The sequence below is a fragment of the Paramisgurnus dabryanus genome, chromosome 21 (genome assembly GCF_030506205.2).
Source record: "Paramisgurnus dabryanus chromosome 21, PD_genome_1.1, whole genome shotgun sequence".
NCBI lineage: Eukaryota > Metazoa > Chordata > Actinopteri > Cypriniformes > Cobitidae > Paramisgurnus > Paramisgurnus dabryanus.
The window spans coordinates 21,086,648-21,158,736 of record NC_133357.1 but is presented as its reverse complement, the minus strand read 5'-3'; the positions used below and the strand labels follow the sequence as shown (position 1 = coordinate 21,158,736).

The 72,089-nt window shown below is 37.6% G+C and overlaps 3 protein-coding genes across 3 annotated transcripts; 2 read left to right on the top strand and 1 right to left on the bottom strand.

Annotated features, from left to right (window-relative positions):
• The first annotated feature begins 35,845 nt into the window (after positions 1-35,845).
• On the top strand, positions 35,846-41,468 carry krt8 (keratin 8). Its single transcript, XM_065249812.2, has 9 exons — positions 35,846-36,290; positions 37,364-37,572; positions 39,438-39,498; positions 39,581-39,676; positions 39,759-39,923; positions 40,003-40,128; positions 40,213-40,433; positions 40,546-40,589; positions 40,682-41,468. Exons 1-9 carry the CDS (start codon positions 35,949-35,951, stop codon positions 40,924-40,926), a joined length of 1,509 nt encoding a protein of 502 aa, XP_065105884.2. The 5' UTR covers positions 35,846-35,948; the 3' UTR covers positions 40,927-41,468.
• A 14,700-nt stretch (positions 41,469-56,168) lies between these two features.
• Positions 56,169-60,616, top strand: krt5 (keratin 5). Its single transcript, XM_065286226.2, has 9 exons — positions 56,169-56,868; positions 57,881-58,089; positions 58,183-58,243; positions 58,334-58,429; positions 58,517-58,681; positions 59,054-59,179; positions 59,364-59,584; positions 59,670-59,740; positions 59,847-60,616. Exons 1-9 carry the CDS (start codon positions 56,281-56,283, stop codon positions 60,140-60,142), a joined length of 1,833 nt encoding a protein of 610 aa, XP_065142298.1. The 5' UTR covers positions 56,169-56,280; the 3' UTR covers positions 60,143-60,616.
• A 2,010-nt stretch (positions 60,617-62,626) lies between these two features.
• Positions 62,627-70,744, bottom strand: LOC135775759 (mitogen-activated protein kinase 14A). The gene is made up of 12 exons (XM_065286225.2): positions 70,527-70,744; positions 69,776-69,905; positions 68,663-68,721; positions 66,928-67,039; positions 66,743-66,772; positions 66,590-66,637; positions 66,386-66,500; positions 66,202-66,273; positions 66,038-66,117; positions 65,836-65,914; positions 63,705-63,878; positions 62,627-63,412 (listed from the first exon to the last, which is right to left on the bottom strand). The coding sequence occupies exons 1-12, from the start codon at positions 70,643-70,645 to the stop codon at positions 63,351-63,353; spliced, it is 1,080 nt and encodes a 359-aa protein (XP_065142297.1). The 5' UTR covers positions 70,646-70,744; the 3' UTR covers positions 62,627-63,350.
• Positions 70,745-72,089: the final 1,345 nt, after the last annotated feature.

Here is a 72,089-nt window from a genome sequence, read left to right as displayed (position 1 = left end):
CAAAGCAGGGAAAGAGAAGAAGAAAAGTGAAACGTTTAAGGGAGGTTAGACAAACTACATCCTGACCCTGTCAGGTCTCAAACATTAGAGGAGTAATCTCAGGAAAACCTCTTGTCAAGTCTAAAGAATTGCATTGTTGCTGAGAAAATCAAAAGATGTGTGTTATACTGTTCTGTATTTTCAGATATGAAATTAATATTTAGTTTACTAAAATTTAACTCTAGGACATAACACAAACAGTTAGCAGTAACTGTGACTGAGATTATATAGTATAGCAGTCATAAAATGACTGGTTTCTTAAAATATTCTTGTAAAAATAAGTTATTAATCATTGCTATCATTGTATAATGTAGAAAATATTTCTCTGCTGTCATTATTTCCAAACATGTTATGCCATTTATGCCTCCAAACATGTTAATAATGTTAGGTATGATGAAGAATACACTTGTATCTTTCGCAGTAACTGTTGCACTGTAGAATAGTGGGTTAAGCAAAGGACATTGTATAGAAGTGTTGCACACCTCTTGCACACAGCAGGCTTTCAAAAAAAAGTCAGCAAAAAATGGGTGCCCCAGTAGAGCTTTATGTCTAGCAACGCCCCTGGAGCAGGAGGGTAAAGCACACTTCCTGTATATCCTGCTTTTCTATAGCTGTGTCCCAATTCAAGGGCTGCAACCTTATAAGCATGAGACTTTAAAAGGTGAGCACTCTGTCTTTCAAGGTGGAAGCCTCAGAAGTTCACGAAGAGAACTGAAATGAGACAGTCTAACCTCGGAGGACCCATAATTGGTGTCAACTGCTGCACGCACCCATTGCTCCTGTCAGCAGGACACAGCGGGGACGTTTCTGACTTATACATACGAGTTCAGAAAAATATTAATTTATTTAATTTAAAATATGACACGTTGATGTAGATTAAACTATTCAACAGTTTATCAAATTAATCAGCCTTAGAAATATATGCAACATAAAAAGAATAATATTAACATAAAACATAACTTATAATACTAAAACAGTGACAAGAAAAAATGTTTTCTGATAAATACACTTTTATTTAATAAAGGTTTTAATTGTTTATTTTAGAATATCCACCCATTAAATGCAGCCGTTGCAGACACGCAATGACTCTTGGGATATCCTCGACTGTTAAGGATCCATTCGTTCTATCCTTAAAAGCGCAGAGAAATGAGTACGCATTTTGAGGCTTCATTCTAAGCATCCTTTGAATTAGGACGGCCTTACTAGCCTCAAGTTGCACTGCTGTGACGCAATAGGTCTTAAAATACGTCCTTAGAAGGTCGCAGCCTTTGAATTGGGACACAGCCTATGTATATCAGGGATGCGCAACTTCGGTCCTGTAGGGCCTGCAGAGTTTGGCTCCAACTTGCCTTAGCACACTTGCCTAAAAGTTTCTAGTATGCCTAGTGAGACCTTAATTGGCTGCTTCAGGTGTGTTTAATTATGGTTGGAGTTAAAATCTGCAGGACACTGGCCCTGCCCATCCCTGATGTACAGTATATCTAAGAAGTGTGCTCTTAATTTCTTGCAAAAAATTATCGATTGGCTTTACAAGACGTCGATATGTCACCAATATGTCACAAAAAGTCATGGGGATTACTTTTGTAGTGAATATATTTACTTTTTGAACTGTCAAAGTGGCAGAAACCGTTGACTTGCACTATATAAATCACAGAGCACTGCAATTTTGGCAAAATATCTTCTTTATTATTTTACTGAAGAAAAATATTACTAACATATCGGATTGCCTGAGGGAAGGTCTAGTTTGCCAAATACCACCAAACACCACAAGAAGAAGATCATCCATGTCTTGTAGATTTTTCCCTGGAGCACCTAAACCTGTTTTTTTTATTTGATAAATGATTTCACAAGCCAACCAAATAGTTTCACAGAGGTGATTCTTAGGAATTTGACCTTGTGACATTGGCACTATGGCTATGAGAGTCAACACCCTAATGGTCCACGATTGATGGGGGAAGGAAATCTTCACTATTCCACAACTATGCCAATGAGACATCCCAAAAGAATTTGGCAAGGTACAATATAATGACCTGAAGAACTGACGATCCTTGTAGATGATTTCAGTATCATTGTAAAATCTGAACAAGCTCTTAAAGGCCCCAGGAAACAGTTTGACGTACTTCCTGTTCAAACAGGAAGTTGTGATGGAACATATCACAGGCCTTGTCTTTTATTCACATGAAGATTTATTTATATCACAGTCTAGAGTAATTTGCTTTGTGTCATTGAACAAAACCTTTCAAAACATCCCTGAATACAAGATGAATCATACATATTTTTAGCCAATTGTCTCAGAAGACACACGTGTTATATAACTGCTATAACATAAGTATATAAATGACCTTAAAGATATAAAATCACAGTTTATTTACACCTTATGTAAACTGTTTACAACCGTGACTATTCTTAGGAATTGTTCTAGGAATTGTCATCACTGAATGGTAACATGAACTGGTTAGATGTTTTGTGTAAACCCACCCATTGTTTCTCTTAACATGTTTGTTCAGGTTTTCTTATGAATGCATTGTGAGGTGGTCTGAGGGAATTTCTAGTGAGTGCTGATCAAAGACGAAACCAAGATGTCCAGACTTGCTTTTTTCAGCAGCATTGACCTTTGACCTGGGAGAGGCAGTTCCCGACATGCAACAGACCTGGATTGTGTTAGAACCGAGAACCCAAAGCCTCCCACTCATCCTCTCAAATCCCTCCCTCTCTCTTTTTATTCCTCTTTCATTCTGGAATGTGCGATCCCAATAGGAGAGAATAGATAACAGCAGAGGCTTCTGGGTAATGATTTTACTGCAAGCTTACACTAAAACTAACAGACTCTAAACAGCACCCCTGCTCGCAAACCTCTTCTCGGTCTATTTGTTTTATCTCCGGCTGTGCGCGTTTATTTGGATATTTGGCTTTTGTTGACAGAAGGATGTTGGAACAGGTTGTTCTCAGTTGACTTGCCAGCTGCGTGCCCAGAGAGCACTTTATTAAAATCACAACACATAGTATCAATCCATAAACCTTGCAGGAATCTTTGACGTAGTCCAGCGATGTGGTTTACTGATTAAACCTTGCTTTTGGTAACACATTAACACATTCAAATTAATACTTTACGAAGTTTCGGTTTATGTGCATAGTTTAAATCTTGACTAGAAAGGAGCTATTTAACATTTCCCTTTTTTTGCCCGGAGGAAAGACACACGTTCAAACACACGTTGATGATTTGTGACAGCATGCTCCAATAGACAAAAATCACAATAAAAATTGTCACAATAAAAACTTGGCATTCGTGATTTAACTTTTGTGACAATGTGCTCCAAAAGGCAAAAAATGTGTTTTCATACTCCATGGGGCAGGTTGTCACAATGAAACCTGGAATTGAATGGCCTATTATAATACTTAATTCAGAGTTATATCTGATTGAGTCATGTTAATTGATTAAAATTGATACACCTGAAAACACTTTTTGCATGCAATCCACTCACCTAAAGGATTATTAGGAACACCATACTTATACTGTGTTTTACCCCCCTTTGCCTTCAGAACTGCCTTAATTCTATGTGGCATTAATTCAACAAGGTGCTGAAAGCATTCAAGTGTTGGCCCATATTTATAGGATAGCATCTTGCAGTTGATGGAGATTTGTGGGATGCACATCCAGGGGACGAAGCTCCCGTTCCACCACATCCCAAAAATGCAAAGATATTGGGTTGAGATCTGGTGACTGTGGGGGCCATTTTAGTACAGTGAACTCATTTTCATGTTCAAGAAACCAATTCGAAATGATTCGAGCTTTGTGACATGGTGCATATTATCCTGCTGGAAGTAGCCATCATAGGATGGGTACATGGTGGTCATAAAGGGATGGACATGGTCAGAAACAATGCTCAGGTAGGCCATGGCATTTAAACGATGCCCAATTGGCACAAAGGAGCCTCAAGTGTGCCAAGAAAACATCCCCCACACCATTACACCACCACCACCAGCCTCCACAGTGGTAAGAAGGCATGATGGATCCATGTTCTCATTCTGTTTACGCCAAATTCTGACTCTACCATCTGAATGTCTCAACAGAAATCGAGACTCATCAGACCAGGCAACATTTTTCCAGTATTCAACTGTCCAATTTTGGTGAGCTCATGCAAATTGTACCCTTTTTTTTCTATTTGTAGTGGAGATGAGTGGTACCCGGTGGGGTCTTCTGCTGTTGTAGCCCATCCGCCTCAAGGTTGTGTGTGTTGTGGCTTCACAAATGCTTTGCTGCATACCTCGGTTGTAACGAGTGGTTATTTCAGTAAAAGTTGCTCTTCTATCAGCTTGAATCAGTCGGCCCATTCTCCTCTGACCTCTAGCATCAACAAGGCATTTTCCCCACAGGACTGCCGCATACTGGATGTTTTTCCCTTTCACACCATTCTTTGTAAACCCTAGAAATGGTTGTGCGTGAAAATCCCAGTAACTGAGCAGATTGTGAAATACTCAGACCGGCCCGTTTGGCACCAACAACCATGCCACGCTCAAAATTGCTTAAACCACCACTGGTTGATTAGATAAATGCATTAATGAGAAATTGAACAGGTGTTCCTAATAATCCTTTAGGTGAGTGTATATTTTATACATTAATGTTGTCCTTGGTTTTTTTTGTTGAACAACATTGTTTTGCATGCAGTATATTTTCTTTCTTAACTGTAAAAGTCATTACTCAGTCTGATTAAATCGAGTTATTTTTTTAATTGGTGCATGAATTAATTATCATCTGTATAACTGAACGTCTGTGTGAATTGTGCCTCCACCCCAACTTAAACAACTTGTGCATTTTACAATGACTGAATGAGCATTTTTAGCCAACTACTAAACAAAGTAAATTTTTGAGCATTGCTCATACAGTCAATGACCCTCAGATACAAGAGTTTTCTGGGAATGGGAGCCTTATGCTTACGAATGACACATCGTTTCAGTTGCAATTTGCAAACAAAATGAGTCAGTACTTAACGTTCACACAAACGTGCACAATGTCAGAAATAAAGATACAAAAGCTGTCACTGAGATGATACGCTTTAAATGGTCCTGATATGTATTATTTAGGTACCAATATGTATCTTTGAAGTACCACTATGTATCTTTGTGCTCCATATTTGCACCCTTTAGATACAAATGTGTACTTGGCGAAAGCCAAGGGTACAGCTGCGGTGACAGCTTTTATTTTTGACAGTGCAGGACGCTTGCACTGTAATGCATCTGGCTGATTTTACCGGTTGACTGATGTTTATGATTGGTGTGCTGATATTATGAACAGGTGATGATAGGTGGGTAGCCACAAATAACTGTGTCATTACAATGTGGACTCTTGTTCTTAATCCCTCCTTTGTGTGAGATTTTTCCATCATTAATCACACAGCAGTATTTTAAAGTTTTACTTTTTAGAGATTCATTTACGACATCGTTTTATGGCCGGATGCCACAGCAAAACCATTTAAAGTTGCACAATGAACTGTCATGCTTTTGTAGGCCTTTATTATGATCACTTTCATATACAGTACAAAATGTTGTAAAGCGATTTCATTTTAAAGGCAATAAATAACAATTCCCATTTAGTACAGAAGAGGGCAGACGTACAGTGTGCAGGTGTGCTACAGGTGGCCGCAGGTTTCTCCTCCCCCTAAAGTCGTCACCTCTCCTTCACCTCTGCCGTTCTGTCTATAACATAAACTATCAGAATGAGTTATCATTTTCACCATGGTGATGCGTCTTTGTTATGAAATCATTGTTTGTGGATAAAGCTGAAGATGAGCGAAGCCTATCTTATCGTCTGCCTCCCTGCATACCTCACAAATCATGTGGGGTCCGGTTTCCAAAACAACCGCTGAAGTTAGGAAGGGAAAAGCAGGAAAGCGAACGCACCACGCTGGCTCGAGCGCTCCCGACAGCTGTTATCAGAACAATGCACGCTTACTACAGAGGAAATAACAAAGCTGTGCTGCTCAACCCACTTCCATATGATTTTCTTATTTTTTTTTTCTCACTCTCTCGCTCGCTCGCTCTCTGCACCTCCTGGCAATTTGCAATCAAAATGACATGATCTCTCTCTCCTGTGCTCAAAGGCTTAAACACATTGTTTAACTTTTTACCCGATCGTCTTTTGTAACCCGATCTCGCCTCCTTCCATCCCCCTCGTCAGGTTGAAGGACGCCAGCACACTCGGAAAAATGTTCCCCTTGTCTTCTTGTGTCGGTACTCCCTTACCTCTCCTATCTTAGCCGACACCATTATCTTCACACATTGTCTCTGTCCAAAACCCCTGCATTATTGGACGCTCCTAAAACATGTATTAGGATGAATTATATTGCAAATATGAAACATTCAAAAGCCATACTAGTGACTATTGAGTTTCTCTTTAGTTTCCTGGTAGCTGCCATTGGCCTCATTGGCTTCGCTCCCATCTTTGTATCAACCGCAGATTCTTCACATAAACAGTATAATCATGCAAGGTTTCAAAGGTTCCCTTCTGTTTCCAAGCCACATGACTTTATAAAACGCTCAGATGTGCTGCACTTGGGTGGATCCTATGAAAGTTAAACTTGTATTGTGTGCTAGAGAGACCTGGCCAAGGAATTGTGTTTTATTAACACCGTTTGTTTACATGTCATTAGAGCAAAGGTGTACAGCGGGTCTGAATAGAGGCTTTGGAACAGCATGAATGGAAAAGTGTCTGGAATTGTTCTCTTATCGCCGGATGAAGTATACAGGTATCGGTGAGGTGTGGTGGATCTGTGCAGAACCAAATACATGAAGCTTTATTAATAATGCAGTTTCATTAAGAATGACAGATGGGTAAATAACGTGGCAGTTTGGGTAGCATTTGTATTTAACTAAAGTTAAAATTGTCAAGCCATGTATATAACTAGGTAAGATTAAGTGAAATATGCACTTTTAAACCCTAAAGCACAGTATCGCAGACGAAGCTTAAGATAATCCCAGACTAAAATGCATGTATGAGCTGGATTAAAGGTGCAGTGTGGGATTTTTAGAAGACAGAAATGCAATATAATAAGCATAACTATATTATAATTGGTGTATAAAGACCTAACATAATCAACTGTATTGTTTTTATGAGCCATTTTAAACATCAAACACTGCATGACCCCTTACATGGAAGTCTATAGAGCGAGTTTCGTCCCTATGTTGTCTCAGACAATGACGTGCTTGTCCTGTGCCGGCTACCGTAGTTTCTCTTTGTGTTTCGAAATTGAGGTTGGTTGCAATTCGCAATCTCACCGCTAGATGCTGCTAAAAAACCCACACTGGACCTTTAACCTCCTGGATGTCCACATATGAGGACGTCAATTTTTTTTGTTGTTTGCACCATAATACTTAATTCTGTGTTACTGGAACCTGATGTACACAAACATGGACACTTACACTGCTTTATGTTCTTAGAAAAATATTTGGTTATTATATTTATTGGTTCTTCCTAACCCCAAAATAGCTGCTAGAAATCTAAAAAAGACTAACCAAAGCTCGGGTCTTAGGAGGTTAAATAAAAGCAACTATTGTTGCACACCAGTAATGATTTTTTTATGTGACATTTATAAAATGTCAAAATTTGATGTCACATTTTTTTGTCACATGACAAAAAAAGTCACATTTGTCTGCGAAACCAGACTTTAATGTACTTTTGATTGCAAATATAAACTAAGTAGATTTAATAATAAGTAAAATAAAAGAATACGTTTTAAAAATGTAAATAATAAGTTTTAAAATATAATATATAACAATGTGGATTGTGAATTATCAAATTAAAGGTATAGTTCAGGGGTTTCCAACGTGGTGCACAGGCAAAGTCTGTGAGGTGCCCGCCAAAGCATATTCTATTTATTGTCTCAATTGTAATATTTATTTATTGCATATTTTTTATATTAGCTTGGCTTGGTTTACGTATGTTAACATTTTAAACAATACTACAAAATATCAACAAGTAAAATAAAATTAAATCAACAAGTAAAACAAAAAAGTTTTGAGTAGACCCTCCAGATTGGAGAAATATATTTTGAAGAAAGTTTGTCCCAAAGTAGATCTGAGGCACCAATCATTTCCAAAGTATTATTCTTCCTACTATAGAAGTCAATGGTGCCCCAGATCGGCTTGGTTATTAATGTTCTTCAAAATATCTTCCTTTGTATTTAGTATACAGATTTGGAATTTTTTTTTAATTTTTCAGTGAACTATCCCTTTAAGTACCTAGAGGAGATATTCAAAGTGAAAGTATGTTCAAGTAACCACATATCCGGTGCACATGTATGCATGTATGCAGAGAGACACCTGAATGTCCTGCTTTTGTCTTTAATGATGGCTGGTTTCAGTGAGAGGTGTGGTGAAACAGCATAGGCCCAGATACATTAAGCTTTATTAATTATGCAGTTTCTTTGATAATGACAGATGGGTAAATAACACAGCAATTGTTTAGAGTATACAGGATGAGGATTTTCTTACACACATTTAATTGTCAAGCCAAATATACCTGGGTAGGATGGTAAAATATGCACTTATAAACACTTAGGTCTGGTCTCACAGACAAGGCCTAGCTAGAGCCAGTACTAGGTCTTAGTTAAATAAAGACGTTTAAGCATCTTTTATATAAAATGCCTTAGAAAAAATATATTTCTGGTGTCTATCTTGAGACAAACCAATGCCAAATTGACCATACTTCGACCTTTAAGCTTTGTCTGTGAAACCGGAGGTTAACATACTATTGCAAATGTAAACTAAGTAAAAGGTTGCTTTACAAACAGTCACATTTACAGTATTGCCAAGGTAAACAGTGTTATTGGTGTTTATGGGAAGGGAAAATTGCTGTTTTTCCCTTAAGTTTGATTGTTTTCCTGATAATCTGACTTTTGACTGCTGGCGTTATCTTCAATCGGGGTTTGGCGAGACTGTGGTGACTGATGAATCACAAGGGGAACAGCCTTGTTATGCAACCAGAAAAAAGAAAAAGAGATTAACGAAATAGATTAGGAAGCATTGACTAAAACGGCAGATTTGGCAACACAATGAATATCGACTCAATACGGTCAGTTTAGGATCCTCCCTGTTTGTAATAACTTGCATACAATAGACAAGAAATACTTTCACTCATTCTCTCTCTCCCTTTTTTTCCATGCATCTGTCTGTCTTTACTAAACACAGATGGCATAACTTTGTACTGATCTAGCACATGTGATTTCAAGACTGGAAAATCAGAGCCAAACACCCTCCCCTAAACTGTCAGACAAGATTTACAAAATAAAAGTTATTTAAAAAGTAAGAAAAACTGTTTAAACAGAATCACGACATTTCCCAACACCCATATTCCAGAGAAATATTTTTGGTTGTTTTCTAAACTCACCCCTACTCATGCCCTCCCACTCTTCCCACCGCATTCCTATCCTCTGCCATCATACCTGCTGCTGTTTCACATGCTACCAGTGCTGACCAATAGTGTGCTGCCCTCCCATCACCTCTCACATAGACCTGCGCACAGAGACCCTCGCTGTACAGTAACCAGACTGCTCGGCTGCAGAGACTGGTGGGTGGGGTCGCTGACAACACCCAAAACGGGAGGAAAGTGTTAACACATGAAAACAGAGGAAAGCGACCAAGTTTCTCTCTGGAACAGATTTTGCCAAATCGTGGTGTAACGAGAGAGTTGTGTAACTTTTTAAGTCTGTGAAAAGTTTATTCAGAGAAAAATGAATAAACTAAATATATTATAAATGTTAGAAATGAAGCACTTTGCAAAGAGTGATAACTATGTAGTACTGAAGTTACACCGTTAAATAGTTTTTACATTTTGTGTTCAGGATTATTTGGGCGTGGCTAAAACGGTGGTTTGATGACACACTAGAGCCATAGAGACAGAGCGCAGTTATGCTAATTTAAAACCACGCCCACCGGGGGAAAACAATCCAACCGTCTCCATTTACTTTGCATTACGTGAGGCCGCCTCCTGTCATTTCTGGCTTATAACAAAAAACAGAATAATGCCTAAAAGCTGCTGTGTGACAAGGTGTACAGCTATCAAGCTAAAAAAAACAAATTTACGTTTTTGCAAGCGGTCAACCCGAAAAAATGAGCGTTTAAAGATACAAAAGTGGATCGCCAACTACGTTTCTCTTCAGTGGGCGTAATTCTAATAATAGGAGTACTATGAAAAGTTGCCTTTATCCACTTTTGTGTCTTTACACGCTTGTTTTTTGAGATCGACAGCTTATAAAAACTTATTTCTGGGTATTTTAGCTTGTTAGCTGTACATCTTGTCACAGGGCAACTTTTGGGCATTATTCCGCTTTTTGTTATAAGCCAGAAATGACAAAGAGGCGGCCTCTCGCAATGCAAAGTCAATGGAGACGAATGGATTGTTTTCCCGCCCGGTGGGTGTGGTTTTCAGGTTATGACGCGTTGCACTCTGTCTCTATCGAGCATGGCTCCGCCCCTAACACAATTGCGAGCATCCACTCAGGATGTAGTGGTTTTTGCAAGTTTAGAAAAATGGCAGCTTTCCCAAGAGTGGGCGTGGTTTCTTTGCAGACAGAGGACACGCCCCCAGCATTTGAGAGCATCCTGTTTATTTTTTCTGGATTTTGACAACTTATTTTATTTACTTAACCAGCTTTCTTAGGTGGCTAGGTGGATAACACATTTTTTTCTGTGGAATGACAGATACAGATCACATATTTAGTATCACTTTACACAAAACCCTAAAATGAGGCCACACTCAGTTCCCCTTGTGATAGAGACGGGTGACTCACACTAACATAAACAGATACCTTGGTTACCAAAATCAGGAAACGCCAAAAAAAGATCTTGTGGTTACTGACATTAGCGGGTACAGCTATGGTGATCTCCAAATTGGTAATTTCCTGTAGTCTGAGACAAAAGATCTGTCTTTCTTCAGTGTAATAAAAGCAAGCATTTCAGACGGCTTACTCAAGAGGTTTTTCTCAGTTCAGCAGCTGCTTTGAGTTTAGAGACGCAAATAGTCAAAACTGTGAAATTACGATGGGAAGTAGATTTTTGCATTTTGTAAAGTAAATATGAATGGTGCTTGTTTGTGAGTGGTTGCCACAATTCGTTGCTATGCATTTGCAAAGGGCCTGTGAGGTCACATGTTTCCCTGTGGTTGCATGGGTGTTCTGTGTGGCTGCTTACTGGCACGCGTCAGATATACCCGCCAAGTTTCACTTACCTTATAGTGCCTGGATGTGACTCAAGTCTGTGTCTTACATTTATTCGTTTAGTATTTATCCAAAGCTACAATAAGCTTTTGACCCCTTTTATCCGTTTTAATTTCTGCCTGGCATATTTTATAAGTATGCATGCTTAGAAAAGTGTTAGCACATGTCAAAAAACTACATGATCTGGAATTACTTCTTAAGATGTTCTTAAGATTTTCTAAATGAACTTATTTGTGCTTTTTAGAGACTATGGATATGAACTAAAACAAGTGTTACCTAAATAAATTTTTGTTCATAATCATGGTGTCTTAAAACAACACAGAGAAGTAAGCTTAGATGTTCTTAAGATATCTTAAGAAGAACTAAACAAGAATCTTTAGGATAGTAAGTACAACATTAATGTGTGAAAATAGAACTATGGAAGTGTACTTCATTTTACCTTTTTTATGGGATAGTTACATGCCTAAATGTAAAAATTTGCATATAAAAAAATAGTTTGAATGTCAAAACCTGGGGTCTCATTTATAAAGCGTGCGTACAAACAAAACGGGGCTCGAAACGTGCGTTAGCCAAGGTTGTGGTCTATAAAAAACAAATTTGATGGGAAAATGGGCTTGCAGGGTGGAATCTGAATATGATTCATGTACGCACATTTGCAGGTGATCTGTGACTTATAAAGGGAACATTGGGTCTCATTCACTAAGCATGCGTATGCACAAATTTGTGCGTGAGATGTGCGTATGGATGTTTTTACAAACAAATCGTGATTCAACAAAAACTTTTGTATCAAAATGTCTTCTAAATGTACGCTAAAATTCAAGAAAACCTAAAACCACTCGTACGCAATAATCACGTACGCTTAATCAACTACTAGTCTATAATTATAATTTTTATAATAATGTTGTTATAAATATAAAATGTACATGATTATATTTAATATTATAATATTTTCTGTATTATATATTATTAAACAATCTATATCATTATTATTATATACATTATATTATATCTTATTACAGCCTTCTTATTTTTTTCTAAACATATAAAGAAGATGCGCGTAATGACAAATCTTCACGCTTTCCTTCCTCACTTTTTAAATCTCTATTTGAAAGGGTCTGTTTAATGCCTAATGTAGCCTAAACGTCATGTAAATGTAATGAGAAGTTCAAATGTCAATCACTTAATCTCCTGTCTGTTTAATTTTAGATATAGATGTGCGTCTCATATAGTGAAATGTTATCGTATCGTATGCCATTTTTGGCTTTTTTTGCGTATGTAGGCTTTTAGTAAGGATCCTATGCACAGTTTTATAAATGAGACCCTTGATCTGTGTTGCTGGTCAATCAATATTTCCATCCTATGGACGTAAACTATATATTTTCATCCTGTCCTGTTTCAGTGCAGGACGCCATGCTCCTCTAGCCCCCCTCCTTCCCCAGCACCACCTGCCTAGAGGGGATTCTCCCTACTTTCCTTGCAGCAGCAAGAATCATATTCCCTGTAATTATGTGCATGCCTCTGCAAAAGCTTCTACTAATCCATAACAGATCTAGGGGCGGTTTCTTGGACAGGGTTTAGAATAATCCAGGACTAGGACTTAGTTATGTTAGGACATTTAAATAGTTTTTACAAACATACCTTACAAAAAAATACTGGTGTGCATTTTTGGGACAAAACAATGGCACTGATATGTGTTAAAATATGTCAATACAAGTTGTTCTTAAATTAAGGCATATCAAACATGCATTTTAATCTGGGACTATGAGAAACCCTGTACAAGAAACCACCTCATAGTCCACAAAGACATAGCTTACATACATTCCCTGCCATATTAAAATGACAAAATTATATTCTGAGGGTTGATTAAATTATAAATTATAATTGGAATTATTTAAGCAAGCACCATTACTATAATCCCAATGTTCAAATCTTTAAAATTTGAACATAAACTTAAAAAATATTGACTCGTGCAGAAACATCTATTTTTTAGGATCCTTATTCCAGTGGCGGCTCGTGACTGCTCATCCGAGGGGCGCAAATTCAAAATAAGTGTTCGGAGTGCCATGTGTGTTGCTTGCGTTTTCAAAATATGTGTTGCGTCATGTGAACCAGGTGCATCACGTGTTTTGTCAAAAAAAGTGCCTGCTGCACAAGCGTCAAAACCGTTTATGATATACAGTAAGAGACGCTCACGTTCACAAAATACACGCAAGACACTCCCTTAACAGTAAACTCTGATTATGCATGAGATTATGCGAGTACCTGGCGTCTCTATTATCATAAACCCTTTTGATGCATCTGCAGCAGGCACTTATTTTGACAAGACACGTGATGCACATAGGTTCACTTGACGCGCCGAACACATATTTTGAAATGATGAACTACACGCGCCGGGCTACATACATGTTGTGACGAACTTCGCATCGAGCGTCCTCGAAAAAAGAAGTCACTGGCCGCCACTCGCTAATTTTAAACTAACTCAATATGTGTTGACAAACTATTGATCCTCATCTCACCTAAAAACAGCTATGTTGTGCATTTGCATTATAATTGCCCAATGAGAACGTTTAATTAAAGCAAGATACTTCTTCTCTAAGCACTTTTAATACCACATGCGCATGTTCGCCACATTCACACTTCCTTGAAGATTCACTCCTCGACCACAAGCAACTAATTTACAACAGACATCCTACAAAATCTTCTATTTACTACTCTCTTAGCTAACAGATTATCTGAGTTATTTCCCTGCTTAACCAATCAGCGTTGGTGGTCATCATATGTGTTATGTTTTGAAAGCAGGTGTGCTGGTGACCCTACCAGGTGTTTTAGAGTAGCTTTAACTGGGTGTAAAGAATGGTGTTTTCTGCAATGTGAATCTATTAAGGAAGATACTTTTATTAGCTAAGTTGTGATATTGGACAACATTGTGGTTCACTCGCTAGACCAGCACCAGACCGGAAATACCCAGTATGTAACAGACTAAACCAGCATAGGAAAGAATGCTGGTGTTTCATTAGCTATCTGCTATCCAGTGACTATTACAGTAGTAATGTATAACATGTTGGGTGTAAACAGTGAAATGACCCGTAGCATTCTTTTGTTTTTGACAAGTGTGTTGTGCAGCTAAGTTAATGGCATATCAATGCATATCTGAGCATCTAGTACTACGGTGAATATTAGTCACCTCTGCTATTATTGTAAGACAACACAGGGAATGAGAAAACAATTACAGGAAAGGTCTAAAGTGAGCAAGTGTTAAAATCCCTTGTTTGTATTTCACTTAGTGCGGCTTTAAATTCCTCAAATGTTTCCGTAATGGTTTTGCACAACTGGTTTTTGTTTCATATCAGTCAGCTTCGAAGCTGACAATCCGCACTGCTATAACTCATTCAACGCTGGGGCATTAGAAGTGTGTCAACACAAAGACACACAATTGCGCACCCACACAGATACACATACCGTGACCTTTTACGGATGTGCGCTTGAAGACTAACACACAGATGCGCACACAGTCCTGTACACAAACAAGATCATGTTACAGTCCCTTTAAATCCTATAAATCAACCGACTGGGTAAACCTTTCAACTTTTATTAACTTAAATCATAATGACGGACGCTTTGACACAGACCCACAGTAACTCATTGTTCAAGCCCAAGTTGCTGCAATGAGATCTGAAGTAAAGTTTTCCTCTAATAACTGTTTTGAAATTCATTTTGTAAGCATCAGAAACATTTGTGGTTCTCAGCTGGTTGTGGTTTTGCATTAGCACTCAAATTTTATGTTGGTTGTCGAATGGCAACCTCATGTTGAATTTACTTCACAAAAGCGCAGCCATGTTCCCTGTTGCCATGGGAACTTTATGAAGTGATGTGATTATGTGACGTGAACATCATTGAAAAGCTGCAAAAGCTGCAAACAGTTTTTTTGCAATAAAATTGCATAAATATCCTGCATATTCCATCGCATTTTTTACGAACACGTACTGCAAGATCAAGGATTTTTGCCTGCAACAATCACAAAAAAACTGCGTTTTTCTAGAAGGACTGTTTAAATGCTCGTGATAGCAAAGCTGCTGAATCAGGATGCCATTCAAACATTATTAGATAATAATAATTTTATACGATCAATGTAATTTAGATAAAGAGCCAATTCGTCAGATGACAACATGTCACGTGTGTTAAAGTCAGGTGTAATACAGTCTGAACTCTTTGTTAGGCCCATTTGAATACTATGGGAAATGTCACGTGATGAAAGCCTTACTCGTGCCACAAGAGTTCACGTGCAAATTTGCCTCGAGCAATCGAAATCGAAAACAGGAAGCATCTTACAATACTCCTAGGATATTATGACTTTGTATTGGATAGCATTGACAGGCTTCAAAGCACAACTTGTCAATATGTGCAGCACATTGTAGAGTTTGATGTTTTGTGTCTGATGCAGTATGGGACATAAAGAACATTTTGTTTTGCAAGGATGTTGGATTTGGAAGTCTGGAGAAAGCGCAATGAGGTTATCATTGTTTTAAAAAACCACAACCTTTTGTTATAGATCAAGATGTTAACACTAGTTTTTCTCCCTTTCAGTAAGACATTTATGAATGTAGTTGTGACTTAATGTTAGACTTTAAAGGGCACATATTATATACATTTTTACAAGATGTACTATAAGTTTCAGGTGTGCTTAGAATGTGTCTGTGAGGTTTCAGCCCCAAATAGCCCTCAGTTAATTTGTTTTAGCATGTCCAAAAGGCCCCTATTTGAGTGGGAGAAAAAATGCACTGTTTTTGTGTCTATATATGCAAATGAGCTACAGCTTCTCACTCCCTTACCAATAGACTTTGAGCACTTTCGGTTAAAAAGTGATCTGATTCCTGTGAATACAATCTGGACAATAGTATCTTTAGCCACATTAGCTTTAAAATGTCCTATTAAACACAATTTCAAAAATATTTTGGGTCAAATCGGCCACTCGATCTTGGCTGTGGCAGGGCTTTATCAGTGTGACATCACATTAACAAGAGCATCAAAACAGCATGTCTAATGAGACCGCTTTTGCTAAATGCGGATTAAAAAAGGAGAGGGGGATTTTTTAATTGAAGGGTTGTTGTGTTCACACACTTTCAACACACCTTTATGTCCAAACACCTTTAAAAGTGCATTAACCTCTCGACGCGCACTAGCTCGCGGACGGAAGGACGTCAGTTTTTTTTAATGCTGCTAACAATATATATATAGCCTACTGTGTACAAACAACAATAATAATAACACTACTATACATCGTTTAAAAGGTCTAAGGGTTTAGCGTCAGTGTATGGTGTCCGTTTTGAGATTACATTGCTCTAGTATCATAAATATAGTATTTTATTACAGAAGTCCAGATAACAACATGCATAATATAAACTGACCCCTTACCTTTGTGCTGGTATAATGAACGCGAATCGAATCCAGTCTGTTTCAGATGTGTGAATAACCCATAAAAACTCTCCAACAAAGTACATCCAATGACCAGTTTTGTCCACAAATGCGTATAATCCGTAAAATATGGATATATTTTCCATTGTTTACATCAGATTTCAGATGCACGTCTTGTAATAGATTATAATATACAATCTGAGGACTATTTACATCGTAACACTTGTATATGAGAGCACACTTGCGTTCAAAACCAGCGCTCAGACATGATTGTACAAGTAGGCGGGAGTATAATACATAATATCCAAACAGCGCTGTCTAATATCGTGACGTCATCTGACTCGCGCGTTCCTCCAATGACTTCATGGAAAATATTGATAGACAGAACGTGTAGCCAATTAGAACACGAATTCAACGATCTTTGTGTGAAGCTTTATTTCCTGGTGTGGATACGGCATTTTATACGCTTATATAAGGATGAACAATAAAAAGAACGAACGTGTATGCATGTAAACAAAATACTTTTATTTTGTGGCTGACTGGCACTTAGAAAAGGCACTAGTCTTACAAAAACTCTTGCAAGAACCTCATTTTTGGGTCTATTGACTTCAAACGTGAAATATAACTTCTTTAGACTTGTGGCTTTGGCCTCATTGCATTTCTAGGTTTCACACATATATTTATCATTAAGATTTTTAGTGTTAAAAAAGATGTTATGCAAAAAAATTTTTATTACAATGTACTTCAGCCTCTCTAACTTTTTTTTTTTAATCTTAAAATAATTTTGAAACATGGAAAACGAAGCTCAAAGTGTCTTCTATCTAATGATACCACAGTTATGCTTATACTATAAATGGTTTAGTAAAAACAGCCCTTTTAGTGAAAGTAGGTATTTTCATGGTTTCGGGCCAGTATGGGGGTGCTTTTCAAGAGGTTAAGCATAATATGGGCCCTGTAAGGGAGACGCGTATCACTGTATACATTTTTTATCGTATTGGTGTTTCGTCCACACGGATCCAGCGTTTTGGGAGACTGAAACCCCTATTTTTTGAAACCGGGTCCTAAAGTGGATAAATCTGAAATCGACACCCTTGCGGTTTCGTGTGTACAGCCAATCCGTATATTTTGTGTAGCGAAAACGTCATCACATCACGTGTCGGAAGCGTCACACGTAACACCAACAACAATAACGGCCGACTACATGATTGTGTTCGTGCTACAGAAGCTACTAAGCCTACTAGCTTTATTACAGCAAAATCTATTGCTTCTATGCAATTGTGGTGAGCAACAAGCGATAATGGACAACACCATACGCCACATGCTCTTAGATCCACCGCAGAAGACAACCAGGAGAAAGACTATGCTCTTGCTCTTGAAGTTGTTGCGTTCGCCATCACTTCTTCTTCTCAGCGCGCAAGGTTATGTGTCTTCTTCTCCATGTATAGTGTATATCTGTGGCAGAATAACAGCACCCCATACTGGTCTGGCATATATACTACACCGCTTTCAGTCGGTTTCAGTGGTTTCGTGTGTGCGCAGATATTTCTTGAGACGACGCCGTGTTTACGGATTATTTTTTTAGAATGAGGAAAAAGTTGTGTGGACAAAGCCTAAGTGACATTTAATCACATTGTTGTTGATTTATTGTTGTAGATGAATGGAATGATCTGAGTTGTGCCATGCATTTACCATTTTGTTGCACTGACATTATACTGCTCATGGAATAGTTCAAAACTTTGGCAAAGCAAAATTTAACACCTCTTCCCAGTATTGTTTATAAACTTAAAAAAATTGTTAAAACCCATTTCTTGAATGTGTTGCCTACTTTCTCAAAACCTTAAACAAAAAAAAAAACCCAAATCTTAAAACTACTTTACAGAACCTCTGACTACTCAAAATCAATTTTCAACATCTTTTCATATGTTGCAATTAGAGTTCTCAACAGGCCTAATAAATGACAACCCGACCCGGCCCGTGGCTTTTAAAGCCCGGACCTGATGTAACCCGTCATATCAACATGAATTATCTGCCGGAACCCGTCCCGCATCCCCAACGCCGCAGCCCTCCTCCCTTTTTTCCCCTCTCATACACGTATTATCATGAACAGCAGATGTGAATTTAAATCAACCTTTAATGTCCACGCCTTTTAACAATACAAACAATAAACTTTAAATATATAAACACTTTCCAGACCTCAGACTTTTCCACTCCTGAAGTAGCGACGATGAATTTACCTGCGGCAAGTTTACTTTTCACCAACTCCATCTTCTTCTCCAGGCTAAAGGCGTCCACGCAGCGACGTCAGGTTTGCCCCGCCCCCTCCATGATGCATGTTGCACGCAGCATCCAGACTTTCTTTACGGTGAACAGCAACGATGATTAATACATGTTTTTTTTCACTGACCGGAAAGATTAAGCTCGAGGTCCGACCCGAGTCATTTGCTTTTATTTTTGACCCGAACCCACGACCCGACCTGTTAAGAACTCTAGATGCAGTTTTTTTTTTGCGGTCTGAGTTGCGGGCAGGTTAGTTGAAAATGTCGGTTGGGTGTAGGTTGTATATACATTGACCCGCGCATCACTGATATATTGATAATTTATTATGCCATGTTGAAAACAATGCTCTTTTTGGGTGCTGTTTTTGTCTTGTAAATGCAAATGAGCTGCTGCTTCCCTTCCTATTTACTGTTACCTATACCGAAAACATACATTGTTTTTAGTAAGACATACATCTTACTTCATTGTTCATAATGGATGTACTGTAAAGAAAATTTTAAATAGAAATTATGACCTAACTGTGGTCTCTGCGCAAAGTGGCATCAGTTTGCTCAGAAAATTCCAACATGAGACTCTTCAGGTTTTACAGAGATTTGAGAAAAAGGAGTGGTCAGATTTTTATCATTACAGGTTGAATCTGTACACACACAGGCGACACACAATCATGCTCAAACAGCTAACAAAAGTGAACTTCTCAGATTAGGTGACGTTTAAAATGACTTAAAATCATCAGTTATTATATTAATAATGCTTTTATTCATTTATAGATTTGTCTAGATCAGGGGTGTCAAACATGCGGCCCGCAAAGGTGTCCAATCCGGCCCGCATGATGATTTATACAGTTTTATTAAATATTAAATACATATTATAAAAACCCTTTTAGGCGGGTGAAGTTCGTTTTTAATATGAGAGACTTGCGGAAAGCAGCAAAACGAGGAACATAGAGTAAACACGGTGCCCAAAAATCTTGCCGTTTTATTGTTACCGCTCCGCTAAAGATCCACTGATTCCGGTGATCCACTTCGTGTTTTCCCGCCCGCTTTGCAGCATCTCTGTGTCCACTCTCTGCCCGGAGAGCGAAGACGACAGTTTCCGAAGTTCGTTGCATTAACAGGTAGATTCATTACATTAAATCAGTTGTTAAACAACAGAATTAGTAATTTGTAAGTATGTTTATGTATTTCTTCCGCTGATGATTTGGTGTCAGTGTTCTAAAAGTGCTAACAACTTAGCAAGCAAACAACAAAATATACACATTCTTATTTACGTTACAATGCTTGTCTAATCGATTTAATGTTCCCGATCAGATCTAAGTTAATATAAACACTAAATTTGCTGTTGTTGGCACACTTTGTAGACAAAAAATACAAAAAACACCAATGCCTTCACAAAATAACGACAGAGAACGGAAAGAGAGGCTTTTAGCAGCAGTTCAACATTGCAAACATGGATTCAAAGCTCCATCAAGCCAGCAGGTAAATCATATTGAATATTTAGCAGATTGTCACACTTTAATTCTTATTATATTTCCCATTATAATCACTTGTCTAAATTGATGCTAGTAATATAATACATAATATTTATAATACTTTATTAAAACCATAATTATAGTACCACCCCCCCATAGTGCCATTTTAGGTTTGGGCCACTGCCCCATCTAGCATTTTCTAAATGACTGTTCTCATTACAAATATATTCCAAAGAAAAGTGAATGGTTTATAAATAATTTTGGCATTGAGGCAAAAGAAGTTAAATTAAAGCTTTTCAACCTATAAGGCCAGTGGGTTTTGTACAGATTTAAATTTGTGTGTATAATATGTACAGTATGAGTGTGACCTTATGAAATGTAGTTTTCACAGAGCTGTGTGTTTCTCTGGTTTTCTTGCTAAACAAAATAATTAATTGGTTTGTTTAGTTAATTTTAACACATCTATCAGCACACTAAGGTTTAAAAAAATTATCCGGCCGGCACTTCATGGCGTTATTTACCATCCGGCCCTCAGCCTAAAATGAGTTTGACACCCCTGGTCTAGATGAAATCTGTGAACATTTTGATAGCTGAAATTGTAATCAAATCATCTAAAACAAAATCTTAACAAACACATACGAAAGGAAAATGTGTAGACCTTTGTGAACCACGGCTATTTTAATAATAAATCGTTGCAATTTTGTGCCAACATGCAGGCGTAGCCACCACATGGGCCTTGTCTAATTGCTGAAGATAACGCCTATCCCAAGTCATCTAAAATGCTTATTACAGTATTAATATAATTGTGCACACCTAATTTATGAAGATCTACTTTTTTCAATTTTAGCATTATAGAGAATTAGGCTATACGTCTAAAGCTTTTTGTTCATTATCCAACACTGCAGATAAAGTTATACTTGATGAAGTTTGTCTACTAAGGTCATCTGAGGTGTCCGCCTCAGATGTGCTATGATGTCATAAGTGACGTGATTAACCGGTACAGTACGCTCCCACCCGCATTCCCTCTGAAACTCCAGCCCTTTATGTTTCAGCTATTCCCTCCCTTGGGTCACTTGATGACAGCACCGGTCAGGAGTTCAGGTTAAGCGAGTTAACACCTGTGTGACTTAATCAGACACCCGATCAGCTCAGACTTCAGAGAGAAAGGTGTCTGAAAGGTGCGACTTGTGACTATCTTGACCGAAATGCAGTCGCATATCAATTTGATTAGCCGGAGGGTGTGGCGTGCAGAACGCTTAATCTCTGTTTTACAGCCAAACAGGTTTGACGGGTGGCCTGAGAGAGGTGTGCATGAAGCATGGCTGTTCAACAAAAATAGTCCTGAACAATATCTCCTATAACGTTACAAAGGCACACATTTTGTCTTCAATGATAACGACATCAAAGCAAAAGTAATCTAGCACAGTGTAAACGGATAAGAGCTTAACTTGACTGTTTAGGACTGGGTGTGTGATTATAAAAGCAAACAATATAGATATGAAATGACATGTAGGATCAGTTGTGTGAAAGACTTAGGTTTGGTAGTTGCAGATGATTCAGTAATGGAAGGTGTGAGCTTGTTTTAATAAGGAAAGGAGGAGACGGGACCTGTGTTGAGATGAACAGCTATAGACTGTATAGTACCATACTACATACTACACATACTGTACAGACTGTTTGCTGCATGCTTTTTACCAAAATAAAATGTGAAACACACAACAATCTCTGGAATGTGTTTAATTCAGGAAGTGGCATCGAGAAATAAAAGTTATTTTACATTTTCAAAACAAACAAACAAAATGTCAATTACGGTGTTTATTTTCACCCTTTAACTGGATGATCAAGTTGCATTGCATTGTAGGATACATTCTTCCTTATTGCATGCTCTGTATACTGCATATTTTGTGTAGCAGGTCGTCAGGGTCGTCACTCTATGCAGTACGTATACATACTATTTACTATATACATTGCTGTCACATGACCTCATGACATTAAGCAAATATCAAGTTAAAGCTATAGGTGTGTCTGAAATTGCACTCTCTCTTAAGCATTTACCTATTTTAAATAAGCAAATACTTAACAAGCTCAAAGTACATTATGTAGTATGAATGAAATCATTGTCATGACCTACCAGGATCAGTTGCATCGTGCCATCTCTGTTTACAAATCCCATGGCCTCATGTGTTCTTTAGGGCTGTCACAATGATTAAATAATCGTCTCATTGCGATTATTTGACCTCATCGCAATGATTTCAGATCACCGCAATGATTGCATATCTCTTTAAAAACACAAGGGGAGCTGCAGCGTAGTGCTGCGTTCAAAATATCGATACGACGATACATCGTCATGGACGCCTGACGATGCGCGCATCGATACAGCACCTTCCGTATCGATTCAAATGTACTTTTGAAAGTAACGTGACGAATTGCTGTTGATCCGTGATCCATATGTTAAAGGTGGCGGGTATACTTTCACTTTGCGTGTCTGTCTCGCTGCCGCACGTGTCTGCATAGTGAGCAACGTACTCGCGCTCTCTCTCTCTCGCGCGCATTAAAGTCTTTGAGTTCAGTATGAAAGCGCAGATATCTTAGCCTATACTACTGCAAAGGGCTTTATTAGCCATGCTCTTATAAAACAGTACTAACGCATTTGAGAAGAAATATGACAAAGATTTGCATGTGAAAAGTGTACGTCTAGAGAAGAGATACTGAGCTACTTCAAACTATAACTGTCACATTAATAATCTGATTTCTATTAAATAGTATTAAGTCTGACTACATGTTTATAGATATATTCATAGATGTAGAATAATGAGAGACAAGAGTAAGGCACCATCTTTGTAAAACTGCTTTAAAAAAAACTTAAGTTAAGTACTAACTCTGGGATTTTAAATATTTCTAATAGCTAATAAATGAATGGCAAAAACACAACTGTTACAACACTGCTTATTCAATGTACAATAAACAAAAAATAATAAAAATAATAATAATAATAATGTTACTAAATTCTGAACAAAAATGTAATTCAAAATAGTCTTGAATCGTGACGCACATCGTATTGGGACCCTTGTATCGGGATACGTATCGGATCGGGGAATTGATGGCGATACACAGCCCTACTGCAGCGCCTGTATAAACAAGACCGTATCAGATGGCGCTCCTTAACTGACAGTGCGATGCGATACATCGCAAAGCCATTCAATACAGTGGAAGAAACAGCATTTAAAGAAATGCTGCAAAAAAGTAGTATGAACTGCCAGGTAAAACATACATTTCCAAAAACATTTCCAAACAAAAATTATTTCATGAATAAACTAAAAAAAATTATGAGAATTAAATGTCAAAGCAATATAACAGACAATTAATCGTCATAACCGCCAAAGCCCCAAAACAGGCAATTAATCGTCATAACCGTCACAATTTATTAGACAATTAACCGTCAGCCAAATTTCATAACTGTGACAGTCCTAGTGTCCATTGAATGCACACTTCGGAATCCAGTCGGGAGAAGTCATCCGAGTACTTTTTGCCTAGGGGTGGGCGATATGACCAACATCTTCTATCACGATAGGATTCATTTTATATCATGATAACGATATGTATCACGGTAGAGTTTTTTTATGTTTTAATAAGGTTGCACTGCTATTAAAATCTTGAAAAGCATAGAAATTTTCATAATTCTCACAAAAACCTTATACAAGCATAAAAAGAAGATAAAAACAAACAAAAACTCAAGCTCTTTATCAGGGTTTCCCGCAGAAAATGTGTTAGTTAAGGTGGTAGGGTTGTGCAGGTGGGCGAGCTGGGGGCGTGGCAATCAAAGGGGTGGGGCGTACGTATTTTTATTTAAAACACTCAAATAAAACAAAATTTTGAAGAAACTATGACAGAAAATGAACACATACTAGATTATTAATGAATTAAATGTTATATCAACAGGCTAGTTATCCTCCAGACAGTGACGGACCATGTCTTTCTCTCATTTCGGCCATGTGAAGTGTGTCCACGCTATTCTCCGAGATGCACTTGACGGCCTTTTGTGCAGCAATTTTTTTTTTTGTTGACCTAGTTAAGGTGGTAGGGTATCCCAGCTTAGGTGGGCCGCCCGAACTGAAAAGTGCTGTGGGAAACCCTGTCTCTATAGATAAACATTCAATGATAAAGGAATGAATATAAATAACTATGTATGTATGTATGTATATATTTTTTATTTAAGATAGAAAAGTGATTTAGTCAAGAGCAGTGAGAGATGTTTCATAAACATGAGTCACAGACAGAAGCAAAATTACGTAACTTCCCCTTTAAGACCGGATCTAATATACTGTTAAACATGTGTTTTCTCTTTTAGTTGTTCACTTTCTCTTAACCTCAAATGGTTGTGTTTATGAGGATACTTGCAAAGATAGGAATTTTGACACATGTATGTATTTAAGGCCAATAAAGCGGGAAAAATACTCACGTGCTTATGCGCGCCCCTTACACACAGAAACAGCGCACGCATATAGATCTGTTATTTGTGTTTCAATGGCTTATAATAACTTGTTTTAAAACTGTGGTGCTTTAATACGTATACAAGCGTTACGTTTATGTTACCACGCGCACAGGAGCATGACGTGGGCGCGTAACCTCGATCGAGACGATAGTCCAAAATCTTTACCGGTTGACAAATTTCTACCGGTAAATCATGTCTAATGGTTTATCGCCCACCCCATTTTAGCCCATTTTTTATGAGTACGTTGAATTTGGACATCATTATTTTGTCGCATACTGTTTCTCGTCTACTAAATTGTAGGGACATTTGCAGTTTTGGATGCAGCTTGAGATCATAAGCTGCTAGAATAAACAAAGGTTTCGCTCCTGTTTTTTAGAGAACTGAGGTTACGAAAGTAACTGATGTCATTATTGAGTAAGACCATTATCTTAATGGTAAGCTTATAAAAATGATTTTTAATTTGAGCTGTTGGGGATTTCATGCAAAATGTCAGTTTGACTTTATTATAAAGAAAATAACTCTGAAAGTACTTTGCAGTTTTTTGTTTTAAACAGAGATGGCGACAGAGAGGCAAAAGTTTGTGGTTTTGCGTTTTTTTTTTTTATCGTAGGCCGTTTCTCAATCCGAAGGTTGCATTTCTAGGCTGCATATGTCATAAAGACTGTCTTATTTCAGAATACTATAAAGTTGACTTTTTTTTTTAGTATATCATAATTTTTTTGTAATATGCTTATGACTTGCAAATGTAATGCTCAGTTTCGCATGCTGCAGCCTTTGGATTGAAAAATGGCTTTATTGTGTAAAACTGTCTTGGTCTGGCCAAGTAATGTGCTAAGAAAGACATGATAGAAACTGCAATTGATGATTTTACTTCTGGTTATTTGTCACATGGAAGTTACAAAACTTCAGTGTGTTACAAAAAGTTATGCGCATTGCATTGCATGACACAGCACAGCACACTTTACGATATTGCAAATTGTAGTAGTTAGTATATGCATACAGAAAACAAGCATACTCTGCACAGTATGCATACTATACACTATACACCCATTCAGTCCTCTCTCTCCTTTGAAACACCCACACTAACTCCCATCTGCAGGAATAGCCCTCAGTTGTAGAAAGTATGAATCATGCACACGCAAATGTCCAACGTCTGAAATTCTTCCACGGGTTTCCCATGCAATCCAAAAATATCCGACTCAAACTTCTCATCAGAGAGAGAGTCTGCGTCTGCTCCATATACTTACCATATGTTAGGATACTTAAGAAAGGAAGGAGGTCATAAATGCTATTGTAAGGAGAGGGAACTCCCCACCCAGCAACGAAACACTACATACAACGAACCTTGTATAAACAAGTATAAATGTATTTGTGTCTGGGATTCACCGACTGTTTTAAGCTTTTTAAGAGTTTAATTTGTCCATCTTTAACATTATAGGTGAAATGTGGGATCTCTTGACAGAATTGCAATATAATATACTTAACTATAGTACCAGTGGTGTACAAAGTGAACTGTATTGTTTTTATTACCTTAGAAAGAGCCGTTTTTATCTACATAAACACGGATCTCCTTACATGGAAGTCGTCGTCATGTTTGTACAGTAGCCCTTAACGGAAAATCTGTCCTATTGAACGTTTTTGTCACTGCTTGTCTCAGACAATAACGTGTTTGTCCTTTGGCAGCTACCGTAGCTTCGAAATTGAGGATTGAGCCGTTTGTTGAAATTCACAGTCTCACAGCTAGATGCTACTCAAATCCCACATTGCACCTTTAATGACAAATGTAATTTGTCTGTTTGGAAATGAATGAAATCCTTTCCATAATTCAACCACAGTGCAGCCGTTGCATTGTTGTGAGGCATTGGATCATGAAAGCATAAAAACGCAACCATTCAGAGAAAAGAAACCTTGCTGTTTGATGGTTTACAGGACGGAAAGGTTTGTGGAGTAACAACATTACATTTAAACCTTTCGGTCATATTTGACATACCAGAGAACACTTATAATGACAGATTTATGGTTGCGTCTTTGAAATGTGACTTTGCCCCTAGCAATAACACAGCATTATCAAAGAAAAACTACATTCGAATATACAGTATTTGGATATTATTTATGCATAGAGATTGAAGTTGCTTTTGTAAAATTTAGAAAAAATAAATAAATAAAGAGAAACTACTATGAAGACTATTATGTAAAGGTTTTTGGTTTTCTTTCTATTGTAAACTTTTAATTTCTTTCTCTAAATGTCATAAATGTAACATTTCTATTCCTGTTTGTTCATGTGAGCGTCTAAATACACTTTCCACCTTGTAGTAAACATGCACGCGCGCACACAAATATTTTGCATGATGGTAAGCCTGCTGGTAATCACATGGTGCGTGCATCACTCCTCAAAAGTATCCATGGTAACTCATCAAACTTTCAACAACCATTCACCATGTGGCACAGGTCAGCGTAACTTGTGAGCGTGTGTCAGTATGCTTGTGATCTGTGGTAACCCTGTTGTCATGGCAACAATGGGTGTGTCTCACTGCCCAGGCAGCCACTGGGGAAGTAGAGACGCATGATAAAGAAGTACACATGATATTTCATCTCGGAGGAATGTTTCATTATGTGTACTTTGAGTCTTCTTGCTATCATATCGCAGCCCTTGAAAAACGCTAGAAATATGTTGCTCGGTAGCTTTAAATTGGTGAGCAAATATCTCAGACTTTCATGATTCAAATTATGTGGTAATGAATTTTGCACATTTTTTATGCCTTAGTCATTGTGAGATATTTGAGAAATCTGTTTTGAATTCTACCTCTGGAGACATTTTATATAAAGGAGTCAGGTGCTTTCACACTTGACTTCATTCATACATATGGGAGCTTACATTTACCTTTATGCATTTGAAAGACACTTCAATTTAAAGTACATGCATTACAGTGCATTCAATCAATACATTGTTTATCAGTATGTGAGTTTCCTAGGAGTCAAACCCTATATTAACATCAAAATAAACACAGTAAAGTTAAATTACAGGAGCTTCGAAAAGGATGCGTAGACGTTTAATCATTTGCTGCATACCAAAGTTCAAGGTCTGCGATTATGCGAAAAAAGACCTTTGCACAGGAAATACCTAATAAAACCCCACCGTTGAAACGTCATCTTATGACAATTAAAGTAAAATAGATAATAAAATGTATTGCATAGCTATCTAGAATACATGATTATTAGTGGACAATCACTATTGTGTAACCTAGTAAAGCAATTTAATTTAAATTGCATAATAATAGAATCAATAATAACAATAGAAATACTAATGAAAATGAACTATGTTTTTGTATAGTAACCACCCAGCAAGCAATTTTACATCTAAACGTTGTCTAAAACAAGTCAAAATTTGGGCTGTCAGTGAAAATTTAATAGACGTAAAACCATTTCTAGGGTTTACAAAGAATGGTGTGAAAAGGGAAAAACATCCAGTATGCTGCAGTCCTGTGGGTGAAAATGCCTTGTTGATGCTAGAGGTCAGAGGAGAATTGGCCGACTGATTCAAGCTAATAGTAGAGCAACTTTGACTGAAATAGCCACGCGTTACAACCGAGGTATGCAGCAAAGCATTTGTGAAGCCACAACACGCACAACCTTGAGGCGGATGGGCTACAACAGCAGAATACCCCACCGGGTACCACTCATCTTCATTACAAATAGAAAAAGAGGCTACAATTTGCACGAGTTCAGCAAAATTGGACAGTTGAAGACTGGAAAATTGTTGCCTGGTCTGATGAGTCTTGATTTCTGTTGAGACATTCAGATGGTAGAGTCAGAATTTGGCGTAAACAGAATGAGAACATGGATCCATCATGCCTTCTTACCACTGTGGAGGCTGGTGTTGGTGGTGTTATGTGTGGGGGATGTTTTTTTGACACACTTTAGGCCCCTTGACGCCAATTGGGCATCGTTTAAATGCCATGGCCTACCTGAGCATTGTTTCTGACCATGTCCATCCCTTTATGACCACCATGTACCCATCCTCTGATTACTACTTCCAGCAGGATAATGCACCATGTCACAAACCTCAAATAATTTCAAATTGGTTTCTTGAACACGACAATAAGTTCACTGTACTAAAATGGCCCCCACAGTCACCAGATCTCAAACCAATATCTTTGCATCTTTGGGATGTGGTGGAACGGGAGCTTCGTGCCCTGTATGTGCATCCCACAAATCTCCATCAACTGCAAGATGCTATCCTATCAATATGGGCCAACATTTCTAAAGAATGCTTTCAGCACCTTGTTGAATTAATGCCAAATAGAATTAAAGCAGTTCTGAAGGCGAAAGGGGGTCAAGCGTAGTATTAGTATGGTGTTCCTAATAATCCTTTAGGTGAGTGCATATTTACCCATTATGGGTCAAAACTAACCCAACTATTTTTAGAGTGTAGTAACCATGTTTTTGTGGTTTTACAGTAACTGTAGCAAAAGCATGGTTAATATTTGTAAGGGAATTGTTCATTGTCACCTATATTCGTTGGACGTCCAAATATTTTGTCATTTCCTTTAAAACATGACATCTGATACAGTCATTTAAAAAAATGCTTCATAGTTAGCTAAAACATGGACAAACCCAACCACCCAGTTTATATTAACCTATGCTGGGTCACTTCATCCTTAAATGCTGGGATGTTTGAACTTATAATTGGGTAAAATATGGACAAACCCAATTATTGTTTTAAATCTACAACCTATAGAAAATCTTTATATTTGACCCGGCCGTGGGTTCAAACAACCCAGCATTCTTGTTTGAAACAAACCAGCATACTCTAACCTAAACCCAACAGTTGGGTTTGTCTACATTTCACTCAACCATGAGCGGAAACAGCCCAGCATTTTTTCTATACGTATACCATATTTGTGGTGGGGTTAAAGATAATTTCCAGTGAAAATTTTGTGTGACACACCTTGAGGGAGTGAATTAAGAGGAAATTGCTTTTATGTGAGTGTGTGTACAGTATGTTGGATTAGGTGGAGAGTTGCCAAATTCACAAGATAATGATCAATAATACACTGAACTGAACAGCTGAAACTGCCAAACAATTAACCAAAACAAACGTCAGTTCAAAGTACCTTAATGTGAAAATGGATTAAACATTGTTGAAACTTAAACCATTAAAGCTTTAGTTGTCATTGTCCATCACATAAACACAAATGTCAGACTGAAGGGGTGTAATTCATTATGATACGCTGGGGTGTGAAACAGCTGTCAAAGGGTCACAGTTGAGTTATCAGTCACAATGATGTGATCAGAGTCAATCAATGCTCAAATGAGAGAGATTCAATTATAATATTTACACTTGATAGGATGAAGCATAGATCAAAATGTGCAAATTATTTGATTTATAATTGAATCACTGCAGGAATTGAAGCACAAATAAATAAATAAATGCATTAATGATTTTTTATGATTCAGCCAATGATTATACAGCAAGCACATGTTGAATATGGCGTCCTCATACAGTAGGTGTTTACAAACACCAACATGTTACTAAGAAGAGGATAGGTTGGCATGATCACTATGTGACATTAAATGATATCTGGTCGTCACAAACACAGACATTGTCAGCCTAAACATCTAAAGAAAGTAAGGGAAGAATGTTTTAATCAAGTTATCTTCAGGGCAGGGACTCGAGAGATAAAAATCAACGAAATGTCTTAAGAAAGTTAAATGCGGTCACACCTGTTTTTAGGTGTTGAAAAATGCCAGAATGGATTCCACTGCGACGACAACATTGAGTTCATATTTGTTTGTGGGTTTGAATGTTTTAAATCATTGCATGCATTACAAACTATTATTGCAGTTCTGAGGAACAAACACATTCAGTGTTTGAATAAATGTTTAAAGACCCTTAATGACTCTCATTATAATGAAAATCTTCATGTACATTTTTGTCAATTTGTTAAAGGGATAGTACTGTATGAAACTTCTGTCATCATTTACTCGCCATCATGTTTATCCAAACCTGTATAAGTTTCTGTTGAACAAATGAAGATATTTTAATAAATGATGGTAAGTGCACAGTGGTTACAATCATATCCTGTATTAAAATATCTTTATTTGTGTTCAACAGAATGAAGAAACTCATACAGGTTTAGTACAACATAAGGGTGAGTAAATGATGACAGAATGTTTGGGTGAACTATCCCTTTAAGTCGCACTGCATTTGATTGCAATGGACAGTTATTATGGTAACAAACCTGAAAGGATTTGTTCTTGCTAATGGTTCGGACATGTTGTGCATAGTTATCATCAGGCCAAATCTGAAAGTCAGCTTTTACTGCTGGATGGAAAAAGATATGTTTTATTTTATCTGGTTCCTTTAAGAAACAATAGCCGGGTCTCCTTTGCTGGCTTAAGGAAAGACCAGCGCCTAAAGTAATCATGACTCACTGAAACCCATGGAAAAAGATTAAAGGAAATGTTATCTTAAGTTGCTGCACATTAAGGGAAGTTTTTCAGACTAAACCAGGACTAGGCCTTAGTTATATTAGGACATTTCAGTAGGTTTTACAAACATACCTTACAAAAAAAAACATAACTGATGTGCATCTTAGGACAAAACAATGGCACTGATATATGTTAAGATAAGTCAGTACAAGATGTTTTCAAATGAAGGCAGCTCAAACATGCATTTTGTCTGGGATAAGCCCTGTCCGGGACACCTTTAAGAATTTTAAAAGGCTGATTTTACACATGGTATTAACCCTTATGGGTTGTTTTTGTCTTAATTTTGCCACAACTTTCTCTGTCTCTGACAATAGACCCTGGGCAAATTTACCACCCTTTCGGGTTGTTTGTGGATAAAAACATCCACTAAATTAAATGGCTGTAAAAATGTATCAGATGAATATTTTTTCTACTTTTTTGCATAAATCTTTTAAAGGTGCAGTGTGTAATTTTTAGTGGCATCTAGTGGTGAGGTCGCGAACTGCAACCAACGGCTCAGTCCACTGCTCACCCCTCGCTTTTGAAACACATAGAGAAGCTATGGTAGCCGGCACCGGACAAACATGTCATCGTCAGAGACAACTTGGTAAAAAAATGTGTCCGTTAAGGGCTTCTGTAGAAAAATGGCGGCACAAAATGGCGACTTCCATGTAAGGGGACCCTCAGTGCATGTAGATAAAAAGGTCTCGTTCTAAGGTAATAAATACATAACGGTTCATTATGAAAGGTCTTTATACACCTCTTATAATATAGTTTCGTATATTATTTTGCATTTCTGTCAAGAGATCCTTCTAAAAATTACACACTGCACCTTTAATCAACCTCAGGACTGATCAAAACTACTAAATGTTTACAAACATTTCATGATGTTAACTCTTTCATTGCCAAGATAAGTGATGCCACTGATTTGGGGAAAAACGCACAAAATGACCGATTTTCAATATAAAAAGTGATTGTGGACTAAATTTTACCTTTTTCACAGTAGGCATGTCAAAGATTAATAAAAACATTGGCTTTGATGTATTCGTTTCTGTGCAGCATCAGATTTTATTTTTTTCCTCCCTCATTTACTGTTTATTGCTGTTTTTGCCCCATTGACTTCCATTAAAACGATATTTTTTATTGCAAAGCCATGACACTATATAATCATGCATTCTTGATTGTTGGTGTTTTTTCCTTTTGCAAAAAGGTCAAATTTGTTATTTTTCCTGTTGATCACCATGTGGAATATTAACCCTTTAGTAGGCCTCTGCAAAAAACAGAGCTTAATTTCTGCATGTGCGTGCATGTTTGCGTGTGTGTGGCAATTAAAGAGTTAAAATTGTGGAAACATTTAGTAGTTTTGATCATTACTGATGTTGATTAACAGATTTAGGCAAAAAATGTGAAAAAATTACTCGCCCACGAACAACCCGAAAGGGTAGTGAATATGAATAATGCACAAGGGTTTTCGTGTTTTCGTCGATCGAATCACAAGTGGATGAGATAGAGTTAAAAGTCCAGGAGAAACTATTTGACATGTGCACCAAAGCAGGTATTTGCATTTTTGGAGAAACCGCATGATGTTGTTATCTGACCTAATTACCAGGGCTTTGAGGCATAAGAATAAGCCACACCAAGACCTGATGACCCAACCATTGAAACACCTGTTGATGTTATCTGAGCGGTCAGTAGTGGTATGGAGTGTACTTGAGAAACAGGTCGAGGTTTGAGGAACAGGTCGAGGTGGATGTTTAAACAGATGTTTGAAGGTTTTGTTTAAATGGATACTTTGAAAGTGATCTGGTATTTCAGGTCATTAATGTGGTCAAATGAAAGCTTTTGAATGTCCTAAAACAATTATTAAATCAAGATGGATGGACACAATGACCACAGATCTTCATTTTATAAACTAATGCAGAAACTCATTGAAATAACACATTTGTTGTGCACTCTCAGAAATAAAGGTACAAAAGTTGTCACTGGGATGTACCTTTAAAAAAGGTTCTAATAAAGATAGGTGGTCATGACGTGACGTTAATTATTTTGTGTTCGTATGGTTCAATTAAATGTAAAAAGGTTAAAATTTCAACATAAATTTGCAGATTACTTGCATAAATTCTCTCTTTTTGAGGACCAAGTCTAAAATTTCTGGTTTTATTTCATTTTGAAAGAATATTTGGGGGATAATTGCAAAAATTTCATTTTGGTGTAACCAGTCTGTGTCAATTGGTGTAACTAATATATTTTAAAACAAAAATATAAATATATTCATAAAAACGTGGAATAAAATATAATTATCTATAGATAGTATAGGGTAATATGATTTTTTACATACATTTTTACATCATTTTTTTATAAAACAGAGCTGTTTTCGGCATATGTCAGGACAAATATTACGAAAACGCATTAAAATTTACATTTAGAAATAACTAATAAAATTATATTTTAAAATGATTACGCCATCAAGGTGGATAAAATATTTAATATTTCACATTTTTTTGGCACAATTGGCGGTTACACCATTTGACATTTTCATAAAAATGGTGCATTTTTTATTTTTTTATTGCATACAATCAACATAAATACACTATGTGCATTGAAATTAACCTGATGCATGGTTTTAAAACAAGTTTTTTTTAAAGATTTTTGAATTTTTCATCTTGCCAAACCGTTTTTGTCACTGACCCATGTACCTTTGAGGTCCCAGTGCAGTATGTACCAATGTTTAGGTACAAATGTAAACTTTACCATCCTAGTGACAAAGTTTTTACTTGTACATTTATACTTGTAAAATTAATTCTTATAAAATTACCCATGGTCTATTTATAGTAAAAGTGTACTGTATTAAGCATGTTTATTTGGTGGATTGATGACCATTTGTGACCCTGCAAAGTAATTATTTTGTGATTTATTGTTATCTGTATAAAATTATCCTATAATGTAAAGAACATTTTGTGAAAATATAACCTTGATATCTTTGATTTTGAAGTTTCTAAGTAAGGTCATGTCAAACATTGAAATCAATGACTGAAATCAAACTTTAATGCTCCTAATCTCATTATTAGATTATAGATTACCTATAGATTATAGATTATATTACAAAACCTAAACCTTGATTTCACAGACAGGGTCACATATGTAAAACCATGGTTTTACCACCAAATGGTTACGAAAGCAAACCCATGGATAATTTGTGGTAGCCACACTGTAAAAAAAATGGCTGCCTTTTTTAGTTTAATCAACTATGATTAACAAGTTAACTGACTATAATTTTATCTTACTATTATTTTATATTGTTAAAATAAGTCAACTTTATTTTGTAAGTTGTAGCAACTCATCTCTTGCCAAGACAAATAAAAGTAAGTTAAAACAACTTGTAAACCAGAGTTGATAAAACCAAAAATCATTGGTTATTAATTAAACCATGCACTGTATAAAATTCTTTGCTACTTTAAATGTTTTTGTTTCATTTGTAAAGGGCAAACCCAAACCCCCATGAAACTGAACATTTAAAGTGATACCAACCCCTTTATCTATCCCCTAAGCATAATCTTTCTGGTTTCCCTTGTATCACAATACAGACAATACACACTTAAGACTCAAGCATCATCTGTAAATCAGAGGTTTCAATAACCTTAAGCTGTTTTCATAAAAAATATACCACCTGGTATATCTACAATAACCTCAGCATGAACATAAATCTTAAAGTGTCAGGATTCCAGAATGCTGCAAGGCCTTTGGGGTGTTTATGAGATCCACAATGTGTGACAACTGAAACAAAAATACTGCTTACAGTCCTGTCTTTCAAGTTAGGATTGTTTGCAAAGTATTACACCATGCGCCGTATGTATGTTTAGCTCAACGCTAACAGTCGTGCATGTTCTAAACCTAATATTTTCATGTTTTGGGTCATCTTTGTGCTTTAAATGCATATACAGCACCTGTATAACATTGATCACACATGCTGCAGGTAATGTTAAAGCATGTGAATACTTTAATGCCGAGAGCTAAAACTTGGCGGCTGTCAGAGATGAATTTAAAGCCTTCCAGGTGCCTTATTTGAATAGGCAAATGCGTAGGCTCAAAGTGTATTTGTATGAGATATTGCTTTGTAGTTTCACTTTGGGGTTGCATCGGTGCAAAGCAAGTCTAGTAAATAATAATATTTCCTAAATCGAGACACATTTTGTTTCTGTGATCTATTCATTTACAATACAAATAATAAATTAACCTAAGCCAATGACATGCCATGAAGTTATACATTTTTTTTAAGTCCATTCCCAAACTATATTTCTCTATGGTGGGCTACCAAAACATCCAGTTAATGGCTAAATGAGGAATGCACTGTAAGAACATGAGTATTCAGTTTCAGCCACACCCCCGTACTTAACATCTCAATACCGGCCAATCACAGCCCTCCTCTGGCTCCTCCCACTCCAAGGCAGATATAGTAAGAGGTCGAACTCCAGTTCAGTCTATCTGCTCGGGTTTCTCCAGCACAGCAGACGAAGCTGTTTCCTCCTGCTCTCGCTTCCCAGTTCATTATCGGCAACCACAAGACCAAAAGCAAAGCAAGATGTCTTTCACCAAGAAAACGAGCTACACCGTCAAGTCTTCTTCCGGTGGATCTGTGCCACGCAGCTTCAGCAGCATGTCTTACTCCGGACCCAGCGTCAGCCGTCAGAGCGCATACACCGTACGCAGCTCCTATGGAGGTGCCAACCGTGGCATGAGCTCAGGTTCACAGTACGGTATGGGCTTCGGTGCCAACGTTGCCCCTATTCAAGCCGTCACCTTTAACAAGAGCCTCCTGGCTCCTCTGAACCTGGAGATCGACCCCAACATCCAAGTCGTCCGCACCCAGGAGAAAGAGCAGATCAAGACTCTCAACAACCGTTTCGCTTCCTTCATTGATAAGGTGGGTGCTTAAAGCTTTAAACTTTATGTTGTTTCCATATGGTGCACATTAAACTTGCTAGAAATGTGATAGGAAATGCATACTGTACTGTAGGTGGTTCGATAAGTAAGTTAACTTCACATCAGCATATGGAAAGGTGGAGAAAAGGGTGTGTACAGGGTCACAGTTTGGCTTTATTTGTATGGGCTGCCCTGAGGCTCATCTAAAAAACCCTCGTGTAGAGTCCACACCCAAATTAGGACACAAGCTTGCTATCTGCATGAAACGTCATCATTTTCATAAAATGTAAGGAAACGTTTTAAGAGCAGATAGTTAAAGTGCAATAATATCTTTTCTTGGGAGTTAATAATTCATTCGAGTAGCCGGGGTCATGTTCAGAATAGGACTGTATAGCTTACGCAACAGCGATCAAAGCAATGCGACCACAAGAAATATTTTACTCATACTTTAAGAAGTTTTGTATTGTATTTGAGTGAGCTTGGACACCTTTATGTAACTAATCTTATTTTCGCTCTCCACCCACCATTCACACTTTAATCTCAAGGCACTATCTAGAAGATCTGAGTTAGATAGTTTCACCCTAAACTATTTAGATCAGTCAAAACGTGATACCTACATGAATGTATAACCCCAGGGCGTCACTTTAAGGGGGGAAGGTAGGACAATATTAAGACCCCATGCACTATTGAGGCCCCCAAAGATAATTTTATTAGTAGTAACATGGGTGTGGTAGAGAGCCCAACCTCGTATTTTTTTTCATAGGGGCCTAAATTGCTAGTGGCGCCCCCTGTGCATCTCTCTTCATTTCAAATTAGGAGCTGGAAATGCTCACTTTAGTCACCCGACCCGGTGTCTTATTGGAACATGAGTCACTGTTTCCAAGGGAAAAGCATTACAAACTGAAAACACATGCCCCCGTTATGATTTTAGCAGAAACAGGGCTTTCCATTGTGAAGATAACTGAGCCACATGCCACATGTTGGCATATGGTTGTGCTTTAGTACATAAATCATGTTTGGCACAAAAAAAGTATTTATTTGATATTTAATCAAACTCTTGTTTTGCCAACGTAGGTACGTTTCCTGGAGCAGCAGAACAAGATGCTGGAAACCAAATGGAATCTCCTTCAGCAACAGACGGTCACGCGCTCCAACCTCGATGCCATGTTCGAGGCCTACATCAATAACCTCCGCAGACAGCTCGACGGACTCGGCAACGACAAGATGAAGCTGGAGGCCGACCTGCACAACATGCAAGGTCTGGTGGAGGACTTCAAAAACAAGTGAGTGTTTTAAATTCAGTTCGGATTAAGGCAACTGCTGCGATCACTCCCTGGTGTGTTATCTTATTATTTAACCTTCCGCTTGGTTTGGACTTGTTGGATTATTATTAAATATAACACCCCATTGATAAAACATATTTAAATTACAATTAAATGTGAGTCAGCATGAGTCACATAGATCACGGCGATTAAACAAACAAGTACACAGCAATTTTTATGGATCTCTAGACAAATCTGATGGGCTTGTTAACGTTAAGGCCCATGATGAGAGACGACTGAATCCACGTGATGTTTCTCGAAATAAATATGGAGCACTGATACCCCCTAGTGTATGAAAGTTGTATAGTTCTAAACTTGCAGAAAATGTTTTTATTGTTTAATATTTTCTAGTTTGAATACAAACATAAATATTGTCTCTGTGGCACTATCAAAACATTTTTGTTTGTTTAAGCATCCAGTGGTTCTCCAACGTTTTGGTGTAAAATGTATAACATGAAACAATATCAGATTGTATCAACATATTAAATAGTATTTTAGTAGCCTTTTTTTTCATCTCACGCCCCTAGTTAAACAATTGTGTGAGGTCAATGTGAAACAATGCCTTGGCACTCTTTCCAGACGGGGATTTTTCAGGAAGCATTTTTATAAAGGATAATTTTCACAATTCCTTTGGGGGTCGCTACACTGCAAAAAAATAAATTTCGTAGTATTTTTGTCTTGTTTTTAGTAAAAATATATAAAAAATCTTAAATTAAGATGTATTTTCTAGATGAGCAAAATGACCTAGGAAAATAAGTCTAGTTTTTAGACAAAAAATATAAACTATAAGTAAATTAGTGCTTAAAACAAGCAAAAAAATAAATAATAATTATTGCCAATGGAATAAGAAAAAAATTCTTGGAATAAGTTAACTTTTTTTATAAAAACTTAATTCAAGAAAGTTTTTCTTATTCCATTGGCAGATTTTTTTGCTTGTTTTAAGCACTAATTTTAAGAAATGTCTAAACATAAAAAAAATCTTTAATTAAGATGTATTTTCTTGGTGAGCAAAATTACCTAGGAAAATAAGTCTAGTTTTTAGACAAAAAATATAAACGTAAAAAAAATATGAGTGCTTAAAACAAGCAAAAAAAATTGCCAAAAATTCTTATTCCATTGGCAGACTTTTTGCTTGTTTTAAGCACTAATTTTAAGCACTGCCTTGTTTTTAGTAAAAATATAAAAAATATCTTTAATTAAGATGTATTTACTTGATGAGCAAAATGACTTAGGAAAATAAGTCTAGTTTTTAGACAAAAAATAAAAAACTTTAAGTAAATTTAGTGCTTAAAACAAGCAAAAAATCTTTGCCAATGGATTAAGAAAAAATTTCTTGAAATAAGTTAACTTTTTTCATAAACGCCTAATTCAAGAAAAATGTTCTTGTTTCATTGGCAGATTTTTTTTTATTTTTTTTTTTGCTAAGCACTAATTTACTTAAAGTTTATATTTTCCGTCTAAAAACTAGACTTATTTTCCTAGGTCATTTTGCTCATCGGGAAAATACATCTTAATCTAAGAATTTTTAGATATTTTTACTGAAAACAAGACAAAAATAAGTAAGAAAGTTATATTTTGCAGTGTAGAGGCCAAGAAATGACACCCATCAGCATTAAAGGGGACATATCATGAAAATTATCTATATTGTATTTTAAGCTAAAAATTATTTTATGTACTCGGGGGACACCAAAGTTTTATTTTACATCTTTAAAAAGTCTTGTGAAATGTCCCCTTTAACATTCATTACATTGCTCTGTACATTTTGCTAACTACCCAGGCTAACCGATACTTTATTAACCGATATAATTTTGTTTATATGTCTTCAGGTATGAGGATGAGATCAACAAACGTACAGAGTGTGAGAACGAGTTCGTGCTTATCAAGAAGGTTCGTAGATCGCCTTTACTAAACAGATTAACTGTTGACCTACAAATCTTTCCTGATTAAATTACAATCATTGTTGTTTTAGGATGTCGATGAGGCCTACATGAATAAAGTCGAGCTGGAGGCCAAGCTGGAAAGCCTTACTGATGAAATCAACTTCCTTAGGCAGATCTTTGAGGAGGTAAATCACCCCGTCCCTTGAGATATCACTTAAGATACTTTGATAACAAATCGCTCACGTTGTCCTTCTCTTGATCTTGTAGGAGATCCGTGAACTTCAGTCTCAGATCAAAGACACATCAGTCATTGTGGAGATGGACAACAGCAGAAACCTGGACATGGACTCTATCGTCGCCGAGGTCCGTGCTCAGTATGAGGACATCGCTAACCGCAGTCGGGCTGAGGCCGAGATGTGGTACAAGACCAAGGTATTTTACGTTTGGTTACTTCCAAAATGGTTGCGATGATAAAATGCATGGATTATACAATCTCCCGTCCGTTTTTCAGTTTGAGGAGATGCAGACATCCGCCAACAGATACGGTGATGATCTTAGATCGACAAAGACAGAGATTGCAGATCTTACACGTATGATCCAGAGACTGCAGTCGGAAATTGATTCCGTGAAAGGACAGGTACAGAACAACTATATAAACACAAATTGCATGCAATATTGCATATAAACTGCATATGTTATAATCAATACTTTATTTGAACAGCGCGCCAATCTGGAGAACCAAATCGCAGAGGCAGAGGAACGCGGTGAGATTGCTGTTAGAGATGCCAAGGCTCGCATTAAGGATCTGGAGGACGCCCTGCAGAGAGCCAAGCAAGACATGGCACGCCAGATCAGAGAGTATCAGGACCTGATGAACGTCAAACTGGCCCTGGACATTGAGATCGCCACGTACAGGAAGCTCCTGGAGGGAGAGGAAGACAGGTGCGTCTATTGACATCACACGTTTGATGATTCACATATATTGATTTTATACTCATTGCTGTACTGGGGTATGAAATGCAGACTTCTTATTCTTCATCTTTTTTTTCATCAGACTGGCAAGTGGAATCAAGTCCATCAACATCTCAAAACAGAGCAGTAAGTATTGCATTTAGCAAAAAAAACCTTCTTTTGTGCGCTAAAAGTGTTATCCGACCATGTCCTTACTTCTCTACGTTCTGTCTCGATAGCGAGCTACAGTTCCTATCCCATGGAAAGTGCAAGCAGCGGTTACACCAACTACTCCAGCGGTTACCCCGGGTACAGCAGCGGGTTTAGCAGCAGCGGGTACGGCGGCAGCAGCAGCGGGTACGGCGGCAGCAGCAGCGGGTACGGCGACAGCGTCACCCAATCCAAGAAAAGTGTTGTGATCAAGATGATCGAGACTAAGGACGGCAGAGTCGTGTCCGAGTCTTCCGAGGTCGTCCAAGATTGAGCTCCCTCCCCGATCCTGTCCTCACGCCTTTTCACGCATTCCTGACCTTTCCCTCCCAAACTTTATGACTCCAGTCCAAGCCTAGACCGGAATGCAGTCATAAACAGGGTTGTAAAGCAATTACATCGACCCCGAAAATTCCAGAGTGACCTAATAATCTCACTACTCTAGTCGTGCCTTAATCCATATCCACATCTTACACTAAAAATCACTCGGCCGCTGCTCGGCAATACCGTCTGAAAGCTTCACCTTGGACAACATGGAGATCTGCCGCCTGGAGGATCCTAGATGTGTGACACTAACATGAGATAGTACCTTAGCTGAATCGCATCATGCGAAGTAATCCATTAAACATTTTAACTATGAAGGGATATGTTTGCGTTTGCGCTAATTTGCTACCATGTTCGTGGCAGATCCATGTTGTTTGCCTGTTTAGTAGAGTTATTTGCTATTTGATTGACAGATGAGAAAGAAGTTGCCCACTTCATATCTTGTTTTCTGAGGTGCTGTTTTTGCTACCAAGAATAAAGTGTTTACTTAAACATTGTTGTCTTCATGTCATTTGTATATGGTTGATTGGGAATGATAAATGGGAAAATGAATGGGAATTAAAGTCAGGGGAGCAGATACTGAACATACAGCTGTCAGCTAAGCTTTAAACTTTTTCATTTTATATTATTTTGAGTCTGCTACAAAAGAAATGGTGTTCATAAAAAGGGTCGCAGATAATTTTGTGACAGGTAGGATATATTTTATGGCTGTATTAAACTGTGCAAATGAAACTCTTGTAAAGTGAAGCAGTAATGTCAAGGCCATTATCTGAATTCGGTTACGACAGTCATTCACCATATTTGTGGATACCATAAAAATGGGTGACGCATAATGAATTTTACTTTTACGCCAAATTGACTTTTATTATAAAACACTGATGTGTCATAGTAAACTCGTTTGAGAGAACAGTCCGATAATATTTAACGATTAGTTAAGGATAAGTGGACAGGCAGTCAATTTATTATCTGTAAAGCTGTTTGCCTACCATTTATTGTTTTCTCTTTCCCATGATACCACCACTTTAATTTGGTAATGGATTGACTTATCCATCCCATTGCTAAACAGGAGATAATCAGAAAAAATCACCAACACAAGAGATTAAAGTACATGCTGAAAGTAATCCATTATAGACAAAGGTAATGAAAATTAAGTGTAAAATAAAAAAAAGGATGGGTGACCTTTGGACTGAGCCGTTGGTTGCAATTCACAGTCTCACCACTAGATGCCGCTAAAACACTGTCACGGCGCCTTTAAAATTAAACTATTGTAGCTTAAAGGGACAGTTCGGCCAAAAATGTTATTAAACCCATGATTTACTCACCCCCAAGCTGTCCGAGTTGCATATGTTCATCGTTTTTCAGACAAACACATTTTCTGATATTTTAGAAAATGTTTTAGATCTTACAGTTGATTAAATGTAATGTTACGGAGATTAAATGTAATGTTACGGAAAATTTCTAAACTGGAGCCAAAAAAAAAGGTTGTGATCTGTAGATATGTATAAATATGATGGTATTTTGTACTTAACCCTTTTTTCCACAAGATGGCAATATTACTGTGTAATCCAGTGTTTCACAACTGGACCTCAACATGGGCATAAATTTCATCTAACAGTAGGGTGGAAACAAACATAAAATAATACAGCCTATGTTGTACTTGGCATATGTGTACAGAAAGAAAAGACTAATATACTTCTTCAAAACCATTTATCCTACTGGATTTATTGCAGTGTTTTTGAAGTTGTTTACAATCAAGCCACCAATGATATTTTAACTAAATTTTAACTAAACTGATAGCTAGATAAAAAGTTGTAATCGCTAACATAGCAGACTCGTTGAAAAATACATTGGTTATTGTAATTTTTTTGGCACTATTCATTTAATAATGAAATAACTTTATCTGATGTTTAAATTGAATAAAATAGCTTTGACAGACAACTAGCTAATCGGTGTTTCGCAACTACTGAAGAACTTCGTTCTCTCTCACCAAGCTTTACTACTTACACAATGATTAAAAGTATTTAGCTTTACATCATTTATAATTGACATGGTTTTTATGATAATTTTAAGGGGGACAACAACCCCCACACACCCCGGGATTTGTTATCTAAAATAATAAAAAATAAGAAAAATAGGCTATAGTTTTTGGTTTGGAAAAACTATCCAAACCAAACCGCGCTCGGACGCGTTTGACCCCCAAAGCCTGGTTTGTTTGACTAGTGTGATCGCTCTGATCCGTGCCCGGGCGCGGATTGATTAATCGCGCCGCGGCCGGGTTGCAGAGGTGGGCCGGTGCGCGGTTCACTTGGGCTCAGGCGTGGAAGGCTGTGGTGTGAGCGCAATCGCGCCTGAGCGCGATTCAAAAGGTGAAGACGTCAGTTGCGCGACCACTCACCTTCATCTGCCTCTGTAAAAACCTTTTGATGCGCGCAGCGGGTTTACGTGAATGTCCGAGCTGCGCACGTGACAGATCAACTAAGCAATATGATGACATGTGAGAGGGCCAATGACATCTGTAATTGTGCACCAAACGACTCCGAATAAAAAACACAGACTTATCATTACGGTGGGTTCCAGTGTTAAGAGAGCGCTTTACTTCCTGCTTTTTTCAAAACAATTGCATCTTAATGACGAAAGCGCGCCCGGACTCGGATCGATAAGAAGTACAGTGTGAGTGCGCGCATCTGGGGGAGTAGGGAGGGGTGACAATCGCGCTGGGGCATGGTTTGGTTTGGTTTGGATAATGTGAGTGCGCCCTAAGGCCTAGTCCACAAGTACACATGTATTTTTATAATAGTTTTCCCCTCTTTCATTAAAGGGGATATTTCAAAAGACTTTTTTAAGATGTCAAATACATTTTTGGTGTCCCCAGAGTATGTATGTGAAGTTTTAGCTCATAATATCATATAGATCATTTATTATAACATGTTAAAATGGCCACTTTGCAGGGGTGAGCAAATATGTGCCATTTTGGGTGTGTCCATTAAAATGCAAATGAGCTGATCTCTGCACTAAATGGCAGCGCCATGGTTGGATAGTGAAGATTAAGGGGCGGTATTATTCCCTTCTGACATCACAAGGGGAGCCAATTTTCCATGACCTATTTTTTCACATGCTTGCAGAGAATGGTTTACCAAAACTAAGTTACTGGGATGATCTTTTCGCATTTTCTAGGTTGATAGAAGCACTGGGGACACAATTATAGAACTGAAACATGGAAAAAGTCAGATTTTCATGATATGTCCCCTTTAAAAAGTCTCTGCGTCCACACAAATACTGTCAAGAGCATGCCAAACCAACAGATACCGGCAGGGCCGGCGCTAGCTATAGGCAGAGTAGGCAAATGCCTAGGGCCTCAAGCTTGGAAGGGGGGCCTCCATAACTGCTAAGTCCATGTGCGCTGGTCCGACAATCACTACTGACAGCATTAAATAAAGTTTTAAGGTGAGTTCAACTTTATGCGGCGCCGCCACTGCAAGAATTAAGTTTGTATTTAAAAAAGTTTGTATTTAAAGTCGAACAGAAAACAAAACTGGCGTTACCTAAAGTAAACTGTCTGTATATCTTGTAAGTCCTCTACACTTTATTTTAGTTTTCAAATCATGAAAGTAGTTTGTCTGTTTAACTTCCAGTGGCAGCTGATTTGTATGGATATTTAAGGTAGTTTATAAAAAGTTATTGCAATAGTCTGATAGATAACTTTATACTGTATATTGGTTAAGTAAGAGGGAAATTCTTCTTTATACCAAGTTAAAATAAAAAAACAATAAGTTTTCTAGGAGGTGTTCACCTGTAATTTTTTTATATTTAGGGTTTTTGCAATGTACTGTTGTCTTTTTAATTTTGCTCTTTGGAGAAAGCAAAACTGTTATCCTGTGTTATCCCAAAAAGGTGGTGTTTTTAATAAATGTGACTTCCTTAAAAATTTTAACACATGTGGTTTTGCATAATTTCTAATTACATTTTAGTATAAAGTTAATCAATTTGTTGATAAAACTTAATAAAAGGTAAAAGTAATGGGGAAAAACATGTTTATTAGTACAGTAGTGCTCATCTGATTTCTTGCGCAGTAGAAAAACACATTCTCACATTATTCTGAAAATTAGAGGGGTGTGAGGGGCCTCCAACATAAATTTTGCCTAGGGCCTCCAAATATCTAGAACCTGCCCTGGATACCGGTATATCCCTAACGGTAAAGCCATTTTGCCAATCAGAAGCCATTGCAGAGTTGCACTAACAACAACGTCACAGGCCAAAAGCTCTGGTATCACTGGCTACACGGCTATACTGCAACCAGAGTTTCTGGGTTCTGGCTAGAGGGGATACAGTCACGGCCAAATCTCGTAAGATCTTGAGTTTAGGGTTAGGTTTGGGGATAGGATGAAAAACAGCTGTTCTGGCTAGATAGTACACATCTACGGCCTAAATCCTGTGAAATGTTGGGTTTAGGATTAGGTTGGAGGTAGCCTGGCTCCGCCCTCCTACGTGCTTCCGCTTAATTTTCATTTAGCTTCAGTACTACGTCTGGGACTACTGTGTAGAGTTTCGTTTTCTCCTGAAAAAATCTGCAGGACCAATCAGCAAACAGAGGGGGGTGGCCAAGAACGATGACTTTGAGGTAGTGCGTCAGTAATGACAGCGGAGAAAGACGTGAGAAAAGCTATTTGGTCCGTTGATGCAAAACTGCCGAATATACAGAAGTTAAAGCCGGAGCAAGAACCAGGTTTGCTAAGTTTTGTTGGTCTGATCATTCGGACTTGTTGTTTCCGGCCGGTTTCGGCGCATGATATACGTCACGACCACACGTTAGCGATCGCCTATGGCAGATCCTGAGTGACTCTGGGCAGATCCAATAGTTTTAAACTTCAACAGAGGACCCTCCTTAATGGAAGTAACGCTTTGCAATGGAGCGTGGCAAGACTCTCTGTACAAATGAAATGAATGTACGAGAGTCTGGTTGGACCAGGCTAGGTTGGGGGTAGGATTAGGATGAAAACAGCGTAAGATTTCATGAGATTTTGGCTGTAGCTGTATCCCTTCTAGCCACAATAGAGTTTGGTTTCAGTCTCCTGATACTGTGTTTGCGTGTGGACGAATGGCCAAACCACATAGAAAAAGCTGCGGTTTTGAAAATCCCAGTGTATAGTATGGATAGGGCCTAAAAGAACCAAAAATCTACCAACATTTTGGTTATTTTTCAATATACATCTTCCAAGTTCTAGAATATTACATTGGGTAGTCCTACATAGAAGTGAAGGGTGTGCTTATTGTCCACATCAATATTTGAAGGCCCCCTTCACTCAAATTTCTATGAAGTTAAATATTCTAGACCTTAGCATGTATAGATGTTAGCATTTTGTTACAAAAATAAAAAACACTTCTTTTCTTATTCAAATATCTTGACTAAAGTTGTTTTAGCATATTGTAATGTTTGTTTTGATCTAGTCTTATGTTGGAAAATCTCGGCAGATTTCCATGGTTTAGAATCTACAATGGAGTACAAAAATGCCACATTGCCAGTTATTTATAATCTCAATAGCTAGATATAGAGATATTGTCTGAGAAAATATTCCTTTTGTCAATTTGCAAGTTAATGGAAGTTTTGTATATTTAGATACAAATGTCAATGAGTTGAAACAAACCAGAATTGTTTTTCTGACTGTAGCTGCTTTGCATTAAAAATCTGCCAAATGCATAAATGAGGTGATATTAAAACATTGCTTTATTTGCTTGAGCGTCCCACAAAGTTTAACCTTAAGTTCCCATAGTCGCTGGTTGGTTTGTCTTGAGGCTTTCTCTCATAAATGCTGCAGGCCTCACGCTGTACAGTAGGAATGAACACAGCTCATTACAAATGAAAATTCATGTTTGGCCTGTGGCATTGCTTGTATGCTGCAAGTACAGTAAGTTTTAGTGTCACACTACAGGTAGCAACCCTTTGACTAGTACCTAGTAACTCTAGTAAATCTTTGTATACAAAGTGTCTATACCAGATACTTTTTATAACTAGCAGAGTTTTTTTAATGCATTTAAAATTTAAAAGTCACCTGGAAGGTGATAACAGAATGCTTTTTGACGTGCATGACAGATAAAGCCATCTGGAAAATAATTTTTCTCTTTATTGTTTTGTGTTATCTGCTCAGCTGTCATCAGTCACATGGAATTAAGTTAATACAGCCTTTTCAGAAACTCCATATTTTTATTTTCCTAAATCATATCACAGGCCTTTAGACAATTCATAATGCCCCTGTGCCTGCCTAGCTGCAGGGCTTTAAACACAAAGTAGGTGATGGGAACCTTTAAAGCTATAGGATCTCATTGCCTCCATAAAAGTCACCTCGGGGTTTAAAACTCGCAAAACTGCTAATCTTTTTATCTCTGAATATGCTTGGGTTCTGCCAATAACAGAACAGTTTTTGTTTAAGCCCTGGTTAAGCTGTTTCTTAGATTGTTGTGCACAATAAAGGTATCGAAAGAAAAACGTTTTTATTTTAACAAATAAAGGTGTCAATATGTACATTTCAGGTACTAATATGCACTCTTTGATGTGTTTCCCAAACAAGGTTTAAGACATAAAATTCATGTTTGAGCTGTCTTAAATAAAAACAGCTTGCACAGACATATCATAAAACATCAGTGCCATATTTTTCTGAAGATCCAGTAATATTTATTGTAATGTGTGTTTGTGAAAACTCTTTTAATGTCCTAATATAACTAAAACCTAGTCCTGGCCTAATCTAAACCCTTTCAGTACAAACTTTTTTAAGGGGGACCACCCGCTGACAACTTTTGTACCTGTATTTCTGAGAGTGATCAATTTGGTATCTGGATAGTTTCTGGATGTTATTTAGCTTCCAATGTGATGTCAAATATTTCATCATTTGTCACATTTTTTTAAATCTCAGCAGGTAATATTTTGACTTGAAAACAGGGATTAGAGCAGACAGAGGGAATTCTTATCTTAAACGTAGGCGATACACTATTAATATAATTTTATTGTGAGATCTTTTTGATTTATAGCAATAATGTGTTTTCAGTTTTCATCTAGATTTCACTGTTTCTCATAGCAAGCCTGGCTAAGCATTAACGTTGACCCGGGGCGAGTTTGAAACAGTGGTGGGAATATCAGATAATTTGACTGACTTGATCTTGTTCAGCAAAAATCTTCTTGATTCAAGGCATTTTGCTCATTTGAATAAGCAGGAGCAGCTCTTAATATCCAAATTTCCAAGGTTTGACATTCCCAGATAAAAACTGTATATATTGCTCTTGAGAAACTAATGACATACAGTAGTCTCATTCAGGTACTGCGAGTCCTCTTGTCAGGTGCAGTTTAATACTTATTATAAATTAATAAATTCACTATATGCATAAATAATAACAGGATTTTATTTACAGATGATTAAACCAAATGCATTTTCGTCTTTTTTGAACTTATTTGAACATGTCTAGGTTAAAAGCCACAAGGAAGCAGGTTTGCATTTCTTACAATTAAAACAGATCAAATCAGTATTTTGTTTCCAAATATTTACTCAGACTGTGTAATAGGCGGGTTGTGGTCAATAAATGGTCATTAGTACAAAGTACACCTTTCTACCTAAACAGTTTATATGAGTACCACAAAGGCACATATTGGTACCAAATGTATCTGTACCTAAATGCTACATACTTTTTTAACAGGTACTGTCCCAGTGGCAGCTTGGGATCATGTTTTGACAATTTGCAAAAATGCAGGATACTATACAACTAAACGCTTAACACAAATAAATCCATTCATTCATTAACTGGCATTATAGTAGTTAACACTCTGTTTTACAACACACTGACAAATTACAAGTCTTATACTGTACTTGTCAGGATCCCTTCACCATCCACGTCATCAGTCGCTCCTCCCACTTGTTCACTCTCCCCTGAGTTCTAATGCCCATCCAGGGCAAACCGCTGGGCAGAGGTCGTATTTGTCACTTCACCCCCAAATTAACCCTTCCTGTCGGATGTTTACACACTGAGGAGATCTCCTTTATGGTGCTGGAGGAGTCCACCGCAGAGCTCACCCCCTTCGTAACCCTCTCAGGCCACTATGAATATCAGGTGATACCTTTCGGACTTTCGGACTCTCGAACTCACCGGCTGTCTTCCAAGGCTATATGAATGAAGGCTTTCATAAATACCTAAACAGGTTTGTGATTGTCTACATAGACAATATCCTCATTTATTCCACCTCTCTCTCTGAACATCATCTTCATGTAACCGTAGTTCTGGTGTTCTGGAGGGAACATCAGTTATACCTGAAGTTGGAGAAGTGCAAGTTCCATTCCACCACTGTACAGTTCCTTGATTATATCATCGATCAGCATGGAGTACAAATGGACTAGAGGAAGGTGGAGACGATTGGCAACTGGCCCCTACCCGCTACAATAAAGAATCTTCAATGGTTCCTTGTGTTCGTCAACTTCTATCGCAGGTTTATACACAACTACAGCCTTATGAGTGCTCTCCTCACCTCTCACCCAAATCCATGTCCTTGACCCCAGAAGCCCTCGCAGCCTTTAATCATCTGAAGGAAGCCTTTCTATCCGTACCAGTTCTCCCATTCTTCATGGAGTCAGAACGATACTCTCCCAGCAGCAGGGGAATCCTCCCAGACTCCATCCATGTGCCTTTTTATCCAAAAAACTGTCCCCGTTGGAGTGGAACTACGATATAGGCAATTGGGAACTGCTCAAAATCAAAATCACCCTCAAGGAATGGAGACATTGGGTGGAGGGCACTAACCATCCATTTAAGAAGATCATCACTGATCATCGAAACCTGGAATACATTTGTGAAGCTAAAAGACTAAACCCACATCAGGCCCGTTAGTGCCCTATTCTTCACTTGATTTGACTTCACCATAACCTACAGACCAGGAAGAAAGAACCTCAAAGCAGATACCCTGTCTCGTCTCCATAATTCAGCTTCTGAAGACCTTCAACCCGAAACCATTCTCCCTTCAGCTATGTTCATCAGCCCAATTGTCTGTTATTTTGATGAGCAGATTACCCAGGAAAATCTCCTCAACCCCGCTCCACCAGGAGTTCTTGAGAATCTCACCTATGTACCCACACACCTCTGCAATGAGCTCTTAGACGCTGCTCACTCCACACCGGGCTCCGAACATCCAGGTAGCAGGCGGACCCTCTCGCACCTCAGTCAGCGGTACTGGTGGCCTTCCATCTCTGAAGACGTTTTCCGGTATGTTAGAGGATGCTCAGTCTGCGCAATAACCAACACCTCTAGAAAACTCCCGTAGGCAAACTATTGCCTCTTCCCATACCACAATGACCCTGGTCCCATTTGGGCATTGATTTCATGATCGACCTACCCAGATCTCAGAACCACTAATCCCCATCACCTTTGTCTCATCACCATGTACCTTTATAACCTTCTCTTTCCCATTCACTCATCATCTGGTCTCATCACTTATAGACACTTAGACTCACCCGTGATACTTACCTGGATCTAACCTGTTGTTGTCTTCTTTTACCCTCCAAGAATCCTCCGATCTCCATCCGCAAAGAGACTGTATTATTATTCCGCTAAGTGCTCTTCAGAACTTCATATATCTATTATACTCACCTGTTATCCCTTTGCTTCAGTGTGTGTTTCAATAAAGTTCTGTTGTACTTACCTTCAGTCTACTTCATGTTTCTGAACGTGCCAGTACTAGGTTTGCATCACATTTTCATTCGTTTCAATTGTCTGTCATCAAATTGTAGGTTTTCAAGGTTTCAGCATGATTTTTATCATCAGTAAGAAAATTGAATGTGGTTAATAGTCCAATAAACTTTAAATTACGTTTTTAATCTATTTATCTGTTCAATAAACTGAAATCACATTCTTGATGCACAATCAGTTTTTTTGTTATTAAATGTAAATTCAAAGTTTCTTTACACACTGTGAGAAAAATGATCAAGAAATGTTCCCTCGCTGTCACTGGTGATACCCTTTCAAAAAGTAAGCCTACTTTTTTGCACAGAAAGAGTTCATATTAGTTCATAAGAGGTACATTTTGATACCAAATATATACATATCTGTACATTCAAAAAATTGCTTGTTGGTTTAACTTAATAAAACTATGACACCTATTACCACACAAGTTCACTTAACTTGCTTTATGTACATTTATTTGTGTTGAGCCAACTATCTTTACTTTTTAAAAATCGCCATGTTTGATTTTGTGCCACCATACATAACTACTAAGGATGCGAGATAATTTGCATGCGATAGTCATTGCACATCTTAGCCGTTTCTCAATATGCGTTCTTGTCTGTACTTGTGTTCTTGTGGACTTGTGAAACGTCATCAGCCGCGGCCCAAGTACTGTTCCAATTCATCAAGCCCAAGTTCACATAAAATCCCCGGATGTGTTCTTGATCCGCCCATTTTATCGAGGATGCATCAGAGGAGACTTGTGTGGACTTATGACAGCGAAGTTTCCCAGAATGCACTTCGCGTCAGAAGTTCGTTCTTCCGAGTCTGAACTTGCAAGTTCGAACTACGAAGGACACAAGTCCGAGTTCAGCGTACTTGGTTTTGAGAAACGGCTCTTGTGAGTGAAGCCTGTTCCTTGATTAGTAGTAAATCTCCATCACCTGCTTTCAGATGCAGCCGCATTTACTGCACAAAGCTGTAGTTCACTACGGCTTTGTGCAGTAAATGCGGCTCTATCTGAAAGCAGGTAAATAACTTGAAACACTTTAACTTACTATCTGTTAAAAATTGCGACCCTTTCTGAGAAATCTTGGCTGAGGAGATTTGGAGCATCAAAGTTTGATTTCAATCTTACTCAGTCAATTTTTAAGATATCAAGGTTATATTTCTTTACATTATGTAGGATGAGAAAACATTTAATACAGGCTGTTTATACACGGTATTAAGATGGGTTTTGGTCGAACTGATCACAACTGGACGAGGAAGACAAATTCAGTTTAATAGCCGGAGAGTAGGCTAGAAAGAAGATATTTTGAGAAATGGTGGTAAACACACAGCAGTAAGTGACCATTGACTTTGTGATAAATGATGGTAAGCACACAGTTGACGGTACCCATTAAATTCCATCGTATTTTTTTATTCCTACTATGGAAGTCTATGGTCACTTACTGTTGTGTGTTTACTAGGGATGGGTATCGTTAAGGTTTTAACGGTATTACTACTCTTACCGGTACTGCTTAACGGTCCGGTGCTTTAACGGTATTCTTATCGGTACTTTGGCCAATGTTAACATTTGATCACAAACCTATGTTCACATGATTAAGTTAATTATGTGTCTGCATTTCATTATTACAAATTAATTTCTGGATATCATTTCTAAATATTTTACATATATTTATTAATGCACCAGCGTGAAAGCTGCAGAAAAAATACTCTAAATAGGATATTTAGGCTAAATAAATGTTTACATGCTGATTTTTCTTTATTTGGGATTTTAAAAAGAAGTAGAAAATATGTTGAATGCATAACGTTCAGCATTTCTCCCAAAAGAAATCAACAGAATTTCAACGTAAGGTAAGCAAACCAATTAGGGAGATTGTACATTTATTTTAAATGACGTGAACAATGTTGATTCAACATGATTTTAGCATACATGCCTGACGTTGATGCGGCAACCACCAGAGATGATGGTTGAATTTTGCAGGCTGCGACCTTCTAAGGACGTATTTTAAGACCGATTGCGTCACAGCAGCGCGACTTGAGGCTGTGATTTGTGTTAATATTATTCTGTTTATGTTGCGTATTTCTAAGGTTGATTAATTTTATATACTGTTGAATAGTTTAATCTACATCAACGTGTCATATTTCTTAAAATAAATGAATATTTTTCTGATTCCATATTTATTTAAATAAGTCAGAAACGTCTCCGCTGTGTCCTGCTGACAGGCGCGGTGGGCGCGTGCAACAGGTGACGCAAATTATAGGTCCTCCGAGGGTTAAACTGTCTCATTTCAGTTCTCTTCGCGGACTTCTGAGGCTGCCACCTTGAAAGACAGAGTGCTCCCCTTTTAAGGTTGTATGCTTAGAAGGTCGCAGCCCTTGAATTGGGACACAGCTTCTTTCTGCACGTAATACACTTTTGAAAGATGCTTTGACAGATTGCTTGTGTTTCCGCCCTTACATGCAAACATCTTGTTGCACTTACCTGTATGACAACGAGCGTTGTCTGCATCAACTCTAGTGAAGTATAACCACACTTTTGAATGTTTTGCTCTATCCGCCATCGTCACTCTTTGTATTAAGCGGTAGTTTTCGTGCTGTTATGCGTGTGCGTGCGCCGCGCTCGTTGTTGTGGTTGTGTTTGACAGACAGCCAGCCTCCGCGGCGCGCATGAGAGATCTCGCAGATCTCACAGACAAACGTCTTAATCGCAAATTAGAAATGTTTGGTGAGATAAAATGTGCACGAAAACATTATTAAGAATACATAGTACATTTATTTTTATTTTTTTCTCCAGGACCGAAAGCAGAACCGATAGCGTCAGATCTTACTGATACTACGGTCTTTCATAATTTAGCCCCGGGGCCAGTTTAATACCGGGTTTCGGTACCCATCCCTAGTGTTTACCATCATTTCTCAAAATATCTTTTTTTGTGTTCATCAGAAAAAAGAAATTCATACAGATTTAAAACAACATGAGGATGAGAAAATGATGACAGAATTTTCATTTTAAAGTAAACTATCCCTTTAAATAATCGTATTGTACCTGTGACACCAAATGAAACCATTTTATATTTATAGGTTGTACATTACTCAGCCTGTGAACTAGTAACAACTGTAATTGTCCCACAAATTCTCATGATGTATTGGATCATTTAATATGCTTAAAATCACTAAACCCCCAAAATTAGTTAAATAATTTTGTCGCTTTCTTGAGGGAGTTTGCAAATGGTTTATATTCTAATGTCTGGATATTAGTCATGCCTGCTGCAAGCCAAATTTATTTGCACATAGACTAGTGCCCATGTTGTACTAGAGCCTGATTGACTAAGGGGGCGTGCACATCAAAGCTTTTATGCCCGCGGCCGGCGCATGATTTCAATTGTTTCCAATGGAAGTGTTGCGTTTTTTTTAAAAACAGCAGGCGCTCGGCGGTTGCTCAGCGCTGAGCATCGAGAGTTGAAAGAGATTCAACTTTAGGTAAAAAGCTCTGCCCATCAATGTCAGTTCTCACACAGCCATCCAATCACAGCGGAAGAGGGGCGGGACAAGTATTACAACAACCAACCGGCCGTAAGCTCAAGTATCACAGCTACCAAAGCGCTCCGTTGAAGAAAGCTGGCGCTCAGCTGAAAAAACAGCTTGGAGTCGGCGTCATCCAGGCGTTAAGAGATATGCACACCAAACTTTTAAATGTGGCTGAAAATGCCTGGAGGACGCCAAATTTTTAAAAATTGCCTAACCCTAATTCCATTGGAAACAATTGAAAACATTTGGCGGCCGTAAAAGATTTGGTGTGCACGGCACGCCCCCTTAAAGTTCTTAAAAGCAGGTGATTGTTCAAATGAACCCACAAAATCTGTGCCAAACACTATGCTGTATGTAATTTGCACAAATAAACCTCATCTATTATCATGAAAGGGTGGAGTCGACCAACCAATGAGATTCAGTCACCTGAAATGATTAATATCTAAACACACAGTGTAAACACATCTCTATTTTAGCACATTGAATTGTAAGTGGATGGTGGATAAGATGCCATGTTTTTATTAAAATAACACATACACTGTAAAAGTTTGATCAAAAAATTACTAAAATTTGTTTTCAATTTTTTTTACTTTAAGTGAAAAAATTACGTTTAAAATGTTTGAATATTTTAGTTTCAATTAAAGTAATTTTTAAAAGTATTTTCACCTTACATTTTAGTTTAGCATATTAGTTTCTTAAAAGTGCATAAAAGTGATATTTCCAGTATGTGTAAGCAATAGATCAGTGTATTAAACTCACTTTCGGGTAAACAGCTATGGTGCATCTTCTCCTGTAGCTCAGTGCATTGCTTTAGCAGCACAAAAGTCATGGGTTCAAATTTAGGTTTGATTCCCAGGGAATAAATGAACTGATAAAATGTATGGACAGTAGGTTGCAGTAACTGTATGTGTGCCAAATGAATTAAAATGCAAAATATAAAATCATGATTTGCATTTATTCGTTGGATGGGCATCTTGCTGCCAAAGAATTTTATAAACCATCTTTTAAACCAAAGCTGTGAAAATCTGACATTTTTAAAAAAATTATTTATATTCCAGTACATCATAATTTTTCTGTCAATTTTAGGATGATAGTTTTAAAAAGGTAGTCATGTTGGATTTGGTTGAAGCAATCTTTTTAAATCAATCCTGCTTAAAACAGCGGTTGCATTATTAATGCATGTGTATTTTGCATGAAAGTCTGTCTGTTTAAGTACAGGGACTAAAGTGGTAACTACATCTAATTGCATTCATACAGAAAAAAACATAAAGTTCACACGGGAACATATTAATCAGTTTTGCATGTGGCAAGCATGTTGGATTTATTTTTTGTTTTTTTGCGTCTCACCTAAAAAACTACACAAGAGGATTAGGGCCAATCAAAAATAAAAATATCTTTAGATTAAGATCATTTTAATTTTAGATTAATTTTTTTTAAGACAAAGTCAAAATAATTAAAATAATGACAACATAATGTCAACATAATGAGAATAATGTCATAATATTTCGAGAATAAATTTAAAATTATGACAATAAGTCATAGCCACACGAAATTAATATTAAAAGTCTTTTTAATATTTTGAGAATGAAGCCAACATTATGAGTCAGTTTCCCAGGGTTTAGATTAATTCAGGACTAGGCCTTAGTTATATTAAGATTCAAGTAGTTTTTACAAACAAACCGTAAAAAAAAACAATAAATACATTTTTGTCCTGGACTAGGATAAGCCCTAACCTAGGTGCAGTGTCCTGGACAGTGGTTATCCTAGTTTCCAGTTTCTTTTTCTATGTGAGTTTCCATGCGTAGGGTGTGTCAAGACCCCTCTCTGATGAAAATGTTCCCATGCCAGCCCAAAAAGATGGGTGTAACTATCAACTAGATAGGCAGAAAGGGAGGACAGGAGCCCAGGGCTGTAAGGGGAGTGATCAGGTGAATCCCTCCCTCAACATGTGCAGAATAAAAGCACCTGAACTCCATGCTCAAGTCACTCAGAGGGATTTGACTCGCCTCTTGTGAGCTCACCTGCACTGCATTTCTTTTTTCATTCCCTATCTGAATCTCACCCCAAGAAGACGACAGCAGCCATGAGTACAAGATATACCTCCTTTAGCAGCGGCAGTGGAAACATAGGTGGCGGTATTAGCGCTGGACCTTTTAGAAGATGCTATTCCAGCAGGTCTGCCTGTGTAGCACCTGCCAGCAGGATAAGCTCTGGGTCAGTCCGACGCTCTGCCGCTAGCTTCCAATATGGATCGGGAGGTAGCCTAGCTGGAGGCTATGGAGGAGGTTATGTTAGCAGCTTGGGGGCAGGAGGAGGCTACGGAGCAGGTTATTCTGCTGGCTTTGGTGCAGGAGGTGGCTACGGTGGAGGTTATGGTGCCGGCATTGGTGCAGGAGGTGGCTACGGTGGAGGCTATGGCCTTGGTGGAGGCCTCGGTGCAGGTGTAGGTTTCGGTTCAGGTGGAGGTGGAGGTTTCGGTGCTGGTATATCACCTGGAGGAGGTTATGGAATTTTCTCTGATAGCCTCCCACCTATCACTTCCGTCACATTCAACCCCAGCCTGCTAACCCCACTTAACCTAACGGTCGACCCCAACATCCATGTGGTCCGTACCCAGGAGAAAGAACAGATCAAGACCCTCAACAACCGCTTTGCTTCCTTCATCGACAAGGTTAGTCCTCTTTTCTCTTGCAAACAAACTAATGGGCAGTTATTATGGAGGCTTAGTTGTTCAATACAGTGGGTGAATATGGCAATCAATGATCAAATCATTCTGGGAGCTAGGTTCTTGTCAGATATTTCACAGCCACCAGAAAATCCCATTAGCGTAGGATATACACTTGTCAAATGACAGTAACCACATAGTAGACATGCTTGCATTGCATGCCATGTTTTACAATATTATCCCAAAAATTAAAACAGTCAAATATCAAATGACACAGGCTTCAGTAGTTCCTGTAATGCCGTTGTTCATGGTCAGTGAGGTTGTGTTTGGAAACCCAAGGTCCAATGACTAGACCAGTCCAAATAAGGGCACAGATCATGTTTGCCAGCTACCTCCATGGCAGCATTGTGAACTTGTGTGTAACATGTGAGCATCCTCTTTAATTCAGACTTAGTCCAATAGCAGTACAAAGATCATTAATAGTAAGTTGGAGGAATTTGGGACCACACCTTTTAAGTCCATTCAACCCAAGTGCACAAGAATAAGTCCTCCTCATGAAGATAATTCCTACTGATGCAATGGATGCTTTGTTTAAAAGAGTTTGCAAATGATCCTTATTTAAAAAAAAAGAATTGCATCCTGGGAATTGGCAGCAGGTTGGGCACATTAGCCTAGGGGGGTTATTTGCCAAAGGGTGATTTGTGACTCTACATTGTGCCAGGAGCAAATGGTTGTTGGGAGTTCAAATTTGTGCATACATTAGATTTATTTAAATCTACATTTAAATGAGGGCGACCATTCCCAGATTGGAACCTAGCTGCACGACCCACCAAAATGTTTGGAAAGGTGTGTCAAAGCAAAGAGATGTGTTTGTGAAAATGATTGCAGTTAACAACACACGACTTCTTGTCCAATAGTAACACACCTTCCTTATTCATCTCTATAGGAACGATAATGTGTGAGTTTCTCCATTTATTTTGCATTGACGGTTGCATTTCTCACTTTATCTTAAATGTAGGTGCGAGTCCTGGAACAACAGAATAAAGTGCTCGAGACAAAATGGGCTCTACTGAACGAGCAGACCACCAGCCGCTCCAACATCGACACAATGTTCGAAGCCTACGTCAGCAACCTGCGCAGACAGCTGGACGGACTCACGAATGACAAATTGAAGCTGGAGGGAGAGTTGACGAACATGCAGACTTTGGTGGAGGACTTCAAAAACAAGTAAGAATGTTAAAGGATTGGGGACCACAAATATATTTGATTTGAATGGCACAAGGTACTGTTTATGCTAATGTGGAAAATGTGTTTTTACAGATATGAGACTGAAATCAACAAGCGTGCCACAGCAGAAAACGAGTTTGTTTTGCTGAAGAAGGTAAAACGTCTGCTGCTTTGACTTTTACGTTTTATTTTAAAATTCTTTTGACTCCTCCCATTATATTGAGCTCTGTACATGCCTTCATAGGATGTTGATACTGCCTACATCACCAAGACAGACCTTGAAGTGCAGGTCGAAGGTCTCCAAGATGAAATCAACTTCCTCCGGGCCGTCTATGAGGAGGTGGGTGACATATGACATTTTGTAATAATGCAATTGTTTTTAATGTTAGAGTACGTGTATGTCAATGCCTATTCCTTTAATTTTTAGGAGCTGCGTGAACTTCAGGGACAGATCAAAGACACAATGGTTGTTGTGGAAATGGACAACAGTCGCAACTTAGACATGGAGGCCATCGTCGCTGAGGTCCGCGCTCAGTATGAGGAGATCGCCAACCGCAGCCGAGCTGATGCCGAGGTTTGGTACAAACAGAAGGTAAGAATAAAACCATAGACTGAAAATAATACGTCGTAGGGTCAGTGACGTCGCTCATAGGTTGGTGAAGAGCTTTTTTGAAGCCAATAGTTGGCGGAGCCTGCCATCGCCATCTTGGCAGCGCATCACTTGCGTATAACTGAAAATGGGTAAAGAGGCGGGACGTGGGTGAAGCTGAGGTGGCAGGTTGCTGAAACCACACTCGCCTAGCTTGACTGGTCGATGAATTGCAGTTTAAGTCACTTGCCTATTGGCTTCATCAGAGAGATCGAAATCTTGCCCCTTGAAAAAAATGTAAAGCTGTGAATCGACACCATTTTGAAGTAGTCAATCAATTGGCAAAGCCTAATGTCAATTCTTCTTTGCTTCCAGTTCGAAGAGATAGAGACGACATCTGCTCAATATGGAGATGAGGTTCGCAACACCAAGATTGAGCTCGCTGAGGTCAGCCGTGTGGTCTCCCGACTTCAGAGTGAAATTGAAACTATCAAGGCACAAGTAAGTTTTTTTGGTTTAACATGGCTATTTGGACTTTTTGTATCTTTGTTAGGATAGTGAAGATGGGACAAATCATATAGGGTGGGATAGAGGGGAAGAGGAGTTGGAGAAAAAACATGAGACTACAACTCGCAGTAACGTGAAGTTTTACGAAAACTAAAATCTAAGCATGTCCTTTGCCCAGCGTGTTACCCTGGAAGATGAGATCACTAAGGCTGAGGAGCAAGGAGAAGTATCGGTGCAGGAAGCCAAGCTCCGCATTAAAGAATTAGAGGTGGCCCTACAGCAAGCCAAACAAGACATGGCACGACAAGTGCACGAGTACCAGAACCTCATGAACGATAAACTGGCCTTGGACATTGAGATCGCCACCTACAGGAAGCTTTTGGAGGGAGAGGAAACCAGGTCAGTAACTTTTGGTATGGTTTTCGCTTAAAATCTTTCCATTGAGGTAAACGTACATTTAGGTTTTCTCTTTCACATTTGTCAGGATTGCAACTGGTGGTAGCACTGCAACTATCCACATCCAGGAGTCAGGAATTAGCGCTGGAAACATAAGCGGTAAGCTAATGAACTTTAATGTTCGAACTTCATCAGATTTGTCAACATTTCATTTTATGTACAGAGTGCACTTGTAAAACCATCCTGTGTGTATGTTGTTGCACAGGTGCCCTCGGCTTCGGAGCAGGATTCAGGGCTGCGGCCGGCAGCTTCAGAAGTGGCGGCGGCAGTGGCTTTGGAGTTGGCGGTGGCGGCGGCAGTGGCTTCGGCTACAGAAGCGGCGCTGGCTATGGAAGCGGCATCGGCTATGGAAGCGGCTTGGGCTACGGCAGTGGAATCGGATACGGATATGGCGGGGGATTGTCATTCGGCTCTGGTAGCCTGATCACTGGAGGCGAAGGTGTCAACAGTTCAATCACGACAGCCCGCTCCTCCTCTGTACACCAAAGGAGCCTTCGTTAAGCAAATACATGTCCACTCATTTCCTCCCCACCCCATAACATCTATCACCGGGTTAACAAGATTTGATCTGTATGCACTCTTTCTTTCTATCATTACCTTTTTCATTTTGCTCATACTTTTTGAATTTTCTCCAAAATTGTGTATTTGTTCATCCACCCTCAACCCACCATGACCCAGAGTGACCATTTGTTTAAGGAGTGCTCTGTACCCGCAGGATGACTTTCCAAATTACTTTGATTTTTGTTGTACCCTTGTCCTTTAGGGGGATTTGCTGGGAATAATGCAGCTCATGAGAAATATACATTTGTATTTTCAGCAAATTTACTGTTTGTCTTTACTCATTTGGGGAAGATGAGCTGAGTAAAGAGCTGTTTTATGCCACATAATGATTGCATACATCAATAAAACTAATAAAACTGTCATGCAACATGAATGGAAATGTATACAACAATAAATCATGGTTACAAACAATAATTTGTCTTCAGTTGTTATTTCATTCATTTACTTGATTTTTTTATTATTACTTAATTTTTTATAAAGGAGAATGCAACATAATTAACTAAAGTTTATCTTTTAGTCTCACCAGCTATAGAGGGCTTAAACTGTTCAGGTTGTACACAAGAAACAACAAGAAACCACTAAAACTGACTGAAAGGCACTGCCATGGTTTTTTATTTATTTAATAAATAAAAATCAGGCAACAGTAATTTTCCAACTTACCCCTCCCTTATATACTTAAATATAATACTCAATAATTCCCTAATACTCCCTAATAAATATTTTAAACCTTTTTTAAATTGAGTTATATGAACATGTTAGACGTCTATTAAATTTTCACTAACAGCTGAAATTTTGTGGGTTTTTTTTAAGCCTAGATATCTGGGCTGTGACAGCTGGCTATGTCTTTTAAATGCAGAAATGATTGCTGGGTTCATTTTTTTTTACTTTTTTTTAACTTTTGCTCCGCTTTATTCTTCAGATTATAGGCATCTTGTTATATTTACCTTAAGATTAGAAAATGTAACAGACACACAGTCAGAAAAAGCATTCAAGATGTGGGTTAAAAATAATATATATATATATATATATATATATATATATATATATATATATATATATATATATATATATATATATATATATATATATATATATATATTATATACTTAATAAATGAAAATTGGATTAATTTAATTACTAATTAATTGGTAAAAAATGTGTTACCTCGAAATCATTTTTAAAAAGTTTTTTCACCTTAATTTTTTTATTTAAAGAGGACATTTCGCAATACTTTTTTAAGATGCCACATAAATATTTGGTGTCCCCAAAGTACGTATGTAAAGTTCTAGCTAAAAAAACTAAAATTTATTAAATTTGCCACTTTGTAGGTGTGAATAAAAGTGCCGTTTTGGGTGTGTCCTTTCAAATGCAAATGAGTTGATCTCTGCACTAAATGGCAGTGGCGGGTTTGGATTACGGGATGGGATTATTATAATAAGATCCACTTCTGACATCACAAGGGGAGCCAAATTTCAATGACCTATTTTTTCACATGCTTGCAGAGAATGGTTTACCAAAAACAAAGTTACTGGGTTGTTCTTTTTCACTTTTTTAGGATGATACAAGCACTGGGGACCCAATTATAGCACTTAAACATGCAAAAAGTCAGATTTTCATGATATGTCCCCTTTAAAGTGAGAAAATGTAAGTTAACAAAACTTCAGTGTTACCAATTGAAGTAATTTTTTCCCAACTTTCTCATTTTACTCTCAGTGTACAGATAAACAGTGTTTGGTCATTATTAACTTTGTGTAGATGGCACAGTGGATAAGACACACACCTTTGGTGTGAGAGACCCGGGTTCGAATTCAATGTGACACACCATTGTGTGCCTGAGCAAGACACTTAACCCCTAGTTACTCCAGAGGCGTGCAACGGTGCAACCTCTGACATATATAGCAATTGTAAGTCACTTTGGATAAAAGCGTCAGCTAAATGAATAAATGTAAAATGTTCCCACAGGACCTCTAACCACACCTGATCGAATAGTGATAAAATCTTTGGTTACAAGACACTACTAAGCAACACTAAAGAGTTTTGGCTCTTTGCTCCCCCTACAGGTTAGACGTAAATACTGCAGCATAGCTGGCTCTGATTAGATTTTAGGTCTGCCGTAAAGCAAGTTTTTGTAGTTTTCACTCGAACTACAGGACCACTAACCGACGTTTGGAAACTTCTTTAGTGCGGTTATGGCCGATAGAGGGCTGCAAAGCGAATGTGAAAGAGCCATTCACCCTGTTTTGAGTGGATGAACCACTGAAACTTTTTTGGAAACGTTATTTTAAGGTAAAAAAAAAACTCTTTGGTGTTGCTCACTAAGCACTAAGTATTTATTCACTAAGGGTTTACCTGGCAGGTCAGTTACTCCTTAAAAGACAATTATTTTGTTGTCAAAGTGTAGAAAACCAACAGCAATTGTGCTGTGACAGATATGACCTAATGTTGAGAGCTGTTGATGGATTTATTGATTTATCTAAAGGAAAACCTTTTGAGCAGATCAAATGAAACAAACAGTAAGAATACAAAGTACATTATACTTATAGGTACACTGTTACTCAACAGATCCCCAGTGGAATATATTCTCAATCTAAGGATATATAAAAAATCATTTAATACTGTATGGGTAACTCCTAATAAAACTGTAATAAGAACAATGCTGCCACCTAATGGTATTTACATTACAGTAAGGCACCTTATTTTGCAAATCCCCCTTTCTAAAACTGAGAAAACAAAGCGATTTGAATATACATGCAAAAATAAAAATTCATGATGTTATTAAAGGTACAAAGCCATTTGCACCCACAAAAAGTAACATTTATTTTTTTACATTTCTAAATACTTAAAGAAATGCTTTAAAACGTCTTTAAAGGTTGTTTAATACATTTACAACTTATCAATAACTACTGGGTTTTAAAGCTAGCTAGCTCCAAGTGTTTGCTATAAAAAGGTTTAAATGAGAGCTACATTAAATCAAATGTAAAAGTTTAAAAATCAGCTATTAAAACAGTTCACCATACATTGTATTATTGGGTTCAAATCCTCTCAACATATAGCATTGGTTTTATAGACAGTTTGTGATAAGAAACAAATCAATAACACTGTCTATCATTCTTGGGAGTGTTGTTTGCTCTTCAGATGTGATAAGCTATTATGTTGCAGTAACTCCTGGGTTGTCTGGATCAAATGTCATGATCTCCATATGGATAAGACCTGAGGGACATAATAAACCAGAAAGAATTAGAACAGATATATATAAAAAAATTCGTACAGCTTATTGATCACTAGATGTTCTGCATTGTGCATTTGATTGGACGAAATTCCCATAAGTGCAGGATGAGTCATCAACATTTTTCATTTGCTTTCCCAATAGTGATTATATGTAATGTATTTTAAATATGTATTTCTACTAAAAGTCAATTTGGTTAAAGTTTCGAGAATATAAATAGCATCTAGAAATAACACGTTTGAGAGATATGAGTGCAAGTATATGGCTTTATCTCACTTTTCCATTCGCTGACGGCCAGCTCTAGACTCTCAAAAGAGTCATCATATGGGGCTGATATAGGCTCATTTTCAGGTTCATGAAACTCAGAGAGGTACGGGTGCGACAAGCCGTCTTTTGCTGTAAGTCTGACCTCCGGGTCCAGAACCAACATGTCTTCCAATAGATCAATGGCTGTAAATGAAACATCAGGGATGAATTAGAGATCAGGTTAAGTTAATGCCTGTATACATGTTGAAAAGAAGCTGTGAAGTACAGCACAGAGCATCTTTTAATATTAGCTGTCAAATATAATAGCCAACCACCAGGGGGTGACATTTCCTAATTTAGAAAAAAACAATAAATGCATCCATACCCGAGTTTGCAAGGTGATTCAATTTGGCTTTACATTTACATCTTACTTGGTTTTTGGTCGAGCACCCATTTGAGGCTGATCTGCGTGTTTTTGTTTTCTTAAAGGGACACTCCACTTTTTTTGAAAATATGCAGTGCCCGAAAATAGTCCCTTGCTATTAAGTTACCAAGGGTAACATCACTAATATCACTATGCCTGCTCAGGGGCGCTGCTAAGGATTTTGGGCCCCATGAAAAGAATCTTGACAGGGCCCCCAACACAGCTGAGACTTTTTTTCATATTAATTTACATAAAATCATGCGCTTTTATGGTATTTTGACTACCAATGGGGTGATAAAATTTTACTTGAATTAAGTGTTTAAGAAAAAAAAAATATTTTTCACAATTCTTTTCTCACCCCACTGGCAGATCATTTTGCTTGTATTAAGGACAATTTCACTTAAATTGTATATTAATTTGTCTTAAAACTAGACTCATTTACTAAGGTAATTTTGCTCATCAAGAAAAAGCATCTTAATTTAAGAATTTTTAGATATTTCTACTGAAAACAAGACAAAAATACTAAGTAAGAAAGTAATTTTTTGCAATGTTGAACTTTTAACTAAAACTGTGTATTGTTATTTTTTCCAGCGTTTTCTTGACCTAACATGGGGAGAAAATTGATTTCCCTTATCATGAACTTTTAACACTATAACGGCCACCAGCAGTCATTTTAACCGCAACATTTAAACTTATGCATTGCAAAAAATGATTTTCAAGAAAAAAAATCTTAGTATTTTTTCTTGTTTTCAGTAAAAATATCTTAAAATTCTTAAATTAAGATGCTTTTTCTTGATGAGCAAAACGACCCAAGAAAATAAGTCTAGTTTTTAGACCAAAATATTACATTTAAGGGATTTTGTGCATAAAACAAGCAAAAAAATCTGCCTATGGGGTAAGCACATTTTTCTTGAATTTTCCTTGAATTTAGTGTTTTTTGCTTACCCCATTGGCAGATTTTTTTGCTTGTTTTATGCACAAAATCACTTAAATTTAATATTTTTGGTCTAAAAACTAGATTAATTTTCTTGGGTCGTTTTGCTCATCAAGAAAAAGCATCTTAATTTAAGAAATTTTTGATATTTTTTACTGAAAACAAGACAAAAATACTAAGAATTTTTTTCTTGAAAATATTTTTTTGCAGTGTGGTAATTATCTTTAACACTAGAACTGTTCGTGTTTCCTAAACAAATAAAATTTTTTGATACCAGGAAACAGCAAATAGAATAATTTAAAGTTAATAATTTTTACTATTAAATATTTTTAGCACCACAATTTTGGGGGCTTCTCTGGGGCCCCTCTTACTCTTGGGCCCCGAGAATCGTCATTGTTTACCCCCCCTTTACAGCGCCCCTGTGCCTGCTGCAGCCATGTTACGGCAGCAAAGTCCTTGATTATTATGCAAGAATGAGAGTATAGTTCCTAGACATATCTGACTAAAAATCACAACTTTTAATTTTCCGTCTGTCTTAGTACACGATGTAACTACAGAAGAGTCAAGTTTTAAATAGGAAAAATATCGAAACTCTTTGGTTATTTTTTACCGCAATGCTAACGGTCTAATCAGATTCAATGGATTATGCTAAGCTATGCTAAAAGTGTTAGCGCCTGTCCCGGAGATCGGCTGAATGGATTCCAAAACGGTAAGAATCAAATGTTTAACTTTAGGGGGCCTGGAAAATGAGTATATTTTCAAAAAAAGTGGAGTATCCCTTTAAGATCAACAACATAGCTTACCATCAGAATCCATATTAGGAAAGACCTCTTTGAAAGCCTTTTTCTTTTGAATTGGAAGAGATCGGACGTATGACTGGGCCTGCAAAAACAGAATTGTATGTCACCTGACTAGTCATATAAATGATAAAATCACAGATTTTGAAAATTCACGCTGTTCTCAAAACAAAACAGGTGACAAATAAACATAAACTATATATCTTACATCTTTGCTTTGCATTTTCTGAACAAGCATTGAGCTTGGCGTTCCTGTCAGGCTGAGGATCTTCTTTAGCTGGTCGATACCTTAAAACAGCGTTAAGGTGTGTATATACAAACAATGCACATTGGTCTACAGACATTTAATAGACAAGTAGTGATGAAGGATACTGTCACTTCCTGGGAAAAGCACCTCTCCTGTTATCATCTCAGCCAGGATGCAGCCAGCGGACCAAACATCAACTACAAAAAAAAAAAGTCAACAAGTCACACCCCTACAACACTACAGACAGCTTTTTACATTCGTTTGCACAATGTGCTAGGCGGAGTCAAGAAATCAGGGGTCAGAGGTCACCTGTTTGAGTGTAATGCATCCAGTTGAAAATGACCTCGGGGGCTCTGTACCAGCGTGTCACCACGTATCCCGTCATCTCTGTTTCGGTGTGTCTTGCCAGTCCAAAGTCCAGAATCTGATGAAGATTTGTAAAAACATGCAAAGTTTCCTTACACCAATTAAGGGTGAATTTTAGTTTGTTGTATATGGAAACATTGTGTTTACCTTCAATTCACAGTTTTCATCCACGGCAAGGTTACTAGGCTTAAGATCCTAAAAGAAGATATACACAATTTTAATCAGTATCATATGCATGGGAAGGTTTCGTAAAAAAGTATTGAACTTATAGCTACAAACTATTACATATTCTCAACTCACCCGATGAATGATCCCAGCTGAATGGATATACTGAGAAGAAACGTTATTCACGTTATTTAGGTTAAAATTTTTGGTTAGTTGTCAAATTTTGGTAAGGTGGGGATAGGGTGATTTACCAACAACAAAACAACTTGGTATATCATTAGTATCAGTATCGTGCATGGATAAGTAGAAGACCATCAGACCTTGAGTCCTCTGAGAATCTGATAGAAGAGGTATATGATGACTCTGTTGGTTAATTGTTTCTTCTTCATGATATGACTAAGATCCTGCGCCACAAATGGCATCACCATATAGCTGTGTAAAACATTGCAAATGTTAATCATTAGCCTGCTTCTGTGAGATGAGAAACGATACCATCCCTACGAACAAATAACAATAAAAGTTTAAAACCGAGGGCTGCGATTAAAAGACACAGAATGCAATACAAGCACACACATGCCATTATTAACCAAACAGGTAGTCTCATACTATTGGTTACAACAAAGTTAACAGTATTTATACTATTCACTCATGGTTTGTTTGAAGCTTTAAAGGTCCAGTGTGTGTTTTTAGAGAAGCTTCGGTAGCTGCCACAAGACAAACACGTCATCGTCTGAGACAACGTGGGGACGAAATGCACTCTGTAGAGCAGTTTGTCTGTTTAGGGCTTCTATAGAAAAATGTCAGCGACTTCCTTGTAAGGAGGCCCGTGGCGGACAACCTGATCTCACAAATTTCCATGGTATAGTCACAGAATATTTTGCTCATTTATCCGTGTCATTGTCACGGATAACCACATTTTTCCGTGTCCGTACCACGGACTTTCTTTTCCGTGTCAGTTTCACGTATTGGTTACTCAATTGTTTTTCCTATTTTTAAACCATTGTCGCTTGGGTTTGTAATTAGATTTGGGGTTTGGGTTAGGATGTCACTTTAACTATTGGTTTATACAGTCTTTTTCCAGATTTTTAAACAATTGTCGCCTGACGTCAGGGTTAAGAGTTGGATTTGGGTTAGGATTTCACTTTAACTATTGGTTTATACTGTTTTTTTCCAGATTTTTAAACAGTTGTCGCCTGACGTTTGGGTTAGAGTTGGGATTTCACTTTAACTATTGGTTTATACAGTTTTTTCCGGAATTTTTAAACATTTGTCGCCTGACGTTGGGTTAAGGGTTGAGTTTGGGTTAGGATTTCACTTTAACTATTGGTTTATACTGTTTTTTCCAGATATTTAAACAATTGTCACCTGACGTTAGAGTTAGAGTTGGGTTTTGAGTTAGGATGTCACTTTAACTATTGGTTTATACTGTTTTTTCCAGATTTTTAAACAATTGTGGCCTGACGTCAGGGTTAGTGTTGGGTTTGGGTTAGGATGTCACTTTAACTATTGGTTTATACGTTTTTTTTCTCCAGATTTTTAAAACAGTTGTCGCCTGCGTTAGGGTTAGAGTTGGGTTAGGATTTCACTTTAACTATTGGTTTATACTGTTTTTCCGGAATTTTTAAACAATTGTCGCCTGAAGTCAGGGTAAAGGGTTGGGTTTGGGTTAGGATTTCACTTTAGCTATTGGTTTGTTTAGCTATTGACAATGACACGGATAAAAGAGCAAAATATTCCATCACTATAACATGGAAATTCATGATATCAGGCTGTGGCGGATGTAGATAAAAACGGCTCATTCTAAGGTAATAAAAACAATACAGTTTATCTTGTATGGTCTTTATACACCACGAATAATATAATGTATGTGTAGAGATCCTTCTAAAAGTCCCTCATTGCACCTTTAACGGACAAAAATATCAATCAACAATCCATTAAAGATCCATATAGTCCTTTCAGATGCAGTAGTCTCACACACACACAGTGCATCCATACATAAGCCTGTCATGACGTGCTTTCTGCACAGGAATGCATTCGGGTCATATTGACACTCACAAAGTATCAAATTTCTCCAGCGAGGAATCAGGGGTGAAAACATTGAGAAGGCAGATCACCTACAGAAAAAAAAATATATAAAGTATTTAGGGTTGTTCTGGGCAATTTTTAGAAATCATATTGAGTTTTACAGTATTTACAGTAAGAAGCATTGTTATAATACATTTGCAAAATTTTAAGGAATAGTTCACCCACAATAACAATTTTGCCATTATTTACTCACCCTCATGTAATAAACCAGTATGCTTTGTTATTTGTTAAGCATTGCAATCTGCTCTTGCTTACACTCAAAAAAAAAACACATTTGCTGGGTTTTTTCAACCCAGCGTTGAGTCAAATGGACGAACTCAACCTGTTGTGTTAAATTAACCCATGCAGAAATATTTTCTATTTGATGGTTAAAACAACCCACCCATCAAATTACAACCCTATGGGTTGGGTTTGTCTCTTTGTGACCCAACACTGGGTTGAAAATAACCCAGCATTTTGAGAGTGTATAAATTAAACCTCACCCTGGTAATCTTAATTTAAACAGATTAATAAAGTGTTATTCTGTCACTTCTGATGTGTGGCTTATGCTCCTGTATAGCTCAGTGGTAGAGCATTGCGTTAGCAGTGCCAAAGGTCATGGGTTTGAACCCAGGGAACACACTCACACATACTGATAAAAATGTATACCTTGTAATGCAGGATAAAAGCATCTGCCATATGCATAAATGTAATTCATGTGATCAAACTAGTTGGCTTGATGTTTCAAAAGTGAATGCAGTTGTTGCTTTTCACTTAATCTAAATCCAAATTAAACACACTTCACTGTGAGGTCGAGCATAATGTTTACAAAGCACAAAAACCGGTTTGAGACGAAAAAAGGGGCATACACCACACGGCTCTCATCTGAAATCTTTTCAAATCTCTTTCAATTGACAGAAGGATAATGATGCTTTAACATATAATCTAAGTACAATAGAGGTGTAAAAGCCATGGTGTCAATTAAAGAAGGATCATAAATAACGGAGCTGTCATAAGTAAGATACAACAATGTAAACAATACAGAAACATATAGACAGGTATGTACGGTCTTGATTTGATTTCTCCTGGATACTTGAGACTCACATTGTCGTGTTGGATGTTTCGAAGTAGCCTGAGTTCTCTGTAAGCACGTTTAGCATGTATTAAAGACTGGAACGGTCTGTATAGCTTCTTAATGGCCACATTTTCCTTAGTCCTCTTGTCAATTGCAAAACTGCACACAAAATATCATAGATTACTAATTCATATCTATTAACAGATATCACATGAATTCCTAACGATGATACATCTTATTCAAATGCATAACTATGCATTTACCTATGAGAGAAAATGTAAGTCAGGTTTAAGATGATCACCACTAACATTCATTTTCAGTTTATTTATTTGCACAGGTGAGTCTAATACATTATCAGTAGTCAGAAACAGTAAATGTTTATTATCCATGAATAAATAAAGACAGCCAGAAGGTGTAATAAAGGAAAGCTCTGTATTTTTCCGGAATTCCTGTCTTATCAGGAATTTCACATGCTGAAGCTTGCTGAAACAGCCCTCAGGTATGTGAATCAACATCTGTTTATTTCTCCTAAGGCTCTTAAGTCTCTAAGATGCATATAGCAAATCAGTTTTAAAAAATAGCATAATGCATTTAACAGTAGAATTGTTATTTTTAATAATGCAATAGGCCTACAATAATAATACATTACGTTTTACAGTTTTAATATAGAGAATTATTAAGCTACTCTTTTAATATAGTTTTTCTACGCATTTTACCTTTCATTAAAGTGACACAAAACCCCAGTTTTATAAACTAGCTAGTAGGCTACGTCCCGCTTACCATACTGTCCCATAGGCTCCAGAGCCCACCGGTTTGAGGCACGTGTATCGGTCTGGAACATCCCATGTCGTTTTTTGGATCTCTAGTCTGTGAAATCCCGCTTTTAGAGGAGAAGCCATGGAGTTTTTTGCTGGTCCACTTCGCTGATATCACAGTGATCGACCACTGTTCTTGTTCAAAGTGACCCAGGTGAGCGACAGACAGCTAGAGGACACGCCCACCTCAACGTACCTTACCGTCACGTGATATAGGTGATGTTTATTCAGCGTCCGCTAACAGCCCTTATCACTGTAAACAACGATGTGATCAGTAAGTCATGGCAACTTTAAAAAATATTTTTTTACATAAATTCAACAACACAATGAAAGAATTGTCGACTTTTTTAAAAGTTAAGCTATACAACATTCAACCTATTTTGAGTCAGTTTAATATAATTTGAATTCAAATTGACAGTTCTTGCGAAGTAATTTACTAAACTGTAAAAAGTAAGAGATGACATACAGAAATTATATTGTGTTACATAGGCTAACACATGACAACTTTTCCTAAATAAAGCATTAAAGCTCATGCATGAGGTGCAGGCCAAAGATAACTACTACCTATCCTGCAAAAATAAATGGGGTTCAACTTAAAAAGTAAGTTACCAAGTTTACTTCAACTTAAAAATAAAGGTTAGTCAATATTTAACCTTAATTTTTACCCAATTATTTTTATTATTATTATTATTTAGTCAACCAATATTTTTGTATTGAATTAACTCAATTAACTCAAAATTTAAAGGGACAGTTCACCCAAAAATGAAAATCCTGTCATTATTTACTCACTCTCATGTTGTTACAAACCGCTATACATTTTGTGTTTCTGATGAACACGAATGAAGATATTTTGAGGAATGATCGTAATCAAACTATTTGTGAGCCCATTTCACTTCCATAGTAGGAAAAAAGTACTATGGAAGTGAATGGGGCTCACGGACAGTTGGATTATGAACATTCCTCAACATATGTTCATCAGAACAAAGAAATTTATACAGGTTTGTAACAACATGAGAGTAAGTAACAAATTATTCGCACACTTGACTTTAAATATTATTAAACAGAAAACAGTTTAAATATTATTAAACAGAATTTCCCTGACCTGGTATTTATAGAAATAATCCTGTCGTGAGAACAACTTTTATTAATCTAAATTTTAAAGTTTTCCTATACATTAAATGAAATTATACTCACCATGGCATGATGTAATTTCAAATCTGCATGACTCTCATGAAATGAAAAAATGTGATTCAATAAAGGTTAATATGATATATGGTGAAGCTTTTATGTGAATGATAATATAAAAATGTCTAGCTGTCTGAAACCAACAAACAAAGCGATCTCTAGAGAAAATAAACATTTGGGTATAAACATTTAACAGCTTTAGTGTTTGACAACCAGCCACTGTCTTTCCTGTTATTAATCCAATTATGTAAATCTTTAGTCGTATGACAAATCGGATATTCTTACGCCTTACAATAACACAACTGATATCACACAGCATACTGTATGACATCCACTTCTGTCA

What these genes read in the sequence shown, in the direction of transcription:
- krt8 (XM_065249812.2), top strand. Translation starts at nt 35,949, where the DNA reads ATGTCTTTCACCAAGAAAACGAGCTACACCGTCAAGTCTTCTTCCGGT. An exon ending in TTGATTCCGTGAAAGGACAG is followed by an intron (nt 40,129 to 40,212) that starts GTACAGAACAAC and finishes TTATTTGAACAG; the next exon opens with CGCGCCAATCTGGAGAACCA. An exon ending in CTGGAGGGAGAGGAAGACAG is followed by an intron (nt 40,434 to 40,545) that starts GTGCGTCTATTG and finishes TTTTTTCATCAG; the next exon opens with ACTGGCAAGTGGAATCAAGT.
- LOC135775759 (XM_065286225.2), bottom strand. Translation starts at nt 70,645, where the DNA reads ATGGCTTCTCCTCTAAAAGCGGGATTTCACAGACTAGAGATCCAAAAA. An exon ending in CAGCTGGGATCATTCATCGG is followed by an intron (nt 66,638 to 66,742) that starts GTGAGTTGAGAA and finishes ATCTTCTTTTAG; the next exon opens with GATCTTAAGCCTAGTAACCT. An exon ending in TCCTAATATGGATTCTGATG is followed by an intron (nt 63,879 to 65,835) that starts GTAAGCTATGTT and finishes TTTCATTTACAG; the next exon opens with CCATTGATCTATTGGAAGAC.
- krt5 (XM_065286226.2), top strand. Translation starts at nt 56,281, where the DNA reads ATGAGTACAAGATATACCTCCTTTAGCAGCGGCAGTGGAAACATAGGT. An exon ending in TCCGGGCCGTCTATGAGGAG is followed by an intron (nt 58,430 to 58,516) that starts GTGGGTGACATA and finishes TTTAATTTTTAG; the next exon opens with GAGCTGCGTGAACTTCAGGG. An exon ending in TTGGAGGGAGAGGAAACCAG is followed by an intron (nt 59,585 to 59,669) that starts GTCAGTAACTTT and finishes CACATTTGTCAG; the next exon opens with GATTGCAACTGGTGGTAGCA.